This window comes from Euphorbia lathyris, chromosome 2, assembly GCF_963576675.1.
Source record: "Euphorbia lathyris chromosome 2, ddEupLath1.1, whole genome shotgun sequence".
NCBI lineage: Eukaryota > Viridiplantae > Streptophyta > Magnoliopsida > Malpighiales > Euphorbiaceae > Euphorbia > Euphorbia lathyris.
The window spans coordinates 45,496,571-45,568,659 of NC_088911.1; the positions used below are offsets into that span (position 1 = coordinate 45,496,571).

General features: G+C 34.8%; 3 protein-coding genes, 1 long non-coding RNA gene and 1 pseudogene across 8 annotated transcripts; 2 read left to right on the forward strand and 3 right to left on the reverse strand.

Annotated features, from left to right (window-relative positions):
• Positions 1 to 4,606: 4,606 nt before the first annotated feature.
• Positions 4,607 to 8,805, forward strand: LOC136218023 (mogroside IE synthase-like). The gene is made up of 2 exons (XM_066004746.1): positions 4,607 to 5,289; positions 6,859 to 8,805. Exons 1-2 carry the CDS (start codon positions 4,636 to 4,638, stop codon positions 7,579 to 7,581), a joined length of 1,377 nt encoding a protein of 458 aa, XP_065860818.1. The 5' UTR covers positions 4,607 to 4,635; the 3' UTR covers positions 7,582 to 8,805.
• A 1,920-nt stretch (positions 8,806 to 10,725) lies between these two features.
• LOC136216919 (BTB/POZ domain-containing protein At5g41330-like) lies at positions 10,726 to 25,989 on the reverse strand (annotated as a pseudogene).
• A 2,958-nt stretch (positions 25,990 to 28,947) lies between these two features.
• LOC136220427 (uncharacterized) lies at positions 28,948 to 29,762 on the reverse strand. 2 transcript variants are annotated; one of them, XR_010684524.1, is made up of 2 exons: positions 29,602 to 29,762; positions 28,948 to 29,508 (listed from the first exon to the last, which is right to left on the reverse strand). It is a non-coding gene; the product is annotated as an uncharacterized lncRNA (long non-coding RNA). The 2 variants fall into 2 exon arrangements; XR_010684523.1 differs by having other exon boundaries at positions 29,557 to 29,762.
• A 15,167-nt stretch (positions 29,763 to 44,929) lies between these two features.
• LOC136218026 (UDP-glucosyltransferase 74AE2-like) lies at positions 44,930 to 52,687 on the reverse strand. Of its 4 annotated transcripts, none has more exons than XM_066004749.1 (3): positions 51,991 to 52,686; positions 49,927 to 50,009; positions 44,930 to 48,025 (listed from the first exon to the last, which is right to left on the reverse strand). In XM_066004749.1, the coding sequence occupies exons 1-2, from the start codon at positions 52,603 to 52,605 to the stop codon at positions 49,968 to 49,970; spliced, it is 657 nt and encodes a 218-aa protein (XP_065860821.1). In that variant the 5' UTR covers positions 52,606 to 52,686; the 3' UTR covers positions 44,930 to 48,025; positions 49,927 to 49,967. The 4 variants fall into 4 exon arrangements, with proteins under 4 accessions (XP_065860821.1, XP_065860820.1, XP_065860822.1 ...); XM_066004748.1 differs by having other exon boundaries at positions 44,930 to 47,998; positions 51,991 to 52,685; XM_066004750.1 differs by lacking the exon at positions 49,927 to 50,009 and having other exon boundaries at positions 51,991 to 52,687.
• A 5,529-nt stretch (positions 52,688 to 58,216) lies between these two features.
• On the forward strand, positions 58,217 to 58,896 carry LOC136220555 (UDP-glycosyltransferase 74E2-like). The gene has a single exon (XM_066008368.1). It carries the CDS (start codon positions 58,330 to 58,332, stop codon positions 58,849 to 58,851), a length of 522 nt encoding a protein of 173 aa, XP_065864440.1. The 5' UTR covers positions 58,217 to 58,329; the 3' UTR covers positions 58,852 to 58,896.
• Positions 58,897 to 72,089: the final 13,193 nt, after the last annotated feature.

Sequence of the window (72,089 nt, forward strand, 5' to 3'; positions counted from 1 at the left end):
TTACAACGACGTTCGACTTAGTTGAAACCGTAGTATTGGCTGATTTCTAATGACAGATTTTTTATATATACCATCATTGGAGTATATGAAACCATATACCTTTTACTTGTCATACGACATTTTTTATTATTGTTTGTGTCATTGTAGATAAATTACGACGATAGTTTTCGTCTTTGTTGCTGTCGTTTGAAGGTGTATCAGATGACGTTGTCTTTAATTTTTTTGTCTTGTGCATGGATTTCACATGACATTTTCATTTAATCAAATGTCATAAAAATTAATCAAATTTGACTACGTCAATCTGTAAGACTTTTTAAGTTAATTTTTTTGTCTTGTATATTTGATGACTGTATGGTACTAATTGATACTAGCCATAACACTTGTTAAGTTAGTTGTCAATATATGTACATGTTGCATACATGTGAACATATCGATCCGACTGAGAAAACTACATGGTGGTTCTGTCATAAGTTTTTTTAAGTAGGTCTCTAATTATCTTCAGACCAGATTTCATTATAATATATCAATGTGGAATCCGGTTCACTTCGACATATGTCTAACATGTCTATAACAGGATGCCAAATACATGTATGATTGGGTGAACAGGTGAACACATTGGCATTTGATAGTGAAGTGATGGAATTACCACTCATGTAATAGTAAGATGATATCACAGGCTGCTTGATAAATGATATTGATAAGTGTATGGTCATACACTGATAAGTAGTTTACTTATCTTATTCATCAATCCACTTAAGATCAATGTTAGGCGAATTCCGCAAGTGCACGGTTTCGCTTGTAGTAATAAAAGATATCGATCCCACGAGGAATGTTTTTAGTTCTCGATCTCTTTATCTAACACAAAACACCGGTTAGTGTCGTGGCCCTGCCTTCTATGAAACCTACAATATGCTTTTGCATTTTTTCCCATTGGGATGTGTTCTCCCCCTTTTAGATCGGGGTACGTGATGTCTCGTTTGAATCTACTTTTCTCTAGCCATAGTAGAACTTCATTTTTAGGGATATTAAGTGGCGTGAAATTCGGACCACTTTTGGAAGGTCGCTTTCCTCTTTGATCCGCCCATCTACTATCCATCCATCTGTTATCCCGTCTGCCAGATCCGGTATCCGCCCACCTGTTATCTCGTCTGCCTGATCCGCCACGATCCCTTGTTTTCGGTGAATTATTGATTGACGATTCGTTAGCTCGGTTGATATCATCAATCTCCATGAACCTCTTGCAACGTTCCACTAATTCCACAATTTTTTTTGGTTTATGAATAACCAATTTCTCGTGCAATCGCTTACACCTCGTTTTTTTTATTATGGCTTCCACTGCCGTATTAACGTCGACATTTGTTATATCGGTGCACAATTTATTAAATCGGTTGATATATGTTCTTAGGGGTTTGCCTTTTTTGTGCTTCAGATCGTACAATGTTCTACTGGACACCATACAAGGAATGCTACCTACAAATTTCGCACAAAATTCCCTGCTTAATTGCTCCCAACTGTTTATGGATCCGACCGCCAAAGACTCGAAGCACCCGTAGGCCGATCCGCTCAGTGTGGTAGATAACATTCTACAAAGGATCCCTTCATTGGCGCCATATATGTCCATCAGCTCTCTATATTTTCTCGTATGTGCTTCAGGATTGTCTTCACTTTTATACTGTAGCAAACTTGATGATTTGAAACGTCCATCTGTTTTGAATCCCATAATATAGGTAGTGAAAGGCGAATGCCTATTAACTTGATGGGCGTATCGTTCTTCATTCTGTCTATGCTTTCGTGATTCCTCTTGGAATCGTGCCTCTACCGCCGCAGTGAACCGGTTTGGAGAAAGGGATTCCTCATTACAAGCTTGATTGGCATTTTCTCGTGTTCTAGGCGAACGTCTATGACGGGATCTCGACCGTTCTCGTGGCCCAGAATTGTTCGACACTATATTGGCTGGTATAGCATTAGTGGCTTCTCCTTAGGGTTGTTGTTCCGTGAACACCCTTTTAGCATGCTCCGTTACATTGTTTCCATTGAGGATATTGCATGCTCGTTCAACTGATTCATTGCCTAATTCTTGTTGGACTGATTCCACCATTTGGTCAAAAAATGACTCTGAAGACCATTCGTGCGAAGGTTGAACTGCACCGTCGAGATGTGGCATGATTTACTCAATGGGAATGACATTGTTGTCATCGTTGGTTGGTGTACCCCCTATGTTTGCCGTAGTGGAGATATTTCCAATGGGAATATTAGGATTATTTGAAGACATATTTGAACATCGTACCAATTGATACTACTAGGATTCCACGCTCACCGCACCAATTGATACTACGTAGATTTATCAACACCGTATAGCGTCCCTGTGAGGCATCGTTGTGTTCGGCCGGGGGCACTCCGATGCTAAAATCAGTAATGTTCTTGAAAGAATAAACTATAATCACAAGTAGGGTTTTTGGAAAGTGTGTAAGTGTACCTTTTGACATCGTACCACTGGGGTATTTATATAGGTTTGAGTGATAACTGTAATAACCTGCTTTTGATGCCTTTAATGTAAAGTAATACCTTTTTAATATGTTTTAACTCTGACTATAACCTCTGAGCTTTTACAATCTTTAAGGTATCATTAATGCTTGTTTAATGATAGTGAGCTTCGCCATACACCTGCTTAGTTTTCCATCTGGGCGGATCGCCATACGAGGCGGATCCCACATTCCTCTTTTTGGCGGGTCTCGGGATGGACCCATGGTACGACACTATATTTCCAGCTGTACGCCATATATGCCAAGGAGGCAGATCTTATCTTGTCTTTTCTCCTTTCTGGTCCTTCCCCTGGGGGAATATTCTCAGCCCGATCCTTCATGTTTTATGGTGGATGTTATCATAAACTTATTATCTAGTTACATTTTCATGCATCAACAAAGTTACAACTTTTTAAACTCGTCATCTAAGTTAAATACTAGTCAATCTAATTAATCAATTCCTTAAAAAAATAATCGATCCTAATCCAGTCTCTCGATTTAAAATTAAGCAACTTAACCAAGAACAATATCAAATCCAACTATTCGAACAATATCAAATCCAACTATTCGAATTATCTATAAATAGCACAAAAATAGGAACAACAGGTACATAATTTAATATGCATCCCTCTACTATATTGCTTTCAAGTTCCCATTCTCTTTAAGATACCCCACTGACTTAAGCATCAGAGAGGGTTCGTCGAATTCTGACCCATGTCTAACGGTGTTTTGTGTTCTCAAGTGATCAGAAGCCATCTCTCAGGGCGATTTGGATATTCTGATCTCAATAACAATCAATCACATATACTCAATAAGTTAAAGAAAATTTCTCATGTTATACTCTTCAATCAATCTTCACATGTACGTAAGCATTCTTAATATCCTTTCAAATATTATTTTCAAATAAAAAGAGACTCAGATCAGTTCATAATCTCTATGGTTAATAATATTTGCAAACTAAAAGAGCAAAATCCACCCTTCTCAGCATCACCCACAATACCTTCACGAAGTAATATGCCAACAGCAAGGAATTCGAGTGTATCTAAGAGAAAGGCTCACCTATAACATGAATTTAAAGTGCGAAATGAATTCATACCTATGATAAAAAAAAAAACTCAGCCTTTTCATTAGTAAATCTGATGATTATTACAGTTATAGAAGAGTGAGACCCAACCTTTTTATTGGTAAGTCAGACAATTAATATATCTTTATTCCAGCAGTTGCTACCACAACAATAAATCTGATCATTATTACAGGTTCGATCAGGAAAAGCTAGATTAAGGAACAACAAAACTCTAATACATCGAGGAAGAGAACAAAATGAACTTATCATTTCTATGTTCTGAAACTGAGATTTGCATGGAGAAAGCTTCCATGGATTTAGCCAAAGAGAGGGATGAGAGACCTAAACCCTAAACCATCTAGCAGAAGATATGAGCTGCAGACATCGAGTTGAAGAAACCTAAATTACCCTGTAGCCTTTGGTTTATATATGAGCGGAAATGGTAATTAAAACGTTTGAGCTCCTTAAATTTGGAAGAGGTAAAGGTTGGCTGCGAAACTCATTTTCAATTGCCGCTTTTTTTCAGACAACAATGACAATTATATATAAATCGTGTCATATGATGGTTAAATACCTTTTCGCTCAAAATTGTGTTTTCTTTAGTTGACAGGCGCCTGTCATTGTAACGTCACATGTGATTTGAGGTTGTTTGTACTTAACTTTTTAAATGACGTAAATTTAATATAGTGTCGTGAAAAAGATTCAAACGACATGAAAACAAATATCTATTATAAATGTATTGAGTCTATTAACCAAATTTTGGTCGTGACATTTTCTGTCTTTATTGTATAAATGTGAATGATTATATATGGTTGGAGCTACCTATTTAGCTTTTTCACTATTTAATTGTCCTTTTCCTAATAATACTCTCACTCTCCAACACATATTTTTAAATTTTTCTGTCACTTCTAGATAAAGTATGATAACAACCAAGAGGTTGCCATATCCATTACGTATCCACTGTCCACAGATTACATTATTAATGAATTATTAGATAGTGGAATCAATTATTTTAAGAATATCCATCTGAAGTATAAAACAAATGAATACATGTTACAGATCAGAAAGATAGAACTGCAAATGGGGAGTGAGGAAAGAGCATCAGAAACTCAAATAATAGCAATCCCTATACCTTACCAAGGCCACTTTAGCCCAATGCTTCAACTCTCAAATAGACTTGCTTCCAAAGGATTCAAAGTTACTCTACTTTACATCTCTGAGACCGAGATTACCAAATCCCCAAATAATACTTCTGTCAATGTCCAATTCATTTCTGAAAATATAGAAAAAAATGATGACTTTATTCAGAAATTCTACGATACCCTTTCGAGAGAATTACCTGAAACTGTTGCAAAACTCAGTAACTCCGGCTACCGAGTTAGTTGCGTGGTTTATGACTCGTTGTTGCCTGGGGTTTTAGAGATAGCTAAAAAGATTGGGATTGCTGGAGCTCCACTTTTCACAATGTCTTGTTCCGTTAGTAAGATATTCGAAACAGTTTACAAAGGGAAACTTAATGTTCCTATTGAGCAGAGACCTGTATTAATAGATGGTTTGCCTCCACTTGATATCTTTGATCTACCCAGTTTCCTGTTCGACTTAGTGGCTTACCCAACCTCCTTAAAGTTCCTGTGTAATCAGTTCATGAATATTTCTGATGCTGATTGGATTTTTTTCAACACTTTCGACAGCTTGGAAAACAAGGTAAAACTTATATCTTTTTCATACTCCCTCCATTCCATAGGTTATTCTAGCAAATTAGTTTTTCCCTAAATATAAGTCATTCTAGGATTTCAAGAACTTTTAGTTTAGTTTTTTGATCCAAATATCATGTGTTATTTACTATTCCAAATATATTTATTCCCCAATAGTAACATGAGAGATAATTGTTTTTAGTTAATCAATATATTTCTTAATTTGTCTGAAATACCCTAGAATGACGTATATAATGGAATGGAGAGAGTAATGTTTATGGAAACGTTCTCACATATATATGCAAATACATGATTAGTCGATCATCAACTAATTTTACACGGACAAACTTCATTTTTTTCTTTTTTTTTTTACTATATCAAACTGGCTTAGTTTTTTTGTATGGGTTATGTATATATTTTATTATTTGAATGGTTGAGAATCAATTTTTATATATCACTGTGAAATTTCTCAAAATTAAACTAGATTTAGAAATTAAATCATTTTGAAAAAATAATAAAATAAAAAGTACATTATGTCAACCTATACATGGAGACCAACTTATATATCTTTGCAGTAGTCAAAAACTAGTTTCACTATTTTTTTTTTTACAATTTTTTACATTAAAAATATACCTTAAAAGAAAAACATTGGACGTTATACCAAGGCACGAGGTACAAATCTAGTCATTTATGGTTATTGACAAATTAGCATGGCAAAAAGCATCATTAGCCTTCAGATCTTTTATTTTTTTTGGTTCATTAAACTCTTTTAATCTTTTATTTGGATGCATTAAACTCCTGATTTTTTTTTGTCTCATTAAGTCATTGATGATAAAAAAAAAATTTGAACATAAAATTCAGTTAACAGACTGTTATTTATTGTACCTCCATTCGAAATTTATATTTTTTCACTGTTTGATAGCAGTTTTGGATATGTAATGAGGCTAAAAGAAAATTGTAAAAACCTTAATGCAAACTGTAAAAAATATTTTTTTTTTAATAATTTCAAATACAGATAAAGTTAATAACGTATTTTTAATAGAATTAGATAGTCACAACTTACTAATTTGGTCATCAGGTTTAATAAATCCAAATATAAATGATCAGATGCTTAATGTATTCAAATAAAAGATCAAGGACTTAATGAACTAAAAAATAAAAGATCAGTGGCCTAATGATGCTTTTTGCTGATTTAGCATCCACGTATACAACAATATAATTTTAAGTCTAACGTTTGTTACAATCTCAAGCCTCGTAACAAAAGGGATGTGAGTTTTATTCATTAACAAAAGATGTGCAATTTCAAATCTTTTTTTTTTCTTTGTCGAAAATTTCAAACCTGATTGCATAGTAATAAAAAAAACTAATATTTCATTAATGAAGCTTGAAATTACTCTATTTAGTAAACTTCAAGCTTAACGTTATACTATTTTATATCATAGAAACAAAATCCGCTATCGCTCAATAACCATGGAGCTAAATTTATAAATTATCCTAAGATTTAATTAACTCTTTCCAAAACTCACTTTACTTATAAAATAGAAAATTAATCAAGCATTTTGTTGAATTTCATCATCAGGTATTGAAGTTAATGGAAAACCAATGCAAAATTATAACGGTAGGGCCAACTATTCCACTAGTATACTTAGACAAAAGAATAGAGAACAACAAAGACTATGGTTTAAACCTCTTCAAGCCTGAAATAGAAAGTTGCAAGAAGTGGTTAGACTCAAGAGAAACTTGCTCGGTTGTTTATGTTTCCTATGGTAGTTTGACAGTAATGTCAGAAAAGCAAATGGAGGAAATAGCAAGCTGTTTAAAAAGCAGCAACCATTATTTCTTATGGGTAGTAAGAGAATCAGAATTAAAAACACTTCCAAGCAATTTTGTGCAAGAAACATCAGAAAAAGGTCTAGTTGTGAGCTGGTGTCATCAGTTAGAGGTTCTGTCCCATAAATCTATAAGTTGTTTTGTGACTCATTGTGGGTGGAATTCAACAATGGAGGCGTTGAGTTTGGGAGTACCAATGGTGGGAATGCCACAATGGTCTGATCAAACAACTAATGCTAAATTTATTGCTGATGTGTGGGAGGTTGGGGTTAGGGTTAAGATAGATGATGAAGAAAGAATGGTTAAAAAGGAAGAAATTGAAAAGTGCATAAGGGAAGTTATGGAAGGGGAGAAGGCTAATGAAATTAGAAAGAATTCTAAGAAATGGAAGAAACTGGCTAAAGAAGCAATTGATGAAGGTGGGACTTCTGATAGAAACATTCAAGAATTTGTGGCAAAAATGATGCTTTGATTGTCAAATCAAGTCTTAATTGGAATTAACTATCAATTTGGGGATGGAGGGATAAATTCAAAATGAAGTAAGAATCTTAATGTACTTTTCGAAATCCAATTATTCTTATTATACATAATCTCTAGAGTGTACTTATTTAGTTTTTTTTTTATATATAAATTTGGACATTTACAATTTTTAAGTGTGTGTGGATTAAACTCACAGTCTCACACTCTTCTATGGATAGTACCAAACCATTGATGATTGATTAATTTTACTAGTTCAAGGATTAACCATAATAATCCAAATATAAAGGTTATCTCTTGTAGCACGGAAACTTGTTGAATCGATTGCACCGAAATAACAGATTGTGAAGATCTTCTATACCGATCATGGGTCTACCACCGATGTTAATCAAGGGAAAAAAACAAATTAGTCCATGAATTAAGAGAAATACTCTTGAGAAATGACAGAGAGGGTGACTTGAGGGGAGGAGAGTAGTCAGGATTTTCTTAAGCTCTTGCTTAATCAACTAGCTTAGAGACTTGATTATAAAGTTTCTCTCTTAGGTTAGGGTTTAAATGGAATAAGCTATATATGTATATAGAATAATCTATCTTTGTATATAGTTTCACAGTCATGTATTGAAAGTCCAAATCTTTTATTGAATAATCATGTTCACAAAATACAACAAATGAAAGTATGCTTAGATCCTACGTGAAGCCTGGGATCTATTATGTTTTACATCAACATCTCTTTTGAAAAATTCAATAAGAGGATCTGGAACCATGCCATGAGTGGACACATATTTCATGTAAACTTTTTTGCGTGCAATTAATTCTCTAACAAAGTAGTACTTAATATCTATGTGATTTGTTTGGCTAAGGAACCTTTGGTCTTTTGCAAAATCAATAGCAGATTTACTATTACTACTTATGATTGCATGAGTGTTAGAAGTAGTAATGATTATATGATTCTTGAATCTCTTCAACCATACTACCACTTGAACTGTAGACGAGTACGACACATCATCGGCTTCCTTGGTGGATAATGCTACACATGTTTGTTTCTTACTACTCCATGATATAATACCATTTTTTAGTAAGAACAGGTATCATGACGTGGACTTCCTCTTGTTAAAGTCTCCTACCCAATCAACATATGTGCATCCTCTTTACATTAATAGCATAAAGAATAACCTGCATTTATTTTGAGATACCTCAATATTCTCTCAACACCTAGCTAATATGCTTTTCTTGGATTGGATTGATATCTACTTACAACCCCAAAAGTGTGGCAAATTCGGGTCTTGTCCACAATACAAAGTACATCAGACTACCTACTTCACTGTCATAAGGAACACATTTCATATGTTATATTTCTTATTGTGTTTGTTGAAACATTTCTATATTGAGGGTGATGTCTTTTAACATGGGCTTATTTCATATTAAATCGTTCGAGTAACTTGTTAATATAAGTCTGTTGGGAGAAAGCCAGTAATTTTTTTGAATGATCTCTTAAAATCTTAACTCCATAAGGTGGGGCCGTCGGCCCCTAACAATGTTGCAATAAGTATAACGAGAGAATTAGTTAAAACATACTTACTCACCTCGAACTAAGAAACCTTAGTTAAAACATACTTACTCACCTCGAACTAAGAAACCTAATAAAGTAATTAGTAAGAGAGGTTGAATTGTGCAACCTAATCAAGTAAACAATTCAAACGAGTAATTTAACTATTTCTATACCTTAATAGGATAATGCAGCTTCGTAGTCTAGGTTACGACTTAGCTTTACATTTCAACATAATTAACGCTTTCTAGCACATTTAGGGATTTTGCCTAACCAAGCATCGGTCTAAGGGTGTTAGGAATAGAGTTAATAGTTCTATGCCTAGATTATTATCTTTATAAGGGAAGTTACCCTCTCGAGTTATCTTCGTTACACACAACATACACAAATTAATCCATATAAGTCAACACGGGGATTAAAAGTCTCAGCGTTTCTCACTCATACGTAGATAATCAAATATTAGTTCTTCGCTTTCTAGTTTAATTTAGCAATTAAAGTGACAAAACCAAATCAAATAATTCAATCCTTAGATAATATAGAGTTTTAGTACGGGTAGGGAATTGGAAGCTAGTCTCTATAGGATCGATACTGTTCGCAAGAATACTTACTACTTGATGCGATAGATTTGACTTACTTTTAGACTACATATACGATCTAGTCATATCAACAATCCACTAATCACGTCAAACTTGGATTGAGAAAAACTTATGTACCATAAGCTTGCTCACTTCGATGGCTTGAAATTTTTTTAGAAGAGAAGCCCCATCTTTCGGAAGCCTGCTCCGACAAATAAAATCCAACCATCATCTGCTAACCATTCGGTTGTATCTGCCCTGGGCAGAGGTTTAACTCCCTAAAAAACTCAACAAAAAAGGAAGCAAATGTAGCCTCATCATGGCTTCAAGTTTCTCTTCGTAGACAATCACGTCATTTGGCGTCACTAGGTTTTTCACTCTCACTTCTCCTAGAAGCGTGGATCGCTCATACAGCTCCCTAAACCTATAAGAGGTCGATATTTTTGCCTAGATCTTTCTAGACAATTATCTGTCACGACCCAACCCAGGTCATTACCGGCGCATAAATTAAATTAACTTTAATTTATGCTAGCCTTAATTCTGAACTAATAGAAATTCCAAAATTTACTAACAGAATATCAAACTCGTCTCAATTACATCAATAAACCTTAAAAGAATCAAATGTGCAAGTCTGAACCTCAATAATCAAAATTCTCTAACGGATAAATAAAGCTAAATTCTTAAGCAGTCTCCTTCAACAACAATCCAAGGGTTACCTCACGAACATGGACCTTAATCTGAAAAAGAAAGATTCAACGTGGTATGAGATTTTCGTCTATATGAGCGAAAACCTCAGTGAGCAGTAGCTATAGCACACAACAAAAAAGGAACAGGCAGGCAGGCTGATACTCTTAAAACATGATAATTATAATTCAAAATATAGGATTTCAAATTCAGTTAGACTAAAGGGTCAATATAAGATAAGCCATTCAAAATAATGGTAATCAATTGTCAAACATAATACTGAAGCCTTTCAAAATATCAAATATTAGAACAATTAGAAAATAAGATAAAAGCTTTAAAACACATGGTACATTGTCACAGAGTGGTGATACTTCACACCACCAGGGCCAGATAGATAGTAAGCGCGCTACCAATAACAAATACAGATAACAGATAATTGTCTTCACTGATCTTATGCATGATTCTAATACTGACACAACCGACGACAAACTGACAACTAACAACCTGACTCGAAGACAAATGCAAAATCCTAATGTTATAAAGATCGGTGAGAGGCGAGATAACATATACAAATATACTGAGCACTAGTACCAGTTTGAAAACATATTGTATACATATATAAATCAGAAACTCATAACTGATTGAACGAATTATCAGGTTTCTAAAATAAAGGTAATAACTGCGATAAATCACGTATCAGAAAAATACAAATCATATCAAATCAATTTTTAATAATTTCATTGTAACTGATAATAAAACAAATCAAATATAAGGGCATGTTCCCAGAATATATACGCTCTAATACTAACGATTTTTAGTAAACAGAAGGTTCAAAATCTACGCTTTTATAAAAGGAAATATATAATCAAATGTCAATTTTGATAAACAGTTTAAAATCTGATATTTCAATCAAACAGTGTCGTGTACTATAATTACCACTCACCTGAATTACGAAAGAATGCTTGGTCTACTATCACAACTGCCTGTCAGTTAAGCGTTCAGGGAAAAATTCTGAAGTTCCTATATCAAGAATGACAGGAGCCAAATAAATTATTCTAATTCATTTTAACTAAATTGAGTAAAGGAAAACTAATTTAAAGAAAGAAGGGTTAAGTTCCAAATAGGGGGTTCCTGGTTAAAAGAAAGCAAAGAAAAATAAATAGCACTAGAATTAATTCATGGTATAACTAATTGATTGAAGGTATGAAATTGGGAGACAATTAATTCATAACAATTCATGATGGCATAAAAGTCTATATAAAATAAAGCTTTCTTTTTTGTTTGTTTTGTTCAGAAAGTGAAAATTGGGAACCATTGAAATTCAAGGACAAACCCTTTTTGACATTGGGTGAAGAGATTAAGAAATTATATAATGAATAAAAACAAAACCTAGCCTAGAAACGATGATTAAACTAGGAAGAACACTTTCATCATTGTGAGAAAGTTTATTGAAAAGATAGCAAAAAAAAAAACAATAGAGTCCTAATTAGTTCTAGCTAAAAAAATTAGTTCTAGCTAAAAAAATGCGACAGTAAAATAAAAAGGCTAACCTCGAGATTTGATCAAAAGAAATACAAGATGAAAAGCAAATGAAGGTATGACCATGAAAAGAAAGAAGACGACGGCTCTTGAACCAAAGGATGAGCAAATTATTTTATTTTATTTTACAGGGTTAGTTGTGGAAAGTGTGTAGTTTTAAGAAGCCTGACTCAAAATTAGGTAAAATAAAATAAAAGTGGGTAGTTTTTATAAAATAATAATAATAATAAATTATAAAAATTCAGGGTCATTATTTTATCATCCAAGCTTCCTTTAAGAATTTGCAGTCTGGTGCTTTACACCTCTCAGCTACTTCAAACCTAGCTCCCTCTGACCCATGCGGCCACACTCTGTTCCACATCCTTTCATACAGATCGACCAGGTTCAACCCATCACTAACTAGGTAGGTAGCCACCCTCACCACCACTTCTAGGACACCGGGCCTTATACCACCCTCCAGATGATGAACTGAGAGGCTCATATTTTACGACCAATGCTTTTTACATTGGGCTTCCTCACACTCTGCCTATCCTCCTCTCTTCCAGCACCACCTCAACAGTCTTATGTTTCAATGCCTCACATGGCTTGTATCCATGAGCATATAACTCGTAAGCTTCACACTAGAAATTCTTACAACTTTCACGCGAGAGAAAAAAAAATCTTGAAAGAATAGCGAGAGAAGAACTGACTTCTAAGTTCAACAACACCATAGTGACCTCTGATGTCGCATGCATGCTTCAGCTACGACACATGGTCGCATAGGTAAGAGAGAAGATAACCTTTAGCAGCTAAGTAGGAAGAACCCTTCAAAGTTGGAAGGAAGCAGAAATGTTTTGCCAAAAGTTTCTACACCTTTAAAAATGGAAACTATTTATAGAGGCTAGCAAATTGGCCAAACGAGACCAAGATGTGACGGTCCAAGGATCGACATTTATCACTCACACGACCGCCAAACCATCAACACACCATAAATGACTCCCAGGTCATTATTATGCTCAAGGATGAAGAAGTAACCCCTTAGATGCTAGGCAGCTAGCATCCACTTACTGAAGCTCTCCACTAACAGCCTTCAGAAGTTTTTTCAACACTTCACAACCGTCTCAACTTGTTCGTTCATCGACGACCGCATATCCAATTCTTTTCAACACTTTGCAATAAACACACCTGATTTTCCATTCGGCAACCTCACATACAATGGTTCGAAACACCCGACCAAAAAGGGATGGACTAATTGATGAGGCAGATGGGTCAAAACCACCAAGCACGAGGTCTAGCCCAACATAAATGGTAAAGGTCCGGCCGGACCTGACCCACACTCAAAGGCCTACATATAAGGCAAGCAACTCAACAAGTAAATGGGCACATTCTCTCTCTCTCATTATCTCTCTCTCTCTCTCTCTCTCTCTCTCTCTCTCTCTCTCGTTACATTGCCTTTTTATTACATTATTAACTTGGACGTGGGAGTGTTCCTAGGGACCGCTCCCAACACAAGAGAAGTGCCATATAGACCAAAGTAACAATTATGATAATTAATAATGTTATGGAGTAGAGTTGTTGCTCATCTTTGATAATCATGTTACGTAGTATGATACAAGCTTCCATAATGTTATGGTTCTTATTCTCTATGCATTATATTCCATTTGAATTTTCTCTGGAGGAACGGTAGAATGATTCGATTATAGACAGGGGCGAGCATGGTTCGGTTTGGTTCAAAAACCGAACCAAATCGAACCAAACCAAACAAAATAATAAGGCTTTTTTATAAACTGAACCAAACCAAATTAAAATTCGGTTTGGTTTGGTTCCATTCGGTTCTATTTTATTCGAATTGGAATTAATGAATTATATTTTTTATGGCTGCCACTGCCTATTATGAATATTTTTTAGGAAAAAGTACAAAAATAAACCTTGTAGTTACACATGTTTTCGATCGGCACTCTTGTGGTTTAAAAATTTACAAACTAGTACATTGAGGTTCATTTCGTTAGCAAACACATGCCAAATTGACTAACGGTGTTAAAAAAGTCAAAAATCAAAGGGAAAAGAGTAAATTTTATCCTTAAATTTATTTATTTTATAAATTAACTCTCTTATTATCTAATTATCACAAACAAATCCAAAATAAAAAATAAAAATCAATTACACTATCTTCTTCCTCTCTCGTTAATTTTTATTTTTCTTCTTCTTTCTCTCTCTACTCTCTTCTCTTTGTTATTTTTTCTCTCTCTAAAATCAATTGAACAAACAAACATGGTAATTAAATATAAAATTAAATATAGATATGAAAAGAGAAATGATACAAACAAACGTGGTATAATGCTCAAAGTAAACAATTAAATAAATAACAAACACAAGTGCTCCAATGTTGAGTTACGATGTCATATTCTTCTACCCACTTCAATTTCGTCGTCGGAATTGCAAAGTCAAGATCTTCTCTGAATATCTTACACGGAGTGTTTGTTAGAAGAGATATAGGAAGTGGGATAGGGATAAAAAAACATGAGATAAATTATCCCGTGTTTGTTTGGGAGATAGAAGAGTGAGACATATGAGGGATAAGTCTCTTATCCCTCAAATCATATACCCAAAAGGGGGTGGGATAAGCTCCTATGATTTTAATAGGATGGAAAAGTCAATCTTATCCCTCAAATTAATGTTATGTATTTTAAATAAGGTTAAAATTGTAAAATGTATTATTTTATCCATATTGTCGGGGATTAGTTTAGCTTGCTTTAATTTTATTAATAATCAGGTTCATATATATTCTTTTCCTTTGAGTGATTTTTCATAATTATGGATCATGTGCTTCAACTTATCAATGAGTACCGCTGGAATTCTGATCCATACTATTCTCCATGTCCCAATTTCTTTTGAAAGCAATCAGGTTCAGATAATTATCAATCATATTCTATTAATTCATCAACCTCTGGTATGTCTCTTGATGAAATTGTTTTGAATTTAGCCACTCCAATTTTAGTTCATGATTATGCATTAGAGGAAGATGAAATAATAGAAAATGATAAGGTAATTGATGATAAAAATTACATAGCTGTCAATGAGTTAGATTATTCAAAAGATTTTTATGTTTTGGATGCAAGTAATTCAATCATAAATTCAGAGAAATTTTTTCCAATTGACTCGTCTAAGGCTAATGAAAATTTAGATATTCAAGAGGGTATAATTTTATATCCAATTGAATTTCATTGTGTTTTTCAGGATAGCTTGATTGATTCCACTGTGCAGGAAAAGAGTAACCCGGACAATCTTGAAAATTATTTTGGTTATGATTGGGATGAAAAAAATGATGAACGGTTAGGAATTGGATAATGTAAAATCATAAACGTCTGGCCATAGACGTTAACTAGAGGCGCTAATGGGAGGCAACCCAGTTTTAGTCTTGCCCAAGACCAACGTTTATCATTTATATTCAGTCTTTTTTTATTTTATTTATTTCATGTAGGTTAACTAATTTAACTAACATCATCTTCTCCAAAGGGCTTGAATTTCTGACTTTTATTTTACAGGTTTGAAGAAAAAGAAAAGAATGAAGGGATAAAGGCCAAAAGAGAGTTAGGGAGTTAATAAAAAGCCCATAAGTGTTAAGCAAGGAAAAAAGAAAAAAAAACAATTTTATCCTAAACATTATTTTTTTAATCCTTAATTCTACCTTACACAGCCGCACACTTCTGTTTTCTTCCCTCACCAATTCCAACCTGAGCATCACCGCATCCTTCCTCTTTAATTTTCTTATTTCTAACTACCTCACCAATTCGATCCACTTCCCTAGATTTTTTATTTTATTTTATTCCATTTCTTTTTTTTTTCCTTTGAGTTCCACCCAACACCCACTCTCTTTTTCCAATTTCAATTTATTTCCCATTCCCATATACTCACCATCACCATTCCATCTGACATCCTCGCTGCGGTTTGAAGAACGAGACCCCCTCCTCCAAAAGGGGCGGTATGTTTTCCATAACTCGTCTATATTTTGATTTTAGTTCAAATTTTATCTTTTTCGTTGTGGTGTTTGCTGCCCTTCGCCCCTAATTGTGTGAATTCTGCACCGAGACAGTGCGTGGAGAAAGTGGGGGAGGGATCTTTGCTATAGAAGTGTTTGGCTTGTGATTTCATGGTTAATTGGTTGATTATGCATACCGTTGAAAGGCTTCTGACTATTTTGAAAATTTTGTGCTCTGTTTTTGCAATGATTTTCATGCTGGTATGTTTGGGATTAAATTTCTGAATTTCCTGCTGAAATTTTCTGAGTTAAATGATACAAATTTGCTAGTTTTTGGTGCTGATTTACTGCTATAAATTGATTAATTTGCTGCTGAAATTTTGGGTGAATTATCTTCAAGTTGCTGCTGAAAAATCGAGTTTAATTCTATGGGATATGTGCTGAAATAGTGTGAGGTGTCTGCCTCAAAAGAAAAAAAATCAGAAAATATGCTCGAGTCTAGTGTGAGGTGTCCACCTCTTGCTTCGTCCATAAAACTACCAATGCTAGCTCTCTATTTTGCGCTCAATTGAAACTAGGTTGCTAACTTAGTACTGAAATCCTTAAGTCTTGTATTGAGTAAGGTCATTGATTTCAAAGGGTCAGGATTGCATCATTGCCTTAAAGATGCATATGAACTACTTGATTAATCTCCCTTTACATGGAAAGATGTTTTGAATGAAGCAACACCACTTTTATCCCTATTTTTGGAAAGACTTTGAGCCTAAATGCAAGAACAAAATACATTACACTTTGTTCTATTTTTCTGAGTGTTGTCCAATTTTAGTTTGAAATTCTAAAACTTGCCATGTTATGCATTTCGAGACCACATCTGATGAATTTGAGCATTAAAAATGATAAGGGCATTAGGTTTTGTTTTCTTAGCCATTTCAAATAAATTCGAACCCTTAGTCTTTCTCAAGACTAACAAAAATAACAGTATCCAGCCCTTAGTTTAGCCACATTTGAGCCTTTTCCCCATTCTTGACACAGCCCTTGTTTGAGTCCTTTGGTCAGGGACATTTTAGCCATCAGAGTCTGTATATTCTTTTACTTTATTCAATGATTAATTGCTGCTTTGAGCAATTTCCGTGTTCGAAAACCACAAGTTCATCAAAGTATAAGGATTCAATTGAATAGTCCTTTAGTTATAGTATATGTGGGTGTGCTTCAAAAAGTGTCTAAATAGACATTAGTCTGCAAAATAGCAGCTTTCTTGTTCTAGTTCAAAGATTTTCTATATTAAAAAAATTCAGAAAAAAGCCTAAAAAAACAGAAAAAAGCCTCAGAAAAAAAGAAGAAAAAAAAGTCAGAGGCATAAAAAAAGAAGAAAAAGAAACAAAGAAACATTTCTTGTTAGTTTTTTTTTCATTTCAGTCTGTTCATAGTTGTTTAAGTTCATCTTGAACGTTCATTCTGAAGTTTGAGAATTGTAAGTCGTTTGTAAATAATTGAGCTTTGATTTCCATTTTGGCCATTTTCAGATTAGAATGTACATTTTTACTAGTCTCGGTTTCCCTTTCTTCCTCCTTTCCTTTCCAAACCTTACCCCTAACTTATGTTACACCTTGTTTTAAGTCCCTTTTGATTTAGTGTCTTGAATTCATACTAAGTGGTGGAGATTTGATATATTGGCAAGCTTATGGTAATTTCATTCTAAATTGTGACTTGAGTGATTTCTTAAAACTAATTATAGCTTAAACACTTGAGTGCAATGAGTGACCTCTGTGAGGGTGCTGCTGATTTTAATTCATCTCTCATGTACATGGTCAAAAGCTTATTTGGTGAGATTTTTCAAGTAGCTACATTGTGTATTTAAACATGAATAAATTCTTGACTTGGAGAGTTAATGGCTGATAATCTTTGCATTATGAGGGGGGATCGGGAAAGGTTAGTAAACACGAAATCATTAGAGCTAAGAACTGTTGACATGATCTAGTATGCTTGAGGACAAGCATTGGGTAAGTGTGAGGTGTTTGATAAGTGTCTATTTCAGCGATAAAATACCCACTTGTTATGCTATTTGTTAGCCGGTTTGATTGTTATCACGGGTTTTATTGCTTGTTTTGTGTATTATGCCTCTACAGGGACTTATTATGAAGAAAGGAGCTGAATTGGGGCTATTTGGAGCTAATTTGGCTAAAGATAAAATTTGGAACTATTTTAAAGACCTGAAGTCGAAACTGGGAGTTAGTCTTGCCCAAGACTAAGAAGCAGGCGGGCAGAAATCTTTCCAAATAGATTAAGTGCGAATCTGTTCAATTCCAACACGTTTTTAGATGTCTATTAAGGAGTTTTGAGCCTACAAATCAGGAAGGAAGAAGTCAAATAGTATTAGGAAGTTAGAATATTTATTTTTTTATAATTAGTTAGGATTTATCTCCTAATTAGGGTTGGAGAACTCCTATAAATAGGAGAAGATCTACCTCTAATGGAGAATTCGGTTTTACATTCAATTTTTATTTTTAGTTTTTTTATTCAGTTTTAGGTTTAGATTTTATTTTTATTTTATTCTCTCTTTCCCAAGACAGAGAGCGTTATTCTTCCATGGCTATTCATAGCTAAATTTCCAACTTCGGTTAAGGGTTAATTCAAGGGCAGGTTTTCTCAAGTATTGTGAGATCGTTTTACTCCTATAATTCTTCTCTATTGATGTCATTTATTTATTCGCTGTGTTTAGGGATTTCATCCCAATTGTTAATTTACATTTGAGTAATAATGGCCGATTGTTCTTTGACTAAATTAACATACAACTATTTGATTAAGCTAGGGAATCGAAGAGTCATTGTTTAGTTGAATCGAAAAAGGTAGTGATTGATAACATAAAATCGAATCTTGGAATGTATTCGGAGATAAAATCAGACTGACAATCTGAAGTTCCTTTCTCCACGTGACATTAATACATCAAGATTCAATTTTATCACATCAAGTGAATAAATAATTAAGTTTCTGAATCGATATCACTGAGAATCGGTTGGCTTAGACTAGGTTCTTCTATTTCATAATGCTATTAACAGGTTGAATCTTAGCCATTGAGGAAAGGTTATTTGTTAATTAGGGATTGGTTATAGTCTTACTTAACCAATTCAATAATACGGAAGAATAATCCAAACTAATCTTGTCGTAATGCCTTGAATCAGTATATCCCGTTTCCTATTCGGAGTAGGATTGGGTTTCGGATTCCTAGTTGGATTAGGATCATGGGTTCCTAGTTGGATTGGGATCATGGGTTCCTAGTTGGATTGGGATTGGGATCATGGGTTCCTAGTGGGATTAGGATCATGGGTTCCTAGTGGGATTAGGTTAGATTGGGTATTATAAATACTCCATTATGTAACCTAATCATTGTAATCTGATTTTTCACTTCCTAATAATACTATTCTCCTTCTGCCCATGGACTAGCCAACACAACGTTGGTGAACCACGTAAATCTGTGTTTTTCGATTGTTTATTATTTTATCTTTCATTAATTCTGCACAACAAACTGGTATCAGAGCTTTCGGTTTCCGATCAGGGTTTTGTTTTCTGGAGAGAAAGATGTCTGCGATGAACGTGAAAATCGAAAAGTTTACTAGGAGAAATAGTTTCAGTCTATGGCAGATCAAGATGCGGGCTTTGTTAAAACAACAAGGTCTGTGGACGCCGTTGAAGAAGGCAACGGGAGAAGTCACTGCTGAGATGACGATTCTGGAAGAAAATGCACATTCAACAATTATGTTGTGCCTCGCAGATGACGTCATCACTGAGGTCTCAGACGAAGAGACTGCTGTCGGTCTGTGGATGAAGTTAGAGAGCTTATACATGACGAAATCTCTAACGAACAAACTTCTTCTGAAACAGCGTCTGTTTGGTCTGCGAATGCAGGAAGGTATGCAACTCAGGGATCATTTAGATCAATTGAACACATTATTATTAGAATTACGTAATATTGATGTGAAAATTGAAGATGAAGATGCTGCTTTGATTCTGTTGGTGTCTTTACCGCTTTCATATGAGAATTTTGTTCAATCATTTATTGTTGGTAAAGATTCTGTGACTCTGGAAGAAGTTAGGTCATCTCTTCATAGCAGGGAGTTGCGTCATAAGGCGAGCAATACAGGTGCAGATAATCAGGCCTCTGGATTGGTTGCCAGCGGCAGTAAGGGAAAGGGAAACGGTGGAAAGAAGAAGTCTAAGAAGCCGTTCTCAAAGGGTCCCAAGCCAGACGACACCTGTAATTACTGTAGGGAGAAAGGACATTGGAAAACTGATTGTCCAAAGAAGAAGAAGAAATTAGAAAATCAACCAGGTTCGGCTGCTGTAGCAGATGGCGACATCAGCTCTGAAAATGATATTGCTCTAGTTGCTGATGGACACACTCATCACTCTGATGTGTGGGTTCTTGATTCTGGAGCATCTTACCATATTTGTCCAAGGAGAGACTGGTTTTCAACTTATAAGCAAGTAGATGGAGGTAGCATTTCAATGGCTAATAGTCATGTCTGTAAAGCAGTTGGAATAGGCTCGATCAAGTTGAGGACACATGATGGTAAGTTCTGCACGTTGAACGAAGTCAGGCATGTTCCATTGATGACGAAGAATCTGATATCTCTGAGTCTGTTAGACAGCAGGGGTCTCAGCTGGTCAGGAAAAGATGGAGTTCTACATGTCTATAAAGGTTATGATGTGATTCTGAAAGGTGTGAAGCATGGTACTTTGTATTTCTTGCAAGGTTCCACTGTTACAGGTTCAGCTAATGCTACATCGTCAGAGATTGACCAGGAGGATATGACAAAGATATGGCATATGAGACTTGGTCATATGGGCGAAAGAGGGATGCAGATTCTATCAAAGGATGATCTTCTTGATGGTCATAAGGTCAAGAGTCTGGAGCTTTGTGAACACTGTGTCTCTGGGAAACTACATCGCAGCAAGTTTCCAAAGCTATTCGCATAACAAAAGACACACTTGATTACATCCACTCTGATTGTTGGGGTCCATCTCGAGTTGAGTCTTTGGGAGGTCACAGATATTTTATGTCTCTGATTGATGATTATTCAAGGATGACTTGGGTCATCATGATGAAGCATAAAAGTGAAGCTTTCAAGAATTTCAAGCAGTGGAAAGCATTGGTGGAAAACCAAACAGGAAAGAAGATAAAGAGGCTGCGAACTGATAATGGTCTGGAATTCTGTTCGTCTGAGTTTGATCAGTTCTGTAAGGATAAAGGGATTGCTCGGCATCACATAGTCAGGAATACACTGCAACAGAATGGTGTAGCTGAACGAATGAACCAGACATTACTGGAGAGGGTGAGGTGCATGCTCTATAACGCTGGGTTAGAAAGAAGATTCTGGGCTGAAGCGGTGAACACAACATGTTATTTGATTAACCGCGGACCACACACCGGCATACAACTCAAGACGCCTACAGAAATGTGGTTAGGAAAGGTTGTTGATTACTCAAATTTGAAAGCTTTTGGGTGCACAGTTTACTATCATGTTAATGAGGGTAAGCTAGAGCCAAGAGCCAAGAAGGGAGTGTTCGTAGGCTATGGAGATGGAGTTAAAGGCTTCAGGATCTGGTCTCCATCAGAGAAAAGGGTCATTTTGAGCAGAAATGTAGTCTTTGACGAAAAATCTGTGCTTAGACCCATTGTGAAGCCTACAACTGCAATAGAAACTGATAACATTGATAAACATGTGGAGTTTCATGTCGTACAGAGTGAGAGTGGCTTGAAGGAACAAGAGTTAGAAGCAGAAATAGAGCTACCAGAGTCTACACCATCAGTTTCTCAACCATCTGAAGCTACACATCGTAGCTTAGCTCAAGATCGACCAAGGAGGGTTGGAGTTAGGCCACCTAAGAGGTATGAGGACATGGTGGGCTATGCACTACATGTTGCTGAAGAGGTGGACACTCATGAACCATCAACTTACCAAGAAGCTGTTTCAAGCACCGATTCTGAGAAATGGCTTGCTGCTATGGGAGATGAGATGGAATCCCTTCATAAGAATCAAACATGGGATTTAGTCATACCACCTCCAGGGAGAAAGATTATTACTTGCAAGTGGGTTCTCAAGATGAAGGAAGGGATATCACCTGCAGAGGGAGTCAAGTATAAGGCTAGAGTTGTTGCTAGAGGTTTCAATCAAAGAGAGGGAGTGGATTATAATGAGATATTCTCACCAGTAGTCAGACACACCTCTATTAGAGTGTTGCTAGCTATAGTTGCACATCAGGATTTGGAGCTTGAGCAACTTGATGTAAAGACAGCTTTTCTGCATGGAGATTTGGAGGAAGAGATCTACATGACCCAACCAGATGGTCTCCAGATTCCTGGGAAGGAGAATTATGTTTGCAAGTTGAAGAAGTCCTTGTATAGACTTAAGCAGTCTCCTAGGCAGTGGTATAAGAGGTTTGACAGCTACATGATGCAGCTGGGCTACACTAGGAGCCCATATGATTGTTGTGTCTATTACAATAAATTGGAAGATGAGTCTTTTATCTATCTGGTATTGTATGTAGATGACATGTTGATAGCTACAAGGAAGAAGCACGACATTTAGAAGTTGAAGGGTCTTCTCAGCGCAGAGTTCGAGATGAAGGATTTGGGTGCAGCTCGGAAAATTCTAGGAATAGAGATTTACAGGGACAGAAGCAAAAGGAAACTTTTTCTGTCACAGAAGGGCTATATTCAGAAGATCTTGTCAAGATTTGGTATGTCTACCGCAAAGCCCATAAATACTCCTAGTGCTGCAAGTGCACATCTGTCTATTGCTTTTGCACCTAAGTCTGCTGAAGAGAAGGAGTACATATCTCGAGTTCCCTATGCTAGTGCAGTAGGAAGCTTGATGTATGCAATGGTCTGCACTAGACCTGATCTTGCACAGTCTGTTAGTGTTGTTAGCAGGTTTATGGGTGAACCTGGCAAGGAGCATTGGCAAGCTGTGAAGAGGATCTTTCGGTACCTAAAAGGTACATCTGATGTTGGTCTCATTTATGGAGGTGATACAGAGTGTTTGGTGACAGGTTTTTCAGACTCTGATTATGCTGGAGATGTTGACAGTAGAAGATCTATGACTGGTTATGTTTTCACTCTTGGCGGTTCAGTTGTCAGTTGGAAAGCTACTTTGCAGCCTACAGTGACTTTGTCTACTACGGAAGCAGAGTATATGGCACTGACTAAAGCTGCTAAGGAGGGGATTTGGCTTAAAGGACTGGTTAGTGATCTTGGTCTACATCATGATCATACTACAGTGTATTGTGACAGTTTGAGTGCAATCTGTTTAGCCAAAGATCAAGTTCATCATGAGAGGACCAAGCATATAGATGTGAGGTATCATTTTCTGAGAAGTGAAAAGAGGGTCAAGGTGAAGAAGGTAGGCACTGCTGACAATCCGGCTGACATGTTTACCAAGCCTGTTCCACAGAGCAAGTTTCAACACTGTTTGGACTTGCTAAACGTCAGAGATTATTAGTTGCCCTGTGGGGGAAACTCTGAGGCAGAGGGAGAAGTATGTTCATCTGGCACTGTCATGGGTGCATCTGTTATGTTTTCAGGAGGATTCAAATCAAGGTGGAGATTTGTCGTAATGCCTTGAATCAGTATATTCCGTTTCCTATTCAGAGTAGGATTGGGTTTCGGATTCCTAGTTGGATTAGGATCATGGGCTCCTAGTTGGATTGGGATCATGGGTTCCTAGTTGGATTGGGATTGGGATCATGGGTTCCTAGTGGGATTAGGATCATGGGTTCCTAGTGGGATTAGGTTAGATTAGGTATTATAAATAGAGCTAATTACAAATCTAGCCCAATTAAAAGGGTCCATTTACATATCTAACCCACTTTACTTCAATATCACCAAATTAGACACATTCATCCACTTTGGACAAGAATACCCATATTTCTAGTCGATCCATTCTTCTTCTTCGATCGATTCTTCTTCTTCTTTCTTCTTCGATCGAATCTTCTTCTTCTTCTTTCTTCTTCGATTGGTTCATCTTCTTCTTCTTCTTCGGTTCATGTTCTTCAATTTCTGATACCAATCGTTAGTGATTATTGAAGTATTATGTTCAATTTCCCGTAGAAATGGTATGTTTTTAGCTTATATACATGTTTTTCTTGCTAGTCTTGCCTCTTTCTTCATCTGTAATGGTATTGTTTCAATTTCCTCTATTTTCCACCATTTTCCGTCAATTTCCTCCATTGTTGTCGCATTTATGACGAATTTGTCGCATTTCATCACAAATGCGACATCACTTCACAAATGCAACAATCGCTGTCGCATTTTGTCGCAAATGCGACAACTTCTGTCGTATTTCGTTGCAAATGCGACAACTTGCTGTCGCATTTCGTCGCAAATGCTACAACTGTTGTCGTAGATGCGACAAATCTTGTTGCATTTGCAACGAATTCGTCACAAATGCGACATCACAGCAGTTCAATTGTTAGATTTTTTTTTCTTATTTTTTGAGATTTCCTTCCTAATCCTCTTCCGCAAACACTAGTTCTTCAAAGTTGAACGAAACAAAATCTCTTCTCTCTATAAACCACCGTCTTTTCGCCCGTTTGGGTTGACGAGAAAGACGTTCAGAATCTGAGAAAGAAGATGAATTGAAATAAGGGTATTCTTGTCCAAAGTGGATGAAAGTGTCTAATTTGGTGATATTGAAGCAATGTAGGTTAGATATGTAAATGGACCTTTTTAATTGGGCTAGATTTGTAATTAGCCCTTATAAATACTCCATTATGTAACCTAATCATTGTAATCTGATTTTTCGCCTCCTAATAATACTATTCTCCTTCTGCCCGTGGACTAGCCAACACAATGTTGGTGAACCACGTAAATTTGTGTTTTTCTATTGTTTATTATTTTATCTTTCATTAATTCCGCATAAAAAATCTGATATTTGATTAAGAATAATCTTTTCCGTCAATGATTAAGACTAACTGAAATCCTTGCCTGAGAATCCCTTGACTGAAATCTTCTTTACTATTTACATTCAATCCCAATTCTATTTCGCTGTTTTTGCAATCTAATCAAATCTCCCCTTATTTAATTTTATTGTCTTCTTGATAATTAATTTAGTTAAATCAGTACTAATCCTTTGGGTTCGACCTTTGCTTACCCTTGCGCAAGCCTAAGCGCTGTGAAGTTATATTTATCTTTGGTGGTTTCGACACCCGTCAACATTGAATAATAATTCTCGACTATCATATTTTTATCTTTATCCCAACCTTTATCCTTATCCTTATCCCAATATAATATCAAATGCCCCCATAGTGACCAATCTCTGTTACTAGAAGAAACGTTTGTAAATCATAAACCATGATAGAATTTGAGTTTCGGCAGCCTGATTCGAAGCTGGTGAATAACAAATCTGGTGAAGCTCCGGTTGCTTGAACCGTCGAGCTCGATCTGGTTACGTTTTCCTAACATACAGTTTCTCTAACAAAACCCGTTTCGAGATCAAGAATTTGCATACCAGAGAAATCAGTGGTGCCGGCCGCTGCTAGATTTGGGGAAAGTGCTAACAGAGAATCAATTGCAGTGAATTAAGTTAAAATCGTTGTTTTTCTCCGTAAAGCCCAATCGAAAGAAGTGATTTTGCTTCCGTGTGCGACGTGTAAAGTCCCGAACTCCGTCGTAGCCATGGTGGAAGCAAAATCCATGTCGTTCAACGGCAAAGTTTGAGATTTTTCGAGGTTGAAAGCGTCGAATTGAGAATGACTAGATAGTGAGTTAACCAATAAAGATTCAACATTATAAAACTTCGATTCAGTGATCAAATCTTCGAGATCGAAAGCTTTAGCCTTTGACGGCAAATTCCCAGTTCTCAATAGAGATACAAGAACAGAGAACAACTCAGGGTCCCGTTCGATGAATCGAGGACCCAATTGAATAGATTCGGCTCGTTGAGAGAACAATGATTTGGGTCCGACGAGTGCTAAAGTTTGCTTTGTGTTCTGAAAAATCTGACCGCCCACATCAATTGTGATGATATCAGATAGAGTATTAACCTTAAGGGGCTGAATAAAGTTGATATTTTGAGCGGCCGGAGGCATAGTAAAAGGAGGCATTGTTAAACAATTGATTTTAGAGAGAGAAAAATTAACAAGAGAAGAGAGAGAAAGAAAAAGAAAAATAAGAAATTAATGAGAGAGCAAGAAGATAGTGTAACTGATTTTATTTTTTATTTTGGGATTTGTTTGTGATAATTAGATAATAAGAGAGCTAATTTATAAAATAAATAAATATAAGGATAAAATTAACTCTTTTTCCTTCGACTTTTGATTTTTTTTTTAACACTGTTAGTCAATTTGGCTTGTATTTGCTAACGGAATGAACTTCAATGTATCAGTTTATAAATTTTTAAACCACAAGGGTGCCGATCGAAAACAGATGTAACCACAAAGTTTATTTTTATACTTTTTCCTATTTTTTAACTAAGAAATATTAATACATAAGTAATCAAAATATTAATACATAAGTAATCAAATAATTAGATACATAAGTAATGAGTATATACTGTGTAGTTTATGTTTTTTTGTTTTCTCGGGCTATTTTTAAGAAAAAAAAAATTCAACAAGTCTTTTTTTTTTTTTTTTTTTACAATGAGAATGAAACAATACTTTTTATAAAATATATTTAAATTTAAAAACAAAAATTCTATAAACAAAACAAAGAAGCAATCTACGTTTTGATTTGGAAGACTAGACCAAAGCAAATATTATACTGGTCTTAGCTAGGAACTTTCCGTTTCTTTCTGTCCCATAATCACTAGTAATGAGTTAAGTTTAATTAATTATATTTTGAGAGAAAGTTTGATTACTTATTAGTTGTTAGATTTTATTAATATTAGTTTTTACTTTGGGTTAAGTTTAGTTTTTATTTTAGAAAAAATAAGTTCGGTTTTTTCGGTTTAGAACCGAACCAAACCAAAAATTGAAATTGTCAAAACATTAGAACCAAATCGAATCAAATTAAAATTTTATTCGATTTTTTATTTTTGGTTTGGTTCTGTTCACCTCTAGATATACATATCCAAATATTTCTAAATTGGTTTTTTATGCTTACTGATGAATGAAAAACTTTGTTTCTCGAGTTATTGTGCGACAAAGAGAAGGGAGATGGACGGAGTATGGAATGTCTTATGAGGTTCATTACACTTATTCTTACTTGATATGCAAATTTGGAATCGCTATAAATTAGAGTTTGGAGTACTATAAAGTATCAACTCTTCAAAGAACGACTACCATTCAGGATGAGATTGACCAATAAGGAGACACTCCATAGAATAATTTCCATATGGAATATAAGATGAATATTGCTGAGGAGAATAAGATCTCCCTTACAATGCAGTTTGGTGTAGCTGCAGCTTGTTCAAGAAAAGAAGAAACTGATTATTCTTTTCATATGAATTTTCCACCAAACCCCGAGCTGATCAATATGGGGGCTTGCAAGGCCATCTTAAATATTTTTGGGGCCTGTGCTAATGAAAAATTGGACCCTATTTATTAAAAAAATCAATACTTTTAACTTAATTTTTAACATAATAAATATAATAAAAATAATTAAATTAGATATTATATAATAATAATAAAAAATAGACCCCTTAAGACTCTTAGGGGGTGTTTGGTTCACTAAAAATATACCTTGAAATGAGAATGAAAATAATTGATTCCCTTTTATAATGTTTGATTCACTAAAATTAGCTTAGGAATGAGAATCTAATTCCCCAAACTATGGGAATCATGATTCTCATCTCTAACCCCATTAATCAAATTTCATTCCCCCTTATTTATTAAATTTAACAACAAAAAAAAATTAATAAATTAACAGACAAAACCGTAAAACTCACCCACTAATTCAAAAACAATCCCACTTACAAAAAGTATAACCCATGATTATGTTTATCAAAATTATTATTAATTTACTTAATTTAATAAATAAATATTACATTCTGATTACGGATTAAACCAAATAGAATTGTTAAATTGTGATTCCGATTCTGATTCCCTATCATTCCGATTCCAATTCTAAAGTTTAAACCAAACGCCCCCTTAAAGCATTAATTTTCTGGATAAGTTAACATTCACTTAATTTTTCACATAATAATTAATAACAATAATATATTTAGATTTCTATAATAAAAAAATGGGCCCTCTTAAATTTGGGGCCCTATACGGGAGAGCTCCTTGTACACCATTCTGCTATTCCTCTGGGGGCTTAGTAAATGTTTTTAAAAGTTAGATTTAAATGTTCTTGAATATCTCGTATTTTTCTAGTTTGTTTTTAAATTTTTAATTTTTTTATGAGTTTATCGTTTTAATGTACAGTAAAACCTCGATAAATGCATATCCTTGGGACCGGAAAAAAATATTCATTAAGCGAGATTGTTTATTTATCGAAAAATGAATAAATTATTCATTTATTGATAAATCAATATTTATTATTTTATAGATAATTTTTCATTGTAAAATGCATACAGACGAAGATATTATCCAGTCAATAAGGAACAATGATGATGGAAATGATCCAGAGCTAGATGATAGTTGCGTTGTCGCAAATGTATCGTCAAAAGAGACCTTTCAAGCAATGATCACCTTAAACAACTATTTGCTACAACATGAGCAAAATATACCAGAAGTTGTGTTTGAACTACAAAAAGTTAAGAATGATGTTCATTTTGGTTTAGGTGGAAAGAAAAAACAATCAACTATAGATGCATTTTTTTTTAGAAGAAATGACTTCTAATCGATTGATTGAAAGGTTTTAGTCTCTCTATATATATTTTTGTATGTAATGTAATTCAATAATTATTAATTTATATTTTTATTGGGCCCTTAACGATTTAAAAATGTTTATTACTTAATGCATTTAGCGAGGTTATTACTTTAGTCCATTGGCCCAAGTCGGGAACACAAGAATTTATTATTTAAACGAGGTTATTACTTTCTCGAATATTCATTTATGGAGATTTAAATGAAATCTTTTAAATTTGAAATGAACAAAAAAAAAAATATTACAAAAAAAAAAAACATAAAAATCAAAATTTATAATTAAAAACACACTTCTTTGACAAACATGACAACAAAAGCAAAATCAGTCAAAAAGACATAGCAAACATAACCTACTACTATTGTTTGTGGTTAGATGCGATTAGCAAAGTCTCTCTTCTATTCTTCTCTGAAACTCCAACTCCATCGCTGAATACATAATTCCTTAAAATTAGAAAAGTGGTTTAGATTCCAATCCAATAGTTTCCCGATCACTATCCAGTTCTATATGGCTCTCTTGGTTCTTCGAATTTGGGGAGAAACCGCAACTCGACGCATCTTGAGCATCTCTGGATGTGAGCTTTAGCAAGAGGTATATAATTGATTTGTCTTTGATATTGTAGTCGACCAGGGTCCGATCATCCTCAAGTTTGTCGACAGCAAAGATTAGGCGTTGATGATCAGCTGGAAACCCTTGATTCTTTTCGATCTTCATCTTCAGATCGCCGATGGTGTCTAACACCGACACATCAATACTTATGGTTTTTTCGGCCGGAATTTTCACCAGTATTTGCATCCTTCCTTCCTTCTTTTACTTTTCTGATGAAACACAATATTTCTCAACTCTAATTACTTAAAAAAACAAACCGCAGTGGCTTTTTATAGAGTTGGAAAAGAAGAGCGAAAACAAACCGCAGTGGCTTTTTATAGAGTTGGAAAAGAAGAGCTGCTCGGATTCGAATTAGAGCTAGGATGAAACACAAGACAACACCCACGCCTTCTCGGATTTCAATTAGACGCTTTTCTTGCATATCTTTTTTTTTTTTTAACTTGATAACGCCACAAAAGGGAAAGAGATATACTTGTATGCTTATTAGATGCTTATATATAATAATATCCTTGATACATATACTTGTGTGCTTATATTTTTTATATTCTTAAATATATTGTAACAAATTATATTTTCTTACTAAATTTTCAAATTAAAAAACGAATAATGTTTGGGCCAGTTGTCCCTTTGTATTGTTCGCTGTTAATGCCAACCTAATTGGGATTTTCATAGCATTAGGCTTTGCGCTCGCTCTTTTACTAAAAAAGAATAATTCTTTATAAATTCAAACTAAAAGAAATTTCAATGATTTTGGCTTCTTAAATTTAAATTCTTACTAATTCAAATTAAATCATTTTTTGTTTTTAAGCTACCGTTTACTTGAAGAAAAATATTTTACGACTAAGAGGGTATTTGTTTCAGCTTTTCGGAAGAACGTTGAGCGTTTCACTCCAAACCGCATGAAATATAGCATTTGGTTAAGTTTATATAACCGCAGCGTTTAGCATTTTCTCTGGAAACTGCAGCATTTTGGAGCGTTTTGGAGCTTTTCATAAATATCTGTTTGCAGTTAGTTGTTATTGACAGAATTATCCTTCTTATTTCCACAAAATATGTTTATTCTTTAAGATTATTTATATTTCTATAACATAATTACCGGAAAACAAGATTTTGTTGCGTTCAATAAATTTTTTATTTTTTATATAGATTATTTTTATTAATTTGTGTAACATATTTTTTATTTTATAATAGGATAAGGTGCAAAAATACCACAACATTGTCTTGTACAAGTTGGACAAAAAATTTCTGATATTTCATCGAATTTATAAATATTAATTTTCAATTTTATTGTTAAATCACAAAAAATATGAAATATCTTTTTTAGAACTACTGATATGTACAATTGGTGTATAATAAGAAATAAAATATCTATGTTTTCTAATAATATCTGAAATCGACCCAACTTGCTAATGTTAGAGGTAAAATTGTACCATTTTAAACATTAAGAGTAAAATTATTTCTAGTTGTAAACATTATGTGCATTTTTTCACATTTTTCCTTTTATAATTTCATCGTTGATTAATTTAAAACATGTCCATTTTAAACATTTTAAATCTGAACAGCAACAGTTCAATATAATTTTACCAAACACTAATAATTAAACAGCTAATAACAAACAACTAACAACAACAGTTAACAGCTTACTGCAACTGCAAACAGCTAACAGCAACCGCAACCGCAACAGCTATTAGCTAACAGCTGAACCAAACAGACCCTAAGAAATTTTTTTGTGTGTATTTAACTACAATACCAAAAAACATTTTCCGATTTTTGTTTATCATATTCTTATCACTAATTTAAAGTATATAATTTTCGGTGCTTATTGATAAAACTGAAAATTAAATGCTAAATACTTAATTTTAAGTGTTGAAAGTATTAAATAATACAATGTTAACTTTTTGATAAATACAAAAAAAATAAAAATAAGTACTTGATATAAAAGTAATAGTTGAAACTTAAAACTTTAACTTAAATATCATGACTTGTCATAATAAGTTATTATTAACTTAATTGAACTTTTTAAGTGGTTGAATCGAAGAATTGAAATGACACTATGCCATTTTCCCTTTGACATGACAGACATTTGTTTTCGTGTCGTCTGAATATTTTTCGTGACAGTATTTTAACTGTATGTCATCTGAAAATGAAATAAAAAATGCGCTCGATTCTCAAATGACATTACGATTACATAATCCTGTCATCCAAAGAAAACGCATGTTTTCGTTAAATTTGATGCGCTCAACAGATGACACTTCTAATAAATGAATGTCATTGTTTGCCGAAAACAAAAAAGCGACAAATAAAATTTCACTTACGTGGCCATACCAAATTTTAGGCGCTCTATTGTTTGACTAAAATTTCAACTGATATATAAACCCTCTCTCTAATCCCAAACCCCAGTTTAGGTTACGCAAGAGCTTCATCCCTCTCATTCCTCTCTATCTCCATGGCTGATTTGAACATGCAATCACTGGGTGAGCTATAAACACGGTACTGGTAAGTATCTATTTTTTTTTTTTGTAGAAACAGGAAAGGAAAACACAAACAAAGAAAAACTAACCCGGGATCAGCCTAGGAAGGCTAACCCCAAACCTATCCTCTAAAAGAAGAGACGAAATAAAGATGGGAGGATCAGAAAGGGTAGAAACACCTAACATCCCCTCATGCCCAGCAGCCGCCAAGCGATCCGCAACCCGGTTCTGTTCCCTGTAAATGTGGCTGAACTTTAAGAACTCAAAGGAAGGGCGAAGCCTTAAAATAGCTTTGATAAGATTTTGGTTGTTAAGACAAATAGCCTGGTTATCAGAAATCCTGTTGATTGCCTCCATGTTATTAGATTCCACAGATAACCTTTTAACACCCAGGCTAATGGCAAGCTTGATACCCGAGAGAATATCCCAAAGTTTCGCCGAAAAGGAAGAACCCATCCCCAGGTTCTGGGTAAACCCAGCCAGCCAGGCGCCACCCGCATCACGAAGAACTCCTCCGACAGCTATCTTGCCATTGCTAATGCAGGAGCCATCCCTATTTAGCTTCACTACCCCTTCTCTTGGCTTGCTCCAACCAATGAGGTGGACCTCTCTTTTCGGGGTAGACCTAACAAGGGGATCCCCTTTGAAGCTCTCAGTAATAATAGAGAGTTTTTTCGAGAAGAAATCAAGTAAGTCAGGAATAAAGACAGTTTTATCAGCAAAAATCTCCTCATTCCTCCACTTCCAAATTTGGTGACAGATGATAGCAAAGAAAATGTCACCATGCTCTATGTTAGCCATTAATTTCCCACTAGCACCATCAGAGAACCAGTCATTCTCAGAGTGGGCTATGAAGGAAAGAAGAATGTGGTGAGGGAGACTGGTAAGTATCTATTGATTTTCATTGTTCCTTACTCTCTCTTTTCCTCATCTGATTTACTTTTGTGTATGTCGATTTCAGCAGCTGGAATAAGGATCTATTGATTTTCAGAGCTATGATTCAAAGGGTTAGATCACTCGCTTAGATACTGATTTTATTGTATTCATTGTTAGATTCACCGCTGAAATTCTTTTGTTTTTATCTTTTTTAACCTAGGGCAATACAGTGCCGGTTGCTGAAGATGTTCTAATTTCTTTTTATTTGAACATAATATTTGCAGGGATAATGCTACATGCGAAGGCTGACTGAAGAGATTGTCAATCAGTTCTTGCGTTTAGCATATGGGAAGATTTATTTAACTTATTGAGTATATATTGTTGTTATGTTGGTTTGAACTGATTGGTTGCATGTATGAGATAGGTTTGCAATATATCTTCCACTTGGATTATTATCTGAATGAGTATGTGTATGTATATGAACATAGAACTCATTGATTTAGGAAACTAGCCTGATTTTGAGTATATATATATATATATATTGTTATGTGGGTTTGAACTGAACGATTACATATATGTATGATGTTGTGAGTGATGATGAAATGATTGGTATGAACTGATTGGTTAGATATAACTGTTTAGGAAGCTAGGACTCATAGAGTTTACGCATGAATGATCATTAAGCATTTGGCTTATTAGGCATACTCTAAAGCTTTGAATGTTCATTGTGATTGGCAATACTCTTACACCTATGAGTTATACTGATAGAAGTGATTGAGTATGTGTATGTGTATGTGTATGAAACATGTTTATGTTTGATGTTCTGTTGATGTTTATGTTTGAGGTTCTGTATGAGTATGTGTACGATTGTTCATTTGGGCATGTAGCTTATTAATCATGCATCAAGTATTAGAGGAACATTGTAAAAGGGTCATTCAGCATGTATGAAGCATGTATTAAAGGGTAAATTTAGGCTAATTGCATGTACTGATATGGCTTGCAAATGATAAGATATCACCATACTCTTTTTTATTTGAACATGACTTATGATGATAAGTAAGGAATACGTTGTCTTGAATAAGCAAGGAATAGACATGCACGGATAAGTTGTCTACTTGTTATAGCATGTTCACTTGAATATACATGTCTGCTTGAATAAGTTGTCTACTTGTTATAGCATGTTAGGCATACTCCTAAATCTCCATTACTATGTATCATGTCGCTTGGCTTGTTATGCTTATGGAAAAGTGTTTAACATGGTGATGAAGTTGTATGATTCTAACAACACAAGTTTATAACTAAGCTTGTGGTGACAGTATCATACACTTCATCACCATGCTAACTTCATCATAAAATGTACAATCCAAGTGGCAGGTACATAGAGGTGGCTTTATGATGCTATGAGAACAAGTTTTAGACATACACGAATAAGTTGTCTATTTGTTATAACATGTTAGGCATACTCTTAAAGCTGAAAATGTTATTAAAAACCATTCAGGATGGTGATGAGATAAATTTACAATATACCTTCCACTTGGATTGTTATCTGATTGAAACCATTCAGGATGTTGATGGGTTTTCAATGCTATCAGCATAAGTTATGAACTTGATATTATGTTTAAGAAGGTAGCTGATCATGCATACTCTTAAAGCTGAAAATGATGAACTTTCCTGATTCTTTTCTATTTTAACATGAGTTATACTGATGAGACATATGTTTCATGTCAATTTAGCATGTTATGTGTTATGTGTCTATGTATGAAGCATGTTGGCTTGTTTTATGTTCTGTTTATGAAGTAACTGATTCAGGAATAGACATATGTTTCATATCAATTTAGCATGTTATGTGTTAGGAAGTAGAACTGATTCAATTTAATAGACATAAACGAATAAGTTGACTACTTTGTTATAGCATGTTATGATCCACTTGAATATACATATATATGTCTACTTGAATAAGTTGTCTACTTTGTATTGCCTATCAAAAAAGGATAGCGTGCAAGGGGGGCATTATGATGTGACGTGCGAATAGCGTACAGGGGGGGCGTGATGCGCGAATAGAAAGGAGATTTTGATGCTAAAGAAACACTGGAGCTAGATGGATGCAGTGGAGTACTGGAGGGGCATGGAGCCAACATTGAAGATCAGATTGATTACCAAGTATATTTGTAATTAGTAATCATTATGTTCTTCAAGAATGGCTCTATGCCCATCCAGTAGTCCACACCATCCAGCTCAGTGTTTCTTTGGCATCCAAATCTCCTTTCTTCAAGAATGTGTAGATGGTAACCAAGGATATCGGGATGATGGGGAACCATTAGAGTTAAATGGCATCGAATATTGGAGGGGCATGGAGCCAACATTGAAGATCAGATTGATTACCAAGTACATTTGTAATTAGTAATCATTATGTTCTTCAAGATTGGCTCTATGCCCATCCAGTAGTCCACACCATCTAACTCAATGGTTGCCCAGCATCCAAATTTCCTTGCTATTCGCACATCACGCCCCCCTTGTACGCTATTCGCACGTCACATCATAATGCCCCCCTTGCTTGCTATTTGCACATCATATATCCACTGCATGCTCTTCAGACCATTTCCTGGCAGTTGCTACATAACCTGCCCTGTTGCTGATGTATCATTCAGCAATTCGCTCTCGGCCAGGAAATGGCCTCTCAATGAAGGACTCTACCAGAAGTCCATAAATATTCCACAGCAGCTATAAAATGCATAGATAAATTAAATTAGACCCCAAACATGAGTAGATAAACTAGACCCCAAACATGAGTAGATAAACTAGACCCCAAACATGAATAGATAAATTTACGGGTAAAAAATACATAGATTTATAGCATCATCTTACCGTGGCAATACTATGGGCAGGGCGATCAAGTAGTTGGGGCATAGAAACATGCCCCAAGGGGCCGATATTAGGATGGTAAATTTTGGTCCTGAATATGACCTGCGAACAATAGTAATATCATGAGTGTATTTACAAATATATGAACTGATTTATGTGTGTTAACAAGTTTATGCATGTTCTTACAACTAGAGGTGTGGAGGGGAAATCGACAGGGAAGTCCATGTCGACTATGAATACACCTCCTTCATAAGGAGTGTTTGGAGGGCCCTTCATCACGGCAGTCCATTGCCGCTGGTCAGGACCATATATATTGACAAGCCACCTGGGTGCCTCATATCGGAGTAGGTCAATCTGAAACTCAACATTACGATAGAGGTTCCTTACAAGTCTATCCATGCTCGAAATAACAAACTGTAAGTATAGTGTTAGGTTGCCCTGGGTGACTATTGAGAATTGGTAAACGCTTCCTATTTATAATGTGGGTGGGTAAGTGAAGGGTCTCAGAATGGAGAAAGGGTAAAAGGAGATTAATTAGGTCTATCTGTATACGGTACGTAATTAATGAGCATCATCAATTGATTTTGCAGATATCAAAACTTTGGGGATTCGAGGAGACGATGACTTAGATATGCTTCAGTTCAATTTGGATTTGGCTTTCCAATCAACACCACCACGCCTCTGAAAGATTGATTATATATTGACAGATTTGGAGATGTACATTAATTGCTTATTTTTTTTTTACCTTACTACATTCAGAAATTTGTGTAGTTCAAATGTAAACAGATTATGAGCATTAGTCTCCAATAAAATTAAAATCATTGATATATAGAAATTCTTGTTCATTTGATTATTGTTCATTTCCAGAATCATTCGAAGAAGGCAAGGAGTGACATTTACGTTTAAAAAAATATCATCTAAACAACAATAAAAAGACATTAAAATAAAAGAATTTGTCATCTAAAATAAATCTATTGACATGATTGATTAAGACTTATGCCATATGATACAAGTTACTACGACAGAAATTATTATAAAAACTGTCACTGTGAATACCAATGTGCCAATTTCCCATATAGCGACTTGACATTTTTAATTATTAGTAGGTCATGTGATGACATTAAAAGTGATGTTAATAAATAAAAAGATGCATCGTAACAATGTTCATATGACAGTACGAAACTAGGCTGATGTCATGTATAGTATATTCAAAGGATAGAACCTAACCGTCGTCTGAAGGTGCAATAGACGGCAGCGAGCCCTGTGACAGATTTATATCTCGCGGGACGACGGTTTCTAACCGTCGTCTGAAGGGGGTTTTGGCTTAGTGTGATCAAACACATTTAATATAAATTGATAAGATGTAAAAATACTCATGTTGTTTACCGATAGAAGTAATTTTACCACTAACATTTAAAATGGTGCAATTTTACCCTAACATTGACAACCAAACAGAATTACAGAATACATATATTTTATTTTGTATTCTGCACGAAGGGTATATCAATTGGTTCTAAAAAAGATTATATTTTTTGTGATTTAATAATAGATTTGAAGATTAATATTTTTAAATCTCGTGAATATTTGAATTTTGTTTCGGCCAACTAGTATAAAATACAATATATTTTTTTAATTTGTTTTCACATCTAATCATATATTTATGATCTGTTACTAATTAGTGATAAAATGACATATATGTGAAGTGAAAATGACAAGATTCATGGTTGAGAAGACAGTTTGATGAATTATTTCTCAAATTGACCTAACTAGTCAATATTAGGGGTAAAATTGCTCTATTATCTTCACTTTCACTGATACAGTGTGCGATGGACCATCCTTTGTGCTTATACCGGCCGTCTTGAGAAAGGCAGCCTCTATTATCTTCACTTTCACCGATACTAAACCTACCAAATATGGTAATCACATGCCCGAACCCGAAATCTCTTCGTTTTTTTACTCATTGCCCTCAGTGAGTCATCCACGAGTCTCATGATGTTAGTCCCGAAGCCATTCTCTCTACAGTAAAGTAAAGAAGTTGATGCTTATCGACTTGATTAGTCTCGGCTTTTCCCGTAGAGATAAAAGGGGTGAATTTATGTAAAAGGTTCAAAATAGGATATTCTATGTGTTTAGATTGTAAATTCGAAATGTTATAATCAGTTGCCCTTGTTATAGGTTTCCAGTATATTTTGGCACTCAGCCCCACATGCCATTTTATTAGTGGGTCTTTACTCATCCAACAACCTAACTTAGTTGTAACCACTCTATACTTACTGTGTATGATTCTCCGAACAATCGAAATTGAAAGACATATTTATTTTTTACGGGTACTTAATTCATGGTGTTATAACATTCAGTCACCATGGACATGTAAACTTTAAATTAGATTTTTGAAAAATAATCTCAACCCATACACTTCAAATTTTCCTCAAATTCTACATGTCATCCCCATTGCACAAGAAATCAAACACCGAAAATGCTGTGTATCGTGTAGTAGAAATGTTTTGAAACCATTTACCTTCCTCCACTATGTGAATCAAGAAGGGACAACCGAAAGTAATTGATAAAGTTGGCAAATCTTGGTTATGGTAGTGGTGGTGGTGAATTCTAAGCAACTTTTCTATTATGTCATTCCGCGTCCATAGTGGTTGGCTTAACTCAATTTTCTTTTACACTCCTTTTGCACTTTCAATAGAATTAGAACATACAAAAACACAAATCACAAAAAAAAGATATATAAAAATGAAAGCTTGAAGGTCTAAAAGTGGAGGTTATTTGGAGAGGGGTTTTAAGAGATGGAAGAATATGAAGGGGTTATGGGTGATAAATAAGGATTTAGTGGGAATTAATTGTTTTGGGAAGTTAAAAACGTATTGGGAAGTGGAAAACCTATTTAGGGAATGGGGAAAAGTTGTATTTGGGGAGATATTATCGTCCTTTAGGCATCCATATCGCGTGTGAAAACATAGGAAATTTCTAGTTGAATTTTAACACCAATAGTGACGCATGTTCGTAACGCGGCCACTATTGACTAGATCAATAACGACGTGTTCTCCCCAAGCACGTCGATATTAGAAAAATTAATACAAGCATAAATAGCGACATGTGTTACCTTATGAGTGTCATTATTGATAAATTCATTTCGATTAACAAAATTATATAAAGATCACTATCGATGCACGATATTTACATGCATCACTATTATCCAATCAATAATGATGCACGTTATCTATAAGAGTCGCTCTTAGTAAATTCATTAAAGGTTCAATAACAACACGGGTTAATTAATTACGTGTGTCACTATTGAACCATCAGTAATGTATATATGGCTGTCTCTATCCACACTCACTTGTGACGCCTGATATATTTACCATCTCTATTGATAGTCATTAGCGACGTATATTACAAGAGGTTGCACTATTGACCATTTTCCAATGTGTTTTTTTAAGAGATTCTGATATCAAGTCAGTTTGGCTCAATTTGGTATAAAAATTTAATGGGTAAATTATATCCATGGCTACTGAACTTTACTCATTTTAACATTATGGTCACTAAATTTCAATTCTTAATTGTATGGCCACTGAACTTTATTCTTTTTAATACCGGGTGCCATTGAACTTTAACTAATTCCTTAAAATGACCGGTAACGACCTCAAAATGAAAATATTCAAGAATTAAAGTTGTTCAGAACGACATTTACCAAGAAACCATATTTTTTTTATTTTCCAAAATCACCTTTTTTGAAGCTTTCTCTCTCTTCAAATTCACTCTCTCCTAACCAAAAAAACACTTAAATGACCTCAAAACGAAATTTTTCAATAATTAAACTTCCTTAGAATATCGTTAACTCTTAGAATTTTTTATTTTGAAACTGTCAATTGTCGTTTTGAGACGTTGAGCGGCCACTAGTATTAAAAAGTGTAATGTTCAATGGTCATGTGGTTAATTTTCCCAAAATTTAATTAGTTTGTGAACTTTAGAAATGTCTCATTAGCTTTTTACACTTACTTAATATGCTATATTGACCCCAAAACTTACTTATATAATCTATTAGGCCCTGTTCTTTTTGACTTAATTTCAGCATAAGTAAGTCCAGTTAAGTTCAGTTCAGTTAAGTTAAGTTAAGTTAAGTTAAATTTAGTTAATTTAATTTCAGTTCAGTAATTTATAATTATTTATTATAATTATAATTATTTATATATAATTTATATATAATTTATAATTTAATATTATTTATATATAATTGATCATTATTTATTATATTACAATTATTTATATATAGTTTATAATTTTTTTATAGAAATTGGAACGAGACAGAACTTGGACGGGGTGAGCACCTCAAGGCCCAAGAACTGTCAAACCCGCAAGATATTAATAAAAGAAAAGGTGAGTGTTTGAACAAGAGAAGAGGAAGGAGAACAAACAAGAAGAAGGGGGAAGGAGAACAGTTTAGGAAAGGTCAAGAAAAACGCAAGTGAGAAATATTACAAATGTCATCATTGATAAACCTGTGGCAAAAAGCAGGAGCTGAAGGCCACCAATTGATCACTGAGGAATAGACTCCAAACTTTGCCAATGCATCAACAACTCTATTTCCTTCCCTAAAGATGTGTGTAAAGAGAATGTTCATCCTAGAGCAAATGCTGAGACAGTGCAACCACTCTTGTCGAATACTCCAAGGAACATCCATGGAACGATGTCGAAGCAGATTAACTACGTACATGGAGTCTGACTCAACCCAAAGCTAATGCCAATTTTTCTCCCAAGCAAGTTCAATTGCGAAAATGGCGGCTCTCAATTCAGCCATATAAGCAAAAGGAGGGGTAGAAAAAGCAAAACAACCTTTGGGAAAGCCACAATAGTTGCGAAAAATGCCTCCCGCTCCAGCCTCGCTAGGAGTGCCAAAAGCAGAGTCGTCCATATTGACTTTAACCCAGCCCGGAGGAGGTTTAAGGCAATGGACCGGAATAATGTTGGGAGCAGGAGGCGGCCTAGGAGAAGCTAGAAGGCGGGATAAGATATTAGCATCTCTCCGAGAAGAGCAAAAACCTTTAGAAATGGCCAAGGACTCTCGAATCATTCGAAAGAGGGTGATATTCGAGTGCTGAATAGAAGGAGAAACTTCCTTACAGATTGCTTCATTCCTGCAATGCCAAATTAACCAGATGCAAGCGACAGCGGCAACACGCCAGATCATCAACACCTGTGAGTTAAAATGAATGCTATGAAGAATGCTGAAGAAGTGGATGAATTAAGAATGACGAGGCAAAGAGCAGTCAAAATGAATCTCAAGGGCCCTCCAAAGAGAATCTGCAAAATAACAGCTAATGAATAAGTGGTCAATGGACTCAGCATCCCTACCACATAGAGCACAATGAGAGGCAATGGAGAATCCAAGATGCTGCAGGAGGTCATGAGTTGGAACCCGTCCATGCAAAACTCTCCAGAAAGTGAAGGAACAAGAAGGGGGAGTGTGAGCATTCCAAACAAATTTATACCAGTCCACCGAGGAGGAACTAGGAGTGAGAACCGAATAGTACTCTTTGGTAGAGAAAATGCCCTTCGTAGAGGGTTGCCAAGCACAGAAGTCAATATCATCTCTACCCCGGTGAATAGATCGAATACTGTCTTGAACAACCGAAGGTAGAGTGCCTAAGTCAAGCCACTCTGAATTTACCAAAAAATCATTAATAGAATTATAGCGAGAACGCTTATCCTGATGATCAAGGCCCAATCTGTCTGCCACCGATGGTACGATCCACCTATCTGTCCAAAAATTAAGCGATGAAGATTGACCAATCCACCAAAAGGTCTGGTCCCAAATGGAAGAATAAACAAACTTACAAGAGGACCAGATCAAAGAAGGAGCAATGGTAGCTTTAGGCAAACCAGAGACAGCCATAAATCTGGACTTCATCAGAGAAAGAGCTAGACTGGTATCTTGAATCAATTCCCAACACATCTTAGCCAAGAGAGCCTGGTTAAAGATCCTAAAGTCCTTAATGCCCAAACCACCCCCTTCCAAACTTTTGCAACAAGGAACCGTGATTATCTTCCTCTGATCAATACAACCCGTCCAAAGGAAGTTCCTAACACTTCTATTGAGCTTATTCAACAATCCCACTGGCCACTTATAGATCAAGAATGAATGAACTAGAGAACCAGTAATAGCAAACTTAATTAGAGCTAAACGCCCTGCAAATGAGAGAGAGCTACCTTTCCATTTGCTAAATTGAGAGAGAAATTTATCAGTAAGACTGCTGAGATGTCGAGCCCTTGGAGCTCCTTTGAATAGAGGGACCCTTAAGTAACTGAAAGGGAGAGACTCCAAACGGATGCCAAGACAGTGAGCAAGACGAACCCTCTTTGGAGGACTCACATGAGAACCAAAAAAGATAGCAGATTTGTCCCAACTAACCTGCTGACCGGAGATCTGTCCATAGAGCAGGAAGAAATCCTTGAGAGCATGCAAGTTGATCAAAGATGCCACTCCAAAAATGAGTATGTCATCAGCAAAAAGAAGATGAGAGGGAAAAGAATTTCCTCCAGAATAATACATGGGGGAATAAGTACCCTCCCTCACCATCTTAGCAAGCCAACGAGAGAAAAAATCCTCAGCAATGTCAAACAAAAGAGGAGAGAGGGGGTCCCCTTGTCTAACCCCTCTAGAACAAGAAAAGTAACCCTTTGGAGAACCATTAATCATCACCGAAATACGAGAAGATGCTAGAATGTTTAGCATCCAATCCCTGAAAGTGAGAGAAAAACCAAAGGAATCCAACACAGCCAAGAGGAAGTTCCAATCTAAAGTATCAAATGCCTTACGAATATCAATTTTTAAGGCCATGTGTCCACCAAAACGTTTTCTGTCAAGCATATTAACTCCATCAGAAGCTAAGACAATGCACTGATGAATGCTTCTACCTTTAAGGAAACCATACTGGTTGGAAGAGACAATTCTTGCTGCAATAACTGCAAGGCGATCAGCAAGAATTTTTGAGATGATTTTAAAACCAAAGTTACTCATCACAATTGGACGAAAATTCTCAATTCTGTCAGCTTCAGCAACTTTAGGAATTAGAGCCATAATACTAGAGTTTAAACTAGGCAGGATACAACCATGATCAAAGAAAGCCTGGACCATATTGCAAACATCCTTCCCTACAATATCCCAAAATAATCGATAAAAAATTCCCCCAAAACCGTCAGGTCCAGGGGCACTATCAGGATCCATGGAAAAGACCGTGTCTTTAATAGTTTCAATGGAAGGTTTAGAAGTTAATTCCTCATTTTCCAAAGAAGTTACCAAGTTGGGAATTACCTCATTAATTGAAGAAAGATCAACATGTTCCCTAGAACTGCGAAAGAGATTAGAGAAACATTCAATTACATGATCAGATAATCTAATCGTGTCAGAAGTGGGACCCTCATCTTCGATCCTCAAATGATGAATGCCGACCAATGTCTTTCTAACTTTAGCAGACCTTTGGAAAAAACTAGTGTTCTGATCCCCCTCTTTAAGCCACTTAACACGGCTTTGCTCTTTGTACATCATTTCCTGCCGAAGAAGCTGTAAATCAAGGTTGGAACAGGCGGCATAAGCAGCATTACTCAAATCCAGAGAATCACCATGTTCTGAAATTTGCTTTTGAATATCATCAAGATGAACTTCAGCAAGGTGGATATTAGAATCAATTCTACCAAACACGTTTTTATTCCAATCCCTGAGAATGGGCCTAAGGGTGCAAAGTTTATGACATAAAAGCTGAGTAGGAGGGAGAGAGATGTGAGATGTAGTCTAGTGATTAGCAATTACCCCCTTTAAAGAATCATTAGTGGTCCACATTGTATGGAATCTGAACCTAGCAATCTTTGGTTCCCCAATCCTGCATTGAAGGAGCATTGGGCAATGATCAGAACTATACCTTGCCAGAGCCGTGCAAGAGATAGAGTCCCAAGAATCCAAAAAGCCCTCAGACACTAAAGCTCTATCCAATCGACATTCAACATGATCCGTCCCATGCCGACCATTGGACCAAGTAAACCTCTGACCCAAAGTATCAATATCAATAAGATCACAATCATCAATAAAATTCCTGAATTCCCTGCAGGATCCAGCAGCAGGAGGGGAACCAAGCTTCTCATGAGAGCCCGTAATAGCATTGAAATCCCCAAACACCAACCAATTATTATTTGGAAAGGCACAACTATAAAGAGAAGACCATAATTCCATTCTTTCCGAAGCTAGGTTACTACCATAAACAAAAGAAAGCAGAAAAGACTTATCACCCAGTTGGTGTTGAACAGTAACATGTTGGGTATGAGAAGAATGAAGATAAAGAGAATAAGCATCCCTAGAGAGAAGCCAAAGAGTCGGCGAGTCTTTATCATTCTAGGCAAAGAGAGAAAGACCCAGAGATCTCCAAAAGAGATCAGCAGTGTTACTAAAACAAACAAGAGGTTCTGCAAGACATAAAAAATCAGGACGATGTTGTTGGCACAAAAGCTTCAGGGCTCGTTCAGTGCGATTATTACCGATGCCCCTACAATTCCGAAATAAAATTATTTGTTATAATTTTTATATATAATATACAATTTAGTATTATTTATATATAATTCATCATTATTTTTATTATAATTATAATTATTTATATATAATATATAATTTATAATTTAGTATATAATTCATCATTATTTATTATAATTATAATTATTTATACATAATTGATTATTATTTATTATAATTTATAATTTATAATTTATAATTTAGTATTATTTATATATAATGTATCTGTTGGTCCCGTGTAACGTGACAGTAATAGTTCCAAGAGGGTTAGGAACTATTTTAAATTTTTAAACTTAATGCTGACTTATTTTTAATCTCAGACTTTAACTTAGTCTCTTCAGGTCAGCACCGCTGAGTAGTGATTGGGACAGCTTCAGTCAGTTGCTGACTTGGGCTGTTTCAACTGTGAGTTAGGAAATAAAACTTGGATTTATTTCCAAACTCAGCATTCAGATTACTCAACTCAGTGTGTGATTGTTAGTGTTTTACTGAGTAATATTAAGCAAGCAATATATATATATATATATATATATATATATATATAGAGAGAGAGAGATAAGGGTTAGAAGTTACTCAGTAGACTTATCCTAGTTCGGCCTCTCCGCCTACGTCCAGTCCCCGGAATCCTTCCAAGCTTTTTGAATCCTCTACTGAGCTCTTTAAAGGTAGAGCACAAACCGTTTACAATAGCAACTGAGTATACAAGAGTACCTTCCTCTATCCCTCTACTCAATCCTATCTCTACCACTGAGTACTATAACCGAGTACTCAGCCTCTCTCTACCACTGAGTACTATAACCGAGTACTCAGCCTCTCTTTTCTAACCTTTTATAAATGATAAGAAATTGTTCTTAATACAACAAAGAACACTTTAGATGAATAAATCAATCTAGACTTTTACACAAAAATAGGAGTTGGTGTAAGAGCTTGCTTTTTCTTTTCAGACAGCTTCTATTTTGGATTTTTCAAATGAATTGACTTGATGAACATTTTTGCTTATCTTTCTTGTTTTGATTCAAGTATGAAGTGGCCTTTTTATAGTGATGTTTGAGACATCAATTATTTGCATCCCGACATAGCCGTTGTGGGGAAACGTTCTTCTTTCGTCATCACTTGGTCAGCACTTAGTGCTGCAGGCCAATCCTGTCTTCTGTCTTCGTCAGATGCCAGATTTGTCTTCTTGTAGATGTCAGATGGTCCGTGCTCCTTTTCGAAAAGTCTTCCAGACAGATTTCTGTGGCTTCTGAACACTTCAGAAAATGGACAGACTTTGTCTTGCAAGTTGACCGATCATTGATGCTGACCTGACGACCACTCAGCTTGACACAGCGGCTTCGCCTTCAAGCTATTTAGAAGAAGACATTTTATTTCTCAAAGCTGAGTTGCATTTTACTCAACTCCGGCTGTGTTACTTGCATTCGCTGACTTTGTCTTTGACTTTCTCTTATACATCTTTAGTTCCTATTCTTATGAATCAACTTACTCAACATTGAACAAACTCATTAGTACAATTAAATTAAGGCACTTAAATTTAATTGTGTTGGAATATTTTTATCATAGAGATTTACTTAAATAATTTTGTCAAATCAAAATCATATGAAAAGGTGTTTCAACAGTATCATTATTTATTATAATTATAATTATTTATATATAATTTATATATAATTTATAATTTAGCATTATATATATATATATATATATATTGGTGCAGGCTATCCTTACTTTGTTACAATACAAAGTAAGGATTACTTTGTTGGATTTACTCTTGATTGTAATTGGAATAGATCTGAACTATTCAATATTTTAGAGGAATTTAACTTGTTGACTTACTGTTCCGGTTACCTTCTTTTCTCCAACTTTATTCACACAAAAGTAGACATCGTTCTGTACTCCTCCTCAACTCCTTCCGTAATTCTTCGATCTTCATCAACTGCTCTTCTCAACTCTCTCCTCAACCCAACTGACCTCCATCTTCTAAATTTAACTCTACCGCCAAACTCATCCATCTTGAAATTCTTTTTATTTTATATGAATCTTGTTGGGTTTAGCTTCTATTTTGAAATTGATCCTCCAACTCGTAATTCAATCGGATCTTTTGGGCTTCCATAATTCTGGTAAGTTTCCTTTCCAATTTTAAATCTAAATTCGATAACTTATGATTGAAATTCTTCTTCTTTTGTTTGAACCTCATTAGGATTAGCTTTCCTAAAGAATCTTTTGCCAATTGAAATTGATGCTCGAAATCTTTGAATTGGAGAGTTATCTAGAGATTGAAGGATGCATGTTCATGGGCTTCATCAAACAAGTTTCTATGATATCTTACTTGAACTTGCCTCTGTGAAGCCAGATTGTATCGATGGAATTGTTTGGCCCTTTCATAATTCTGGTAAGTTTTTAACCCCTTTATCTAATTAAGATACAAAATAATAAGCCTTGGTTATTTTACTGCAATTTTGAGTTTGCTATAGTAATGAGCAGTTGAATGATTTTTATGTATTGATCTAATATTGTGTTGTGAAAAATAGGATTGTGGAATCAAAAGTCGTCTGCTAATTTTTAAACTTAATTGTTATGATACCGTCTTTGAATCCTACTTGACTACCTATGCTAAATCAGTTTGCAATATGTTTAAGCTTAATTAAATGCATTAGTTGTTGCATTTTTGTTGTATGATGGTGCTTCTCATTTATACTGTCAGTTGAACGTACCAAATTCACACCATATTTATGTACTTTTGTTATCAAATTCATACTGGTGTGCCTCAAATTGAACTTCATCTTGAGCACAAAGTTTTCACTTGTAACCTTACTTCTATTTGAAGGGGGCAATTATAAACTAAAAGAAGAAGAAGCCGAACCTCTTAATTTCTGTGTTATGAGTTAGAACTCTCTTTGACTGAGTTGTTATTAACTCCTAGCAAAATAGTTAGAGGAAATAATACCCCTAACAAACAAGAAAATTCAAACTATTGACAGAATCATGTGTAATGGTTCATAGAAAAAACATAGTGTTGCTAATTTGACACAAAAATTTAAATTACAAGTTATTTTTGCAAATTAATAATGTGTAGCATACGTTCAATTGGACAGGTTGTTAGACATGCGGAGAACTGGGTGTCGGCACTTGAAGCAATAGGCCAGATATTCACCCCTAGCTCTGGAAGACCAAATGTTAGAACTTAAGCAAATTTTTGAAACCCTGAGGGTATTATAAGGTTCTCCATAGGGCCTGGTGAAACTATGTTTGTGGTTAGCTTAGTTCTAGTTATATTCATGTAGTTAGCTTAGTTGTAGTTATAGACTGAATATGAATAGTAACTACTTAAGGTAGTTGCTTAGTTGTTTTTTCTTTTCTACTTTTTTACAATGCTTTACTATAATTATAAAGGGCATGGAGCATAGGATTAAACATGATGGTAGTTTATACCCAAAAATAAATTACTTTAATATTACTGTTTGAGAATTATTTAAGCATGATGATGATAATATACGAGGAATAACGCATGGGCATGTATGATTATAATAATTTTCTGCTACTGGAATAATGAATCACGACAAAAAAATAGGCTTTTAACAACACTTTTGTAACAACAGTTTTATAAACTGTCTTATGGGATCAACTAAAAAAGCCCAGAATATTAATTGGCCCTGACTAATATAAATCCACAAGTTATATAGGCGTTTTAATCCCTAATCCATAACACATTCTTAACTTCATATCTCATGTATCCCAGTCTCAAATTGTTAGCTCTCCAAACTCTCGATCACCGTTCGTTAAACTTACCTTTCGCTTTTCTCCGTTTCCCTTTCACCGTTCTCTGTTCGCCTGTCGTGGTCGAAGTTTTGTGATGGGTTTCCTTTTGTTCCTCAATACTCAGTCTCAGTCGTTCTTGTTCAACACTGCTTCTGGATTAGACATTTCTTACTGAAATAGGATCAAAACCACTTCCAGCTGATTCAACAAAAGGTAAATAGTAGCAACAATGGTCTAATGTAGTTGAAGTTAGATAAGGTTCTACATTAATATTATATTTTGTAAAGCCGCACAAGCAAATACCTATATTTTCTTCTGATCATATTGATGATAAGGAAATCCGATTTTGATAAGGAATTACCTAGTTTCACAAGCTTAACTAAACAGCATATATACTGTCTCTACAGGTTGTAATAGTTGATTTTTTCATGGCTGATCAAATGTGCAGTCAGGTAGCTTCAATTTTAAAATAATTTCATACTATATACATATATGTGCAAGGCTTTTTCCTGTGAAAAGACCCTCAGTTTACAAATTTATGGTGTTTCCTTGGTGCATAATATGATGAAATGGTTAGTTTCTGATGTTGAAGTGAATCAATTTTGATGTTCAAGTGAATTAATGATTAGAAAATGTTCACTGTGCATGAAGAATATGCTTAATGGTGCTATGCTCTACTTACATTAACACTAGACTAAAGTATTGCCCTTTTAATGCAAGAATATCTAACTATATATTTTAAGCTGAAAGATTTCCTAAGAGTCCTTATAGATCTATCTGTCATGAATTTGTTCTTTTTTTTATATGAGTAGATATTACTGCATTCAACACTACAAGAGTTTGATATGTGAAATATTGCCGACATGCAAATGTGAAAAAATATTTCCACTATTGGTTGAAGTTCAAATGCAGCATATGAATCTGAAAATTATGTTAACAGAGGAATTTAGATTTATCATGTCCTCTTTTTAATTTCTTTATTCTTTCATGCATACTGCTATAACATAGCTAAGAACATATGCAAGCATAAACATGGTAATGTACACTGTTTTCTCTTATGGATTCTCTTTTATTTTCCAAATTACTAATATGGAGATTATCAATTCTAGGTCACAGTTATTATTATGATGAGCTTGTGGTCCCAATAATTGAAAATACTGCCAATGAAAGGGAACTCAGAATGATCAAGGAGGTAAATTAACTCCCAAATTTTCCTCTTGTTTCTATTAATTCACAAGTCTATTGGAAATTTAGCTTGTATTTGTTGTAAGTTGTGATACTTTATCCCCTTACAAATCATTTAATGTTCTTTATTTTTGAAATAAGCAAAGTTCTTTGACATGTGTCTTTATTTTACTGCTTAATATCAATGTGTTAAGCTAAGCTATGTTAAAAGAAACAGTAATTTTTTTATGGTTATTTAATTTCTTAAGAATCATATATTGAATTATTAATATAGAAAAACACATGTTTACAAATTAAAGGTTCATTTGAGTGATAAAGGTCCAAGTCGTATAAGCTAGGGCTTAAAGCATTATTTGACCCCTGATCTATCTAAAATTTTGGCATTTGGTCCCTGACCTATTATTTGGTCACATTTGGCCTTTGACCTATCCCAATTGGTGAAATTTCACCTAATTTGTATGAATACTTAACGAAATTATTATCTCATTAACAAATAAAGATATTTTGACACTTGAACTTGACATGTGATATTTCTTAAAGTTTTTTTTGCCATATTATGTGGAAATAATTAATTAGATTAAAAAATAAAAAACAAATTCTAAACTAAAATCTATTAAGTTCAAATGTCAAAATATTGTTACTTATCAATAAGATAATGATTCAGTTAAATTTTAATACAAATTTGGTGAAATTTCGCCAATTTGGATATCAGGGGCCAAATGTAACCAAATAATAGGTCAGGGGCCAAATGATAAAATTTTGGATATGTCAGGGGGCAAATAGTGCTTTAAACTTATAAGCTAGATATCTAAAGTTAGTAAAGATAACAAACTTAAATTGAAGAGAACCCATTTAAAAACTGCTTGAACAACCTCGAACTAATTAATCGGATTAAAAAGATGTCTAACGCGCACCTTGTTAATGAGTCTCTCAAAAGCTTGAGTACCATGTTGTTTCATATATGCCAGGAGAAGATGCATGCTCCTATTCTACTTTGCTGTAAACACATATTTTGTGAAGATTGTATATCAGAATGGTTAGTTAATAATATTCTTTTATGTTCGTTGTTATTATCATAGTGACATTCTGATTTCAGGTTTGAAAGAGAGAGAATGTGCCCATTGTGGAAGGCGTTTGTGAGACCTGCAGATCTGAGATCATTTGGTGATGGATCAACGACTTTATTCTTCTAGATATTTTAAATTCTTCTACTGTAAAAATTGAAGGAATTCTAACACAGACCCAAACAGACAGACGAACACTTGGTGAGATGTGGTGCACAGGTAAAATGTGAGTTAACCAAGGAAATGAAACCAGTACAGTACAGTACAAATAGATGATGAGTAGGCATGTTGTGGTCCTTTTAGGAAGAGAAAAAGGTCGAGTGTATCTCTCAAGACAAACAGGTTTTTGTAGTTTTTAAATAGATTGTTGATTGTACTAAGAGTTTTTGAATGACAATATATGGTTATAGTTTATTTACTACCAATGACAACATATTATAATCTCAAAAAAATCAATTTTTATCATTATTGACCAGTAATTCAGTTTCATAGTAATATATGAGATGACCTTAAAAAATGTTAGCAACAGAAAACTTTCGTCAAAGTATGAAGCTGATTACCAACGGTTACACGAATTACAAACAGATTACGGATGACATTTTTGTCGGTAAATATTTGTTTGAAGCGTTTGAAAATCATTGTAGAGGCGGTTTAAACCGCATTTAGGAAAACATCTCTAAGAAAAACCTTATCCCGACGTTTGAGAAAAACCGTCGGTAATATTGCAACAGTGGTAATTACAAGACTCTTGTGACGGTTATAAAAACCATCGGTAAAAAATATACAGACAGTTAAAAACTGTCGCTAAAGTGAAATCAAAACGTCGGTAAAAACCTTTTTTTGTAGTGAATTGCTTGTTTGATTTATTGATTTGTCCTTCCATCTAACAAAAATGTCAAATTAAGGGTCAGAATTTATGGAGTGCTTCTGCTATGGAATGTTAATTGTTTGTTCGTAACTGAATTAAGGTAATAATTTTCAAGAATTAAAGTTTTTCAATGTCGTATTTTTTATGGAACTACATTTTCGATTTTCGAAAATCATCTTTTTTAGAACTTTCTCTCTCTAAACATTAACTTTCTCTCTCTTTACCAAACATCATCTAAATAATCTCAAAATAAAAAAGTTGAAGAGTTAAAGTTGTTTAGAATATTAGTAGTTCTTAAAATATATCATTTTTGAAGTCGTCAAGGGTGATTTTAATAGTATCAATCGAAAAAGTCCTCATTTTGCTAAAGTTGAAAACCTCAATCCTCGTTTTGACAAAAAGTAAATCACAGTCCTTTATCTGAAAATTAGTAAAACTACATGGGTTTTATTTGAAATTTACCCTAAAAAAATCTATTGGTCAATATTGTAGACCCAAAATAGTTATAAAAAATCTATTGGTTAATTTTTTAAAAAAACTCATATCTGTCCTTCAGTCACGTCAGCAAATAAACGACATCTTCACCAAATAAGTAAATAGTGTAACGGAATAAACCACAGTCATTTTTCTGCAAAAAAAAAAAATGTGAAACTACAGAGTTTTTTTTTTTTTGAAATTTATCCCAATTTTTGTAAAAACTCATATTCACCCTTCAGCCACGTTAGTAAATAAATAACGTCTTCACCAAATCCATAAATAGTGTAGCAGAATAAACCACCGTCCTGTATTTAAAAAAAAAAGAAACCACAATCCTTTTTCTACAAAAAAAAAAAAACCATGTGGGTTTTTTTTTTTTTTTTTTTTATTGAAATTTAACCCAAAATATATACATACACAACTAAGACAGTTCGATATAATAAAAAAATGAAAAATTAGGTTCGCACCTATAAAATTAGCTCATGATCGAACTAATCATGTATTCGCGGCTAATATATACATATATAGGAACTTTTCTATAAACATTATGAAAAAGATATAAGTTTTACCTTGTTTTCCAAGCCGTCGAAGGTGTTGAAAAAAACCCAATCAGCATCAGAAATATTCATGAACTGATTACGCAGGAACTCTAAGGTGGTTCGGTAGTCGAAAAAGAAACTGGGTAGATCAAAGATATCAAGTGGAGGCAAACCATCTATTAATACAGGTGTTTGCTCAACGGGAACATTAAGCTTCCCTTTGTATGCTGTTTCGCATATCTTATTAACAGAACAAGACATGGTGAAAAGTGGAGCTCCAGCAATCCCAATCTTTTTAGCTATCTCTAACACCCCAGGCAACAACGAGTCATAAACCACGCAACTAACTCGGTAGCCGGAGTTACTGAGTTTTGCAACAATTTCAGGTAATTCCCTCGAAATGGTATCCTCCAATTTCTGAAAAAAGTCATCATTTTTTTCTATATTTTCAGAAATGAATTCGACATTGACAGAAATATTATTTGGGGATTTGGTAATCTCGGTTTGAGAGATGTAAAGTAGAGTAACTTTGAATCCTTTGGAAGCAAGTCTGTTTGAGAATTGAAGCATTGGGCTAAAGTGGCCTTGGAAAGGCAAAGGGATCGCTATGATTTGAGTTTCTGCTGCTATTTCCTCACTCCCCATTTTGAATCTTTCTGATCTGTAACATGTATTAATTTGTTTTATACACCTTCAGATGGATATTCTTAAAATAATTGATTTCACTGTCTAATAATTCATCAATAATGTAACACCTATGGATACGTAATGGATATGGCAACCTCTTCTTTCTGATCATTATCTTTATCTAGAAGGGACAGAATCTGTGTAGCTGGGAGAGTGAATATCATAGGAAAAGGACAATTAAATCCTCAAACAATGAAAATGACACTGAGGTCCAACGTAATCATTCACATTTACACAATAAAGACAGGAAATATTATAAGCAAAGTTTGCTTAATAGACTGAATACATTACGGGTCTTCTAGATTTGGTCCCAACATTTAATTAGCCCCCGGAATTTAAATGATGTCTAATTAGGTAAATTGAAGTATGTTTACTTTAATTAAGTTTAGGAGTCAATAACTTAATTTAAGCACTTGAAATAAGTTTTGAGGAACAACAGATAATAGTAAATAAGTTTAGAAAATTAATAATAATATATCTTTAAATTTTTTAGACTAAATTGACCCAAATTAATGTTACATGGCTGACTTGATATAAGAATGTATAAGAATGTAACAAATAATTACAATAAATTATATATAGTATAATATATATAGGTAAATTCTATTTATTAGAAAACAAAGTAATCATACTTTATTTAGTATCCAATAGTAATTAGACACGTGTTAATAAAAATAAGGTTAATTAAAATTAATAAAAAAGTAACCTGCTATAGCAGGTAATATTTAATTATGGAAATTGTAAAGATTATTAATTACAAGGTAAATAATATATGAGTCCCTATATTTTAATCTAATCACTATTTAGTCATTATATGTTAATAATACACTATTCAGTTTTTAATTTTAGCTCAACAGTTTAGTCCCTTATAGAGGGATTAATCTGTTCAATAATTTAAAAATTTAAGTGACAAAGCTATTGATCAAAATAAAAAAATAGGAACTAAATAATATATTATTAAAATATGAGAACTAAATAATATGTTAGATATTTAACATAGGAACTGATAAAATAAAAAAATTACGTAAAACTCTATTTTCACAAGGTTTGTGATTTTTTTCTACTAAAATAAAAAGGTTAAGTAAATTTAGTCAAACCTTATGTAAATTATATCTTAAAAATAAAATATTTACGTAAAGTTCAAAGGTTTTACGTAACACTCTAATTTTCACAACGTTTGTGGATTTTTCTCCTAAGTAAAAGGGTTACGTAAATTTAGTCAAACCTTACGTAAATTATGTTTAAAACTAAAAGATTTACGTAAAATTCATAGGTTTTACATAAAACTCTATTTTCACAAGGTTTATGAATTTTTTTCTCCTAAAATAAAAAGGTTACCTAAATTTAGTCAAACTATACGTAAATTATGTCTAATAATAAAATATTTACGTAAAGTTTAAAAGTTTTACGTACAACTCTAATTTTCACAAGGTTTGTGGATTTTTTCTCCTAAAATAACAAAGTTACGTAAATTTAGTCAAATCTTACGTAAATTATGTCTAAAAATAAAAGATTTACATAAAATTCATAGGTTTTACGTAAAACTCTATTTTCACAAGGTTTTTGAATTTTTTTCTCCTAAAATAAAAAGGTTACGTAAATTTAGTCAAACTATATGTAAATTATATCTAAAAATAAAATATTTACGTAAAGTTCAAAGGTTTTACGTAAAACTCTAATTTTCACAATGTTTGTGGATTTTTCTCCTAAAGTAAAAGGGTTACGTAAATTTAGTCAAACCTTGCGTAAATTATGTCTAAAAATAAAAGATTTACGTAAAATTCATAGGTTTTACGTAAAACTCTATTTTCACAAGGTTTGTGATTTTTTTCTCCTAAAATAAAAAGGTTACCTAAATTTAGTCAAACTATACGTAAATTATATCTAAAAATAAAATATTTACGTAAAGTTCAAAGGTTTTACGTAAAACTCTAACTTTCACAAGGTTTGTAGATTTTTTCTCCTAAAATAACAAGGTTACGCAAATTTAGTCAAACCTTACTTAAATTATGTATAAAAATAAAAGATTTACGTAAAATTCATAGGTTTTACGTAAAACTCTATTTTCACAAGGTTTTTGAATTTTTTTCTACTAAAATAAAAAGGTTACGTAAATTTAGTCAAACTATACGTAAATTATATCTAAAAATAAAATATTTACGTAAAGTTTAAAGGTTTTACGTAAAACTCTAATTTTCACAAGGTTTGTGGATTTTTTCTCCTAAGTAAAAGGGTTACGTAAATTTAGTCAAACCTTACGTAAATTATGTCTAAAAATAAAAGATTTACGTAAAATTCATAGGTTTTACGTAAAACTCTATTTTTACAAGGTTTTTGAATTTTTTCTCCTAAAATAAAAAGGTTACATAAATTTAGTCAAACTATACGTAAATTATATCTAAAAATAAAATATTTACGTAAAGTTCAAAGGTTTTACGTAAAACTCTAATTTTCACAAGGTTTGTGGATTTTTCTCCTAAAATAACAAGGTTACGTAAATTTAGTCAAACCTTACGTAAATTATGTCTAAAAATAAAAGATTTACATAAAATTCATAGGCTTTACATAAAACTCTATTTTTACAAGGTTTTTGAATTTTTTCTCCTAAAATAAAAAGGTTACGTAAATTTAGTCAAACTATACGCAAATTATATCTAAAAATAAAATATTTACGTAAAATTCAAAGGTTTTACGTAAAACTCTAATTTTCACAATGTTTGTGGATTTTTCTCCTAAAGTAAAAGGGTTACGTAAATTTAGTCAAACCTTACATAAAATGTCTAAAAATAAAAGATTTACGTAAAATTCATAGGTTTTACGTAAAACTCTATTTTCACAAGGTTTGTGATTTTTTTCTCCTAAAATAAAAAGGTTACCTAAATTTAGTCAAACTATACGTAAATTATGTCTAAAAATAAAATATTTACGTAAAGTTCAAAGGTTTTAAGTAAAATTCTAATTTTCACAAGGTTTGTGGATTTTTTTCTCCTAAAATAACAAGGTTACATAAATTTAGTCAAACCTTACGTAAATTATGTCTAAAAATAAAAGATTTACGTAAAATTCATAGGTTTTACGTAAAACTCTATTTTTACAAGGTTTTTGAATTTTTACTCCTAAAATAAAAAGGTTACGTAAATTTTGTCAAACTATACGTAAATTTAGTCAAACCTTACGTAAATTATGTCTAAAAATAAAAGATTTACGTAAAATTCATAGGTTTTACGTAAAACTCTATTTTTACAAGGTTTTTGAATTTTTGCTCCTAAAATAAAAAGGTTACGTAAATTTTGTCAAACTATAAGTTGAAAAGTTTTACGTAAAATTCTAATTTTTACAAGGTTTGTGGATTTACGTAAAAAGGTTACGTAAATTTATTCAAACTATACGTAAATTATGTCTAAAAATAAAAGGTTTACGTAAAAAATTACGTAAATCCACAAACCTTGTAAAAATTTAGTCAAACTATACGTAAATTATGTCTAAAAAAGGTTATGTAAATTTAGTCAAACTATACGTAAATTATGTCTAAAAATAAAAGATTTACGTAAAATTCATAGGTTTTGCGTAAAACTCTATTTTCACAAGTTTTTGAATTTTTTTTCTACTAAAATAAAAGGTTACGTAAATTTAGTCAAACTATACGTAAATTATATCTAAAAATAAAAAGATTTAGATAAAGTTTAAAGGTTTTACGTAAGACCCTATTTTCAACAAAGTTTGTGAATTTTAACTCCTAAAATAACAAGGTTACATATATTTAAACCAATTTTACGTAAATTATGTCTAAAAATAAAAGATTTACGTAAATTTCTAAGGTTTTACGTAAAACTCTATTTTTCACAAGGTTTGTGAATTTTTTCTAATAAAATAACAATGTTACATAAATTTAGTTCAATTTTACATAAATTACGTCTAAAAATAAAAGATTTACGTAAATTTCAAAGGTTTTATGTAAAACTCTATTTTTCACAAGGTTTGTGGATTTTTTCTAATAAAATAACAAGGTTACGTAAATTTAGTCCAAATTTACGTAAATTTTTGTCTAAAAATAAAGATTTACGTGAAGTTCAAAGGTTTTACCTAAACCTCTAATTGTCACAAAATTTATGGACTTTTGTTATAAAATAACAAGGTTACGTAAATTTAATCAAACTTTGCGTAAATTATGTCTAAAAATAAAGAATTTACGTAAAATTCAAAGGTTTTACGTGAAACTCATTTTTTTCACAAAGTTTGTGCATTTTTTCTTATAAATTAAAAAGTTTACGTAAATTTAGCACAACTTAAATAAATTCTATCTAAAAATAAAAGATTTATGTAAAATTCAAAGGTTTTATGTAAAATTTTATTTTTCACAAAGTTTGTGGATTTTTTCTTAGAAAATAAAAAGTATACGTAAATTTAGCACAACTTTACGTAAATTATGTCTAAAATAAAAGATTTACATAAAGTTCAAAGTTTTTACGTAAAACTCTATTTTTCACAAAGTTTGTGGATTTTTTTATTAAATAAAAAGTATACGTAAATTTAGTCAAACTTTGCATAAATTATGTCTAAAAATAAAGAATTTATGTAAAATTCAAATGTTCTACGTAAAACTCTATTTTTCACAAAGTTTATGATTTTTTTTTTTGTAAAAAACAACTTTATATAAATTATGTCTAGCAATTTTAATTCACTTGAAAAATTTATCTAACGTGTCGTGCATGTGTATATTTTAATGATTGTTTTTCATTTTCAGGTCGTTAAAGATGATTTTAATAGCATTAATCCAAGTGCGAAACTTCAATCTTTGTTTTGACAAAAAGTAAACCACAGTCATTTATCTGAAAATTAGTGAAACCATAGAGGTTTTATTTGAAATTTACCCATATAACTATTTTGTGGCTACAATATTGACTATAAAATCTCACTTTAGCGCAAATCTCACATGGTTGTTTAAGGCATTGTATAGTCAATTTTTTTAAAAACCATATTTTCCATTCAGTCACGTCATCAAATAAACGACATCTTCACTAAATCCATAAATAGTGTAATGGAATAAACCACATTTATATATACCAAGGTTAAAGGCACAAGTTACAAATCTAGCTATTCATGGTTATTAGGAGAGAATAGATTTAGCTATAATATAATCTTAAGTCTAATTTTTGTTACAATTTCAAGCCTCGTAACTAAAGGAATATGAGTTTTATTCATTAATAAAAGATGTGCAATTTCAAACCTTATTGTATAGTAATAAAATTGCACTTGAAAAAAAGACTCATATTTCATTAATCAAGCTTGAAATTACTTCATCTAGTAAACTTCAAGCTTAACATTATACTATTTTATATGATAGAAACTAAATCCGCTATCGCTCAATAACCATATGGCTAAAATTATAAATTATCCTAAGATTTAATTAACTCCTCCCAAAACTCACTTTACTTATAAAATAGAAAATTAATCAAACATTTTGTTGAATTTCATCATCAGGTATTGAAGTTAATGGAAAGCCAATGCAAAATTACATCGGTAGGGCCAACTATTCCATCAGTATACTTAGACAGAAGAATAGAGAACAACAAAGACTATGGTCTAAGCCTCTTCAAGCCTGAAATAGAAAGTTGCAAGAAGTGGCTAGACTTAAGAGAAACTTGCTCGGTTGTTTATGTTTCCTATGGTAGTTTGACAGTAATGTCAGAAAATCAAATGGAGGAAATAGCAAGCGGTTTAAAAAGCAGCAACCATTATTTCTTATGGATAGTAAGAGAATCAGAATTTAAAACACTTCCAAGCAATTTTGTGGAAGAAACGTCAGAAAAAGGTCTAGTTGTGAGCTGGTGTCATCAGCTAGAGGTTCTGTCCCATAAATCTATAGGTTGTTTTGTGACTCATTGTGGGTGGAATTCAACAATGGAATCGTTGAGTTTGGGAGTCCCAATGGTGGGAATGCCACAATGGTCTGATCAAACAACTAATGCTAAATTTATTGCTGATGTGTGGGAGGTTGGGGTTAGGGTTAAGATAGATGGTGAAGAAAGAATGGTTAAAAAGGAAGAAATTGAAAGGTGTATAAGGGAAGTTATGGAAGGGGAGAAATCTAAGGAAATTAGAAAGAATTCTGAGAAATGGAAGAAACTGGCTAAAGAAGCCATTGATGAAGGTGGGACTTCTGATAGAAACATTCAAGAATTTGTGGCAAAAATGATGCTTTGATTGTCGAATCAAGTCTTAATTGGAATTAACTATCAATTTGGGGATGGAGGGATAAATTCAAAATGAATTAAGAATCTTAATATACTTTTCGAAATCAAATTATTCTTATTATACTTAATCTCTAGAGTTTACTTGTTTAGTTTTTTTATATATAAATTTGGACATTTACAATTTTTAAGTATGGATTAAACTCATAGTCTCACATTCTTCTGTGGAGTGTACCAAAGTATTGATGATTGATTAATTTTACTAGTTCAAGGATTAACTATAATAATCCAAATATAAAGGTTATCTCTTGTAGCGCGGAAACTCGTTGAATCGATTGCAACTGAATAATGGATCGTGATGATCTTGTATTACCTATCACGGGTTTACCACTCATGTTAATCGAGGGCAAAAACAAATTGGTCCATGAACTAAAAGCAATGCTCTTAAGAAAGGACAAAGAGGGCGACTCGTAGGGAAAAGAGTAGCTAGGATTTCTTTTAAGCTTTTGGTTAATCAACTAGCTTTGAGACCTGATTATAAAGTTTCTCTCTTAAGTTAGGGTTTGAATGGAATAAGTTATATATATATAAAGACTAAGCTATCTTTGTATATAGTTTCACAGTCATGTATTGAAAGTCCAAATCATTATTGAATAATCATGTTCACAAAATACAACAAATGGAAGTATTCTTAGATCCTACGTGAACCCTAGGATCTAATAGGTTTTACATCAACATCTCTCTTGACATATTTAATAAGAGGATCTGGAACCATGCCATTAGTGAACACATATTTCATGCTAACTTTTTTTATGTGTAATTAATTCTCTAACAAACTAGTACTTAATATCTATATGATTTGTCTAACTAAAGAATCTATGGTCTTTGGAAAAATCAATAGTAGATTTACTATCACTACTTATGATTGCATGAGTATTAGAGGTAGTAATTATTAGATGATTCGTGAATCACTTCAGCTATACGACCACTTGAACTATAGACGAGTACGACACATCATAGGCTTTCTTGGTGGATAATGCTACACATGTTTGTTTTTTACTACTCCATGATATAGTACCATTTTTTTTAGTAAGAACGTGTATCCTAACATGGATTTCCTCTTGTTAAAGTCTCCTACCCAATCAACATATGTGCATCCACTTTACCTTGATAGCATCAAGAATAATCCGCATTTATATTGCATAATACAAAATACATCAGACTACCTACTTCACTATCATATGGAAAACATTGCATATGTTATATTTCTTGTTGTGTTTGCAGACACGTTTCTATATTGAGGGTGATGTCTTTTAACATGGGCTTTCAATGGCTTTCCAATTTTTCATATTGAATCGATTGAGTAACTTGTTGATAAGTGCAAATTATATCATGATAATCACGGAATTAAGGGTTGAATATAGTACTAAATCGATCAATCAATAGCCAAAAATCTTTATAATTTGCCTTATCTGTGCAGATTAGTCTCGGTTGCATCTACTTGCTCTATAGGAGTCAATGAGCAGTCAAACTGATAGAGAGAGGAAAGATCACGTGACCAGGCTTGGGGAAGGAGAAACAAGATTTCCAATGCTGAATCCACAAGTCTCTATGTTGGAAAAGTCTTTGCATGCAATTCTAGTGGTTTTAGAAAAGTGGAACTTTGTCTTTTTATGGACAGTTTTGTCTACTTGTGCTAATTTTTCCTGACTCAACAAGATTGTTTTTTTCTGAAACACTTGTCTGTTCTGCCAGACTGTTCCTACAGGCATCAGACTGTTCTTTGCGGATTTCCTACATTTTGTTTGTATTTTCATTTTGTTATTTTGTGTCCCTTTATATAGCTTCTTATGGGAAGTTAGGGGACACAATTGAATCTATCTTTTAGTACTTTTCTTTAAGTTTAAGTGTTGTACTTTTGAAGTGAGATCCTTAGTGATCTCACACCTTTTAATCTAGTTCTTATCTTATTCTTTCACTACATCTTCTTTTTATTTCAAGTATGAGCATGAGTGAGTAGTCACTCTATGGGCCGAAGCTGGCCTAAGGCTGGTTGATGCAGGTAGTAGCCCGCCCCTATTGTATGCAAGAGTATTTTTAGATGATTGTTAGGTTGGGTGCTAAATTCATGATAGGTCTAGCTAGCCTATCCTTTAGTTGGATGACCGCGAAGGAGACTCGGGTCAGATAAAAAGAAAATGCAACACACTAGTTGAGGATGAAGACACGATCAATTGATATGCCCAAGGTTTTTAGCTTTAACGTTCATTACTTTCTTGTTCTTAATGTATAACAGTTTTTGTGAGCCCATGGTTTATACTAGTTTGCGTGCTCTTAGAAGAATCTCTCGAACATGGGAGACCTGGCCTTAATGAGATTAGTGAAAGTCATCTGGGGTCTACGTACATAATATTGCTTAATAGGGGAAAATCTGCTTGTTCACCAGCCGTCTAGTTGTGCTTCCTGCATGTTCTATTAATTCTTGAATCAATCTTGCTTTAAGTTGCATGCGTAGCTACTGTTTAGACTAAATCACCTACTTGAGTTAAAGCCTTAGTCACTTCCCCCATACCTGCAATTATAACTGATCCTTTGTTCTAAGAACCTGATTGTTCTATAAAAGAACTTTATAATTTCTAACCTTCCTATCCCTTAGGAGACAATAATATACTTTAACTTTATTACTTGGGACCTAGTGCACTTGCTAGTGTCACTCCATTTTGGAGACAACACTTGTTAATATAAGTCTGTTGGGAGAAAGCCAACAATTTCTTCGAATGATCTTTTAAAATCTTAACTCCATATGGTGGGGGTGTCAGCCCCTTACGATGTTGTGATAAGTATAATGAGAGAATTAGTTAAAACATACTTACTCACCTCGAACTAAGAAACCTAATCAAGTAATTAGTAAGAGAGGTTGAATTGTGCAACCTAATCAAGTAAATGATTCAAACGAATAATTTAACTATTCATATACCTTAATAGGATAGTTCAGCTTCGTAGTCTAGGTTATGACTTAGCTTTAACTATCAACATAATTAACGCTTCCTAGCAGACTTAAGGATTTTGCCTAACCAAGCATTGGTCTAAGGGTGTTAAAAATAGAGTTAACAGTTCTATGCCTAGATTATTATCTTTATATGGGAAGTTACCCTCTCGAGTTATCTTCGTTACATGCAACATAAACAAATTAATCCATATAAGTCAACACGGGGATCCAAAATCTCAGGCTTTCTCACTCATACATAGTCAATCAAATATGTTCTTCTTTGATTTCTAGTTTAATTTAGCAATTAAAGTGACAAAACAACAACAACAAAGCCTTAGTCCCGAAATGATTCGGGGTCGGCTAACATGAACCATCATATAAAACTGTGAAATCAAGTCGTGTCAGCGACACAAATTCTCTCCCCCCACTCTGTCCTATCCACTACCATATTTTCCTCAATCCCCAATAAACTCATATCACTCTCGAAATTAAAGTGACAAAACCAAATCAAATAATTCAATCCTTAGATAATATAGAGTTTTAGTACGGGTAGGGAATTGGAAGCTAGTCTCTGTAGGATCGATAATGTTCGCAAGAACATTTACTACTTGATGCGATAGAGTTCACTTACTCTTAGCCGACATATACGATCTAGTCATACCAACAATCCACTAATCACGTTGAACTTGGACTAAGATAAACTTATGTGCTCCGATCTTGCTCACTTCGATGGCTTGAAATTTTTTCAGAAGACGAGGCCCATCATTCGGAAGCCTACTACCCAACATAGTGAATAAATACAACCATCATCCACTAACCATTCGATTGTATCTGCCTTAGGCAGAGGTCGAACTCCCTCAAAAACTCGACAAAAAAGGAGCAGAGGTAGCCTCATCATGGCTTCAAGCTACTCTTTATAGACAATCATCTCATTAGCCGACACTAGGTTGTTCACTCTCACTTCTCCTAGAAGCGTGTATAGCTCATACGGCTCCCTAAACATATGAGCGGTTGATATTTTGCCTAGATCTTTCTAGACAATTATCATCCAAGCTTCCTCTAAGCATTTGCACTCTGGTGCTTTACACCTCTCAGCTAGTTCGAACCTAGCTCCCCCAGCCCCATGCATCAACACTCTCTTCCGCATTCTTTCATACATATCGACCAGGCTCAACCCTTCATTAACTAGGTAGGCAGGCACCTACACCACCACATCCAGGACACCCGGCCTAACACCACCCTCCAGATGGTGAACTAACGACTCATATATTTTACCACCAACGCTTTTTGCATATGGGGTTTCCTCACGCTCTGCCTATCCTCCTCTCCCTCAATACTACCCGAACAGTCTTATGTTTCCATGCCTCACATGGCTTGTATCCACTAGCATAGAATTTGTAAGCTTCATACTAGAAATGCTTACAACTTTCACGCGAGAACAAAATATCTTGAAAGAATAGCGAGAGAAGAACTGATCTCTACGTTCAACCATAAAATACTGACCTCCGATATGACATGCACGCTTACCAGCTACGGCACATGGTCACACAGGCAAGAGAGAACACAACATTTAGCAGCTAAGCAGGAAGAACCCTTCAAAGTTGAAAGGAAGCAGAAATGTTTTGCCAAAAGTTTTTACACCTTTAAAAATGGAAACTATTTATAGAGGCCAGCAAATAGGCCAAACGACACCAAGATGTGACAGCCTAAGGATCGTCATTTATGACTCACGCGACTGCCAACCCATCAACACACCATGAATGACTCTCAGGTCATCATTATGCTCAAGGATGAAGAAGCAACCCCTTAGATGCTAGGCAGCTAGCATCCACTCACCAAAGCTTTCCATTGACACCCTTCAGAAGTTTCTTCAACACTTCACAACTGTCTCAACTTGTCCGTTCCCTGACGACCTCATATCCAATTCTTCAACACCCTGCAATAAACACACCCGATTTTCCATTCGGCAACCTCCCATAAAATGGTTCGGAACACCCGAGCAAAAAAGAAGGGACTAATTAATGAGACAGATGGGCTGAAACCACCAAGCATGAGGCCTGGCGAACATAAATTGTAAAGGTCCGGCCAGACTCGATCCACACTCAAATTCCTACATATAAGGCAAGCAACTCCACAAGTAAAGGGTCACATTCTCTCTCTCTCTCATTATCTCTCTTACTTACTTTCTCTCTCTTTATAGTTACATTGCCTTCTTATTACATTATTACTTGGGCGTGGCAGTGTTCCCAGGGATCGCTCCCAACACATATAGACCAAAGTAATAATTATGATTAACAATGTTATAGAGTAGTGGTGTTGCTCATATTTGACAATCATATTATGTATTATGATACAAGCTTCTATAGTGTTATCGTTCTTATGCTCTATGCATTATATTCCATTTGAATTTGCTCAAGAGGAACGGTAGAATGATTCGATTGAGGGATATACATATCCAAACATTTCTAAAATGGTTTATGCTTACTGATGAATGGAAAGCTTTGGTCCTCGGGTGATTATGCAAAAATCAGAAGGGAATCATCCCTAGAAAAAATTTCAACTCCCTCATCGTTTTAAGATGGACGGAGTATGCAACGTCTCATGAGATTCATCACACTTATTCTTACTTGATCTGCAAATCTGGGATGACTATAAATTAGAGTTTGGAGTACTACAAGTATCAACACTACGAAGAACGATTACCTTCCAGGATGAAATTGACCAATAAATAAAGGAGACACTTCATAGAATAATTTTTCTATGGAATATAAGATGAATATTGCGAGAAGAATGAGATCTCACTTACAATGCAGTCATATATGTAGCTGTAGCCTATTCAAGAAACATGGACGAGTATGAAGAAGACACCATTATTCCTATGAAAGTATGAATTTTATGCCAAGCCACGAGCTGATCAATAGGAGGCTTGGTAAATGTTTCTAAAAATTAGATTTAAATATTCACATGTCATGTATTTTTCTAGTTTGTTTTTAGTATTAGATATGGATATTTCTGCTGTAATTTAGGAATATAATTGATTTGTAATTATCATGTTCACACATATATCTTGTGTATATATATCACATTATCAATGAATGGAAAGGCAAGGATTCTACATTAGATTTTTAAATTTTTAATATTTTATGAATTTTACATTACATCATCTAATGGTGAAAAAATAAAATAAGACTTAGTTTGTTAAAAACAAAGTAAGCATAGAAAGCACATTTTTAATAGATTTTTATTGAAGTATTTAATAGATTTTTTAATATGTTGTTTTAATAATTTTAATGTGATTTTAAAAATATGAATATATCATTTTAATGTAATCTTTTAAATTTGAAATCAACAAATTTTTTAGAGATAATTTTTTACAGAGAGACTCTCCTCCTTCTCTCTACCTTTCTTCTCATTTTTCTTTTTTTCTTCTCAGATCCCGTCCTTACCGTTGTCGTCACGTCACTTTCTTCATTGTAGCTCTCTAAAAAGGTCTAGTTAGAGGAGCAAGAAGGAATCTTCATTCTTCCTCCAATTTATGTTTTAGTCTTCGTTTTAGTTTCAAATTACTTTTTCTTGTTAGTTTGAAATCTATATATCTTCTTGAACTTCTATTTCCGTCAGATCTACAACTGTTCGCTATACTTCTTTCTTTTAGTCTTTTTTCGGTCTTAGCAAGAGCTGAAAAGCTTCATCTTGTCCGTAGATCCATAGATCTGTGTGGTTGCAAAAACAGAAATGACTCAGATCCGAACGTCCGGAGGAGCCTAAATGATGAAACATGGATAATAGCGGTTTTTCAACGGGATTTGATTTACGAGAAGAATATGATTTCTATGTTTGTTGTATTTGTACTTTTTATTGGTTATTATTGCTCGTTGTAGTCTTTTATTGCTCTTTGTAGTCATTTTTCTTCCCTTTGTGGATCTTATACTGGCTATAGCCTGTATGGGTTTATTTTCGTGCTATATTTTGTACCTTTTAAATTAATGAAATAATGAGATATGACATTTCTATATAAAAAAAAATCAACAAAATAAAAATATTACAGAAAAACATAAAAATCAAAATTAATAATTAAAAAGCACACTTCATTGACAAACATAACAAAAAAAAAAATAAAAAACAACAACAAAAACAAAATCAGTCAAAAAGACAAAGTCTCTCTTCTCCTTTTTCTCTTCATCTCTCCTTTCTCTTCTCTTCTTCTCCGAAACTCCAACTCCATTGTAGAATACATAATTCCTGAAAATTAGAAAAGTGGTTTAGATTCAAATCCAATGGTTTCCCAATCTCTACGCCTCTGCTTTATCCAGTTCCATTGCTCTCCTGGTTCTTCGATTTTGGGGAGAAACCGCAACTCGACGCATCTTGAGCATCTCTGGATGTGAGCTTTAGCAAGAGGTATATAATTGATTTGTCTTTGATATTGTAGTCGACCAGGGTCCGATCATCCTCAAGTTTGTCGACAGCAAATATTAGGCGTTGATGATCAGCTGGAAACCCTTGATTCTTTTCGATCTTCATCTTCAGATCGCCGATGGTGTCTAACACCGACACATCAACACTTATGGTTTTTTCGGCCGGAATTTTCACCAATATTTGCATCCTTTCCTTCCTTCTTTTACTTTTCTGCTCAAACACAATATTTCTCAAGTTTACTTACTTAAAAAAACAAACCGCAGTGGCTTTTTATAGAGTTGGAAAAGAAGAGCTGCTCGGATTCGAATTAGAGCTAGGATGAAACACAAGACAACACCCACGCCTTCTCGGATTTCAATTAGACGCTTTTCTTGCATATCTTTTTTTTTTTTTTTTTTTTTTTTTTTGAGGGAAACGAACTTTGCATTAATGAACCACTAAGTGGCAAAAATGTAGCATTACAGAAGAAACAAAACTCGGAATAATCTGATAAAAGGTGAGACTAGACTCAAACTGTACTGACTTGCAAAAGCGTGAGTCAGAGCGTTAGCTTGTCTCGGGATGTAGATGACTGAGTAATTGTCATGTTGTTGAAGAAGTTGTCGGCATTTTCCAATGATATCCCCGAACTCAGATATATCATCTTCGGTGGAGTTAAGAGCATCAACCACCAGTTTTGCGTCGGTTTGGAAGATAACACGTTCTAGAGCACGATCATGCAACCATTGGAGGGCGTAAAATAAGCTTAAAGCTTCACTTTCCCGAACTGGTGGAATTCCATCAATTTCCTCAGTTCTGCCTCCATAGAAATGCCCGCTGAGTTCCGTAATACGGCTCCCAGCCCCGTTTTTCCTTGCTGACTGAATGTTGCTGCATCCGAGTTGCAGGTGTAAAAATATTCAGGCGGCCGGTGCCATAAGCTGCACTGTTGTTGCTGTGTGGCTGTTCGAACCTGTGTCATCCGCCGCAATTGCTGTGCCTGCAGCCAATCGTAGAGGACGGTTCGCGCAATTACAATAATTTGGCTTGACGTCGGAGCCACATTACGCCATAACTTATCGTTTCTCGCCTTCCATAGAGCCCAACACAGCATAACCATTAAGTCCCCTTTTTGTTTGTCGACAGTACCTAGCACGCTGAATATTACATCCCTGAAATCATCTGCTCTCTGCGTTTGCTGTTGGATTTCGTCCATCAACCCCACTTCGCGCCATATGAGCTTCGCTAGTGGACATTCAAAGAAGAGATGCCAGCAATCTTCAAGCTCACCTGCACAGCAAACACATAAATTTTCTACAGGGATTCCTTTACTACACAGGTTAGCACGGGTGGGTATCACATTTCGTAAAATGCTCCATAAGAAATATTTCACTTTCATTGGTATATCCCGTTTCCAAACGTCCGCCCACGTCCCTCCCACTACGTACTGGTCCATTTCGTCAAGCTGTTGCGCAATTCTATATGCACTGCGCACAGTGTAATTTCCCCGGGACTCCGCATGCCATAGGATCGTGTCCTCTCCCGCTGTTGCGGCAACCTTAATACTCGTTATTTCCCTGATATCCCGCTCACTGAACAGCTCCTCCAGTAATTCCTGATCCCAATCTGTAGAATGCGGAATGAAGAGATCACATACTTTCAAATTTTCTAATTCGGCAATAATAGGCGTCTGAATATGCCGATTTGTTATATCTCGCAGCCACGGATCTTTCCAAACATTTACGGTATGTCCATTTCCGATCTTCCATCTAAGACATTCCTTCATAACTAGTTGAGAACTCCAAATGCTCCTCCATATAAAACTAGGCGAATGCCCCAATCGTGCATTCATGAAGTCCCCCTTTGGGTAGTATTTAACTTTGAAAACTCTACTGGCGAGAGAGGTGGGGTTTTTTAGAAGCCGCCACCCTTGTTTTCCCAACATAGCTAGATTGAAAGCTGTAAAATTTCTGAAACTCAAACCTCCTGCCCCCTTATTTACACACAATTTACTCCAGGCCATCCAGTTAATACTCCTTGCTCCTGACTGTTTATTACCCCACCAGAATGAATTCAGCATTCTCTGTAGCTCGTCAACAGTCGAGATAGGCAAAAGGAAGACGCTCATGAAATAAATTGGAATCGCCTGACCTGCTGATCGAATCAGTGTTGTGCGGCCTGCTTTGGATAATGTTTTACCCCTCCATCTTTGCAACTTTTGCCATAGTCTGTCCCGAAAATGTGCGAATATACCCTTTTTAGATCGTCCCACCAGTGAAGGTAAGCCAAGATACCGTCCAGTAGCAATTGGTGTCGAAACACCTAAAATTGATGAGACCGCTGTGAATAATTCTGGAGCGACATTGTTACTGCACATAATTCCGGACTTACTGAAGTTTATTGCTTGGCCTGACGCTTGCTCATAGGTGACTAGAAGCTGCTTCAACTCCCGACACTCATCAATAGATGCCCGAATAAACAAAAATGCGTCGTCGGCGAATAATAGGTGTGTAACTGCCGGTGCTCCTCTGCCAACCCGGCATCCATGGATTTGGCCTTTTTGTTCTGCGTTTTTTAATAGAGCTGACAGCCCCTCAACACATGTTAGAAATAAAAAAGGGGAGTGCGGATCTCCTTGTCGAAGGCCTCTATGTGGTACAATCGGATCTGTTAATGTAGCATTCATCCTCACCTCATATTGAACCGTGCTGATACATGTCATAATAAGTTGTACCCATCTGCTATCAAAGCCCATTTTCAACATAATCTCTTCCAGATACCTCCAATCAACCCGATCATAGGCTTTGCTAATATCAATCTTCAAAGCCACATCTCCTGTTTTCCTGCAACCATTTCTTTTCATACTATGAATAAGTTCGAAAGCAATAAGCACATTATCCTGTATCGAACGGCCTTTGAGAAATGCAGATTGTGTTTCAAAAATTAGCTTGGGAAGGATAGTACGTAATCGGTTTGCCAGTACTTTGGCGAAGATCCTGAACAGTACATTACATAAAGCTATAGGGCGTAGTTCCTTCATATTCGCAGGGGACTCACATTTGGGGATTAGCGTGATGATAGTATCGTTTAGGCCAACGGGGAGGCGTCCCTGTTCCATCCAGGAGCAACCTGCCTTAAAAACATCATTGCCAATGACGTCCCAAAACTTCTGAAAGAAACCCGGGTTAAAACCATCCGGTCCGGGTGCTTTGTCAGGATGCATTGAGAATAGAGCCTTGTGAAATTCAATTTTGGACAGTGGTGCTAATAATGATGCATTATCCTCCGCTGATATAGATGGCAAAATCAAATTCACCACAGGCTGCCAATTGCTATTTGTTCCTGCAAAAACATCCTTAAAATAATCCATGGCTAACAGTTTCAGCCCCGTCTCATCAGAAATCCACTTACCAGAATTATCTTGCAATTTTGTAACTATGTTGTGCTTCCGTCGTCCCGTTGCATAGGCATGAAAGAAACGTGTGTTACCATCTCCTTCTTGGAGCCAAGTTAGCTTTGCTCTTTGACGCCAATGATCCTCCTCCTGTACCAATAATTGAACAAGGCATTTTCGTTGCACTTCATATTCATCTGCTGCTGCCATATTTGACCGGTATCTGAGCTGTTCTATATTCTGTTTGCACTGTTTTATTTCTGCTCGAAATTGCACTATCCGATTGCTGCTCCAGCCCGTCAACCTTCTCGCCAGCCGTGACAGGCGACTTTCTACAGCTTCATTACCATTTCCCATCCAAACGGATTGTACTAGCTCGCGCAAGCCCTCCTCCCTCATCCATTTATTTTCAAAACGGAAGCCACGCCCCTTTGAATTACCCATCTGTTCTTTTGTTTGAAGAACAATCGGTGAGTGATCCGAGCTAGGGGCCATCGTATTACTCAACGTATGATGCGGAAAAAGACCTCTCCAATCCGGTGAACTAAATGCACGATCCAGTCGCTCCTGCACTTCATTTGCTTTCCCTCTATGTCTGATCCAAGTAAAGGGATACCCGTTTAACATACATTCTGTCAGATTGCAGTCAGTGATTGCCTTTCTGAACCCCTGTAAACACCACTCCGGGTGTGGTACTGCTCCCTTTTTATCATCATGAGATAGTAAATCATTAAAATCTCCAAGTATTACCCATGGGATCGTTGAAGCATCTTTTAATTATCTGAGATTATCCCAAGAAGTTTTCCTTCGATTTCTCTCAGGGCATCCATAGTATCTCGTTAACCTCCAGCTTCCATTTTCCAAATCATTTACAAGCATGTCAATATGATTAACTGAAAATGATAATAACGAGCACATGTTACTATGTTTCCAGAAAATACACAAGCCTCCACTATGTCCAATACAGTCAACCGAGAAGCAACAATCAAAACCAATTTTATTACGAATAAATTCAATGCGAGAATTACATATTAATGTCTCAAAAAGAAAAATAACATCAGGCTTTTGAGCTCAAATGAGCTCGCGAAGAATAGGAACTGCTCTGGTATTGCCTAACCCGCGGCAGTTCCAGCTCAGGATTTTCATATCTCAGGGCAAGCCCACTTCTCTAGGCCTGCCAAGTTGCCGTTTAGAAGGCCGGCTTCCTGCTGATGTGTTTTAGTAACATCTGATGCTGTTTTATCGTCAATCAGGGTGTTCGGTGTCATGTAGTTATCAACTTCCATCTCAGCATTTTTTGGTAATGGTACAATCTGAGCTGACGGTTTCGAAATGGCTTCCCCTCTGCGTCTCTTTCTTTCGTCTACTATCTCTAACCCTTCCGGTGGTTCAAACGGCCTTTCATTCATGTTTGAGCTACTTCCCTGCTCTCCCATTCGGATGCCCAGATTACTTATCAGCGTGTTTGTGACCTGTTCATTCTGAACTCTAGATTGAACTGCAGACATTTGTCGATTCTGTGTATCACTGGGTTTGCTTAAATTATTTAAGCTAGGTAAGTCTTCCCGGAGCCAGCGCTCCCCTACTAACATCCCCTGCCTACGCGGGGGTGCCCGTAGGGATACATCCCAGGCACGTAAAATCTCCTCTTCCTCAGCTTTAAAAAATTTCTCACAATGTCGGTCCAGATGACCAATCAAACCACATATAAAACAAAAGGTGGGAAGTTTTTCGTACCGGAATAGACATGTAGACCATTCTCCACCTGCTATACGGACTTTTTTCTCTCTTTTCAGCGGTTGCCGAATATCCAGTCGAACACGAATTCGCATACATGTGCGATCTGCTGTGGCGTTTGTTTTCTGATCAAGCAACAGAAACTCCCCGGCATAGTTTCCTAGTGCTTCTGCTACTACTTCAGAGAATAACCTAGCAGGTAGCCCATGTATTTGAATCCAGAAAGTGGCTTTGTGTAATGATATGTTGATCGGGTCCTCATTTTTTTTATTTCGTGGAGCAGAAGCAAGCTATTATCGAACGTCCATGGTTTTCCTTCCAGGACCCACTTAAGGTCGTGTGGGTGATAAAACCTAATCAGCAATAGGCCCCCACCCAATTCTGTCATCGTCATACCTTTCCCGGGACTCCAAATCTCCGCCATACGGTTGTAGACACCGAGTCGGAGGACCTGTGACGAAAACCTGAAAACAAGACGGTTGAAGCGATTGATTCCGAAAGTTTCAAAAATAATAAAATAAATAAGTTACAGTCGGTCGCTGTTGTCGATCGGATAGCTCGCGAATGCTTAACGGCACGGTGCGAGTGCTTAGCGGCGGCCGATGCGCATTCGACGACAGTCGGACGCACGCTCGACGACGCGAAGCACGCGCTCGACGTCTGTCGGACGCACGCACCCAACCATGAATAGTACGCGCTCGGTGTCCGAGCAAGGCACGAGCTTGGCGGCATG

Coding starts and splice junctions, on each gene's coding strand:
- LOC136218023 (XM_066004746.1), top strand. CDS start 4,636: ATGTTACAGATCAGAAAGATAGAACTGCAAATGGGGAGTGAGGAAAGA. Junction 5,290..6,858: donor TCGACAGCTTGGAAAACAAG/GTAAAACTTATA, acceptor TTTCATCATCAG/GTATTGAAGTTAATGGAAAA.
- LOC136218026 (XM_066004749.1), bottom strand. CDS start 52,605: ATGGGGAGTGAGGAAATAGCAGCAGAAACTCAAATCATAGCGATCCCT. Junction 50,010..51,990: donor TCGACGGCTTGGAAAACAAG/GTAAAACTTATA, acceptor ATGTGTTTACAG/CAAAGTAGAATAGGAGCATG.
- LOC136220555 (XM_066008368.1), top strand. CDS start 58,330: ATGTCAGAAAATCAAATGGAGGAAATAGCAAGCGGTTTAAAAAGCAGC.